Consider the following 55,998-nt stretch of genomic DNA (forward strand, 5'->3'; position numbering starts at 1 on the left):
TTTGCAACTGCAGCCTACATAGGATAAGTATTTTACAAAATAAGAATTGTATCATCTTATCTTGTCTTGGTTGTGTGCTAAGAAGTCTCGTTTCCTACCACATGGTCTTGGGTTCTGTGTGGCACTTTGGGCAAGTGTCTTCTATTATAACGCCAGGTAACCAAAGCCTCGTGAGTGGATCTAGTAGGTGGACTGAAAGAAGCCCACATTGTGTGTGTGTGGTGTGTTATCTTCAACCACTGCTTGAAAACTGGTATTGGTTTGTCATGCCTCCACAATTTAGCACCTTAGCTAGTCTAATGGAGAAGTACCAGACTTTAAAAATAAGTCGGTGGGCGGCGGGGTATTAGTTTAACTAAAAGCTTTCAATGCAGTCCTCAGCATGGCTACAGTCCAATGACTGAATAAGTAAAAAAACTTTTTAAAAGTACAATTCTTTTTTTGTAAAATACTATTCAATGTTAATCTCATAGTCGTGCACATTAGAACGAAAAACAAAAAATGAAGGAAAATTTATGAAGAATAAGTCAAAACCTCTTCAGATTTCCTTTTAAGTATGGCCTGCTGCTTTTCTTGAGCTCTTTGTAGCTTTTGGATTTCAAATTGTCTTTTTCGGTCCTATATAATAGAAGATAAAATAGTATAGATTTTTTTTAATAATTAAAAATATTAAATACATTAAATAATATTAAACAATACGGATCTAAAATTTCCAAGTTACATGCAATAAGCTGTATTATTCACACAATAGAAAAAGAACAAAAATAAGAAGAGTAAAAAAAAAATCTTACATTCTGTAGAAGCTTGTTAACTTCCACATCTTTTTTCATTTTCCAACTACGGTAAACGCCAGCTTCTTTCTTCATTTTCTTTATAGATTAACTCGGTTGGTTTTCAGGATCTAAGAAATAGAACCACAAAACTTAATGGGGGGACATTTATTATTACTTGTGAGAATTCCTATTTGCAAGCATATTGCAATCTTGTAGGTAAGTAATGGTATGTATCTGTCATTTCCAACATATAAAAGACAAGATGTGTAAAGCAGATTGTATGATGCCTGTGTACATACAGCTATGTTACATGGCAGTGACACATGGGCTTTGACTACAGAGGACTTGTGAAGGATTGAAAGAAATGAATCTAGCATGCTCCACTGGATGGGTAATGTCAGTGTGCACACACACAACAGAGTGTAAATGATTTAAGAGGAAACTGGGTATGAGAGGCATCAGATGTGGTGGGCAAGAGAGAAGACTGTGCTGGTTTAGTCATGTGATGTGTGTGGATGAGGACAGCTACGTAAAGAAGTACTGAGTTCTAATTGTGGAGGGTACTTGTTGAAGGGGTAGAACCAAGAAGATGTGGAGAGAAGTAGTGAGAAAGGATCTTTGGATGCTAGGCCTCATTGTGGAAATTAAAAGGGACCAAGCGATGTGGTGATTTGCTGTACCTGGATAAGACATGTCAAGCTAAGTAAAATTGCTGTTTCCCACAGGTTTTCAGTCGTGCCAGTTCTATGTTGCAACACCCATGCCAGTGGCACATAAAAAGCATCCAACTCACTCTACAAAGTGGTTGGCATTAGGAATGACAGCATCCAGCTGTAGAAACCTTGCCACAATAGACTGTTGAAGTTTGGACAGCTCTCTGCTATCTAGCTCCATGTCAAACCATGAAACCCATGCCAGCACAGAGAGTGGACATTAAACGATGATGATGACCTAGCCAGAACTGATTTGAACCACTTCAGGTGGTCTTTGCACATATGAGATTTCTCTCATTCAGATCTCAGTGAGTCAAGTTACGGCAGACTAAAAATGTCCAAGACAACTGGGTGCAGGGGTTGGAATGGGAGTGAGCGATGCAAGAATCAAAAGCTTTAATGGAGCTTTGCTCAAAGTTTAACCTCTTTAGTTTTAAATTGGCCACATCCTGCCTCTCATACCTATCCTACAATATCATTCTAAAACTAACAATTACACATCATTGAAATCTAAAAGCTATGAGTTAATAAATGATAATCAAAACAATGTCAATAAGTAAGCATTACTTTTGACCAGGGCAGTGGAGTTGGAATCGGTAAAACTACACTGACTCTGACCCACAATGTTTTTATTCTTTATGTGATATATGTTAATTAATTACGCTTAATTACATAAAGAGGAGTCAGAGTCAAAGTTTTTTTGTTTCCACTCCACAGCCCTGCTTTTGACAGAATATTTGAATGTTAGAGCTCAAGCAAGTCCTTGAAATTTGATTATCAATGACCAACAGGAAAAGAAATATCAGTAAACCCTTTAGCATTTAAACTGGTCAAAATAGTTTACCTGTTTTAGATTCAAACTGGCCAGATCCTACTTCTCACACCCAGCCTACAATGTTATACTAAAACTAAATCACATCATTGAAATCTCAAAGCTATGAGGTAATATAGGTTTAATTTAAAACAATGTGAATAAATAAGTATCATATTTGACAGAGTAATCTGTGAATGCTGAACTGTTAATGGTTGTTGATGCTTGTTGAATTCATCTACTCTTGTAGTTTATTTCTTTTCCTTTCTTCTCTATTTCCAGACTATGTGAGTTTATTTGTCAATGGTCCAACAATGAAGAAGACAGCATTTGCTTATATTTATATTGTAATTACTATATTAACTTTCCATGTCATATGTTAACAACTGCAAAATAATATTTCATTGGTCAACATGCAAGACTACTACATAGATAAACCAACGAAATAGGAGGATTAGAATTATATAAGGTCTAACACTTTCATTACTATATTTCTAACCAAAATACACTACTTATGTCTTTCAATTAAATTCTACAAAACTGACTGTAGACTGGTTTCACAAAAACAACAAAATTTATTTATATATTAACATATTAATATGAATTTTGGAATGCAGTTTGACAAATGGTCCTTGACCTAATTTATTTCATAACTTTTGTCTCAAAGTAAATCTAATTACAGGTAAATTCAACAAAATCTAAAATTATTTAAATGTTTAATTATCACCACAGAAAAGGAGTTATTAGCTGATATTCTATTGGGCATACAATAATTAAAAGTGGTACTCTGCCAATTGTGATGACAAGGGTTCCAGTTGATCCGAACAATGGAAGAACCTGCTCATGAAAGTAATGTGAAAGTGGCTGAGTACTCCACAGACATGTGTACTCTTAACATAGTTCTCAGGGAGATTCAGCATGATACAGAGTGTGATGAGGCTGGGCCTTTGAAATACAGGTACAACAGAAACAGGAAGAGTGACAGAACGCTGTGGTGAAAGAGTACAGCAAGGTTCACGACCACCCCCTGCCAGAGCCTCATGGAGCTTTAGGCGTTTTTGCTCAATAAACACTCACAACGTCTGGTCTGGGAACTGAAACAGTGATCCTACGACTGCGAGTCAGCTGCCCTAACCACTGGGCCATTGCACCTCCACATACAATAATATAGAAGAATTGCACACATTATTGGATTATCTATCAATTTGTAATCCTGATTAGCTTTGTTATGCCCCATAATAATGTTAATAGCAAACATGCTTGGATTTCCTCTTTGTGTATTTTCTGCATAATGGTTCATGTCTGCAGTAATCAATTCAAACAAAATAAAAGGAAACAATTTATAAAATCTCCTGGTTTAATATTTTTGGAAATCATCATTGTTTAACGTCTGCTTTCCATGCTGGCATGGGTTGGACAGTTTGACTGAGGTCTGGAGAGCCCATGGCTGCACAAGGCTCCAATCTGATCTGCCCTTCCTAACACCAACCACTCTGAGAGTGTATGGGTGCTTTTACATGCCACCGGCACAAGGGCCAGTCAGGCAGTTCTGGTGACAGCCATGCTCAAATGGTGTTTTTTATGTGCCACTGGCACAGGAGCCAATCCAGTGACACTTGGCAACGACCTCACTCAAATGTTGTTTTTCACATGCCAGTAAGGCAACGCTGGTAACGATCACACTCGAATAGTGCTTTTTATATACCACAGGCACAGGAGCCAGTCAGTGGCAATGATCCCGCTCGGATGGTGCTTTTAACGTTCCAATGGCATGGGTGCCATATATATATATATATATATATATGTGTGTGTGTTTGATAATAATATCAACAAGGATATATACCACTACAGGTTTTTCCATCGTAGTCTTTAAGTTTCTTGCTAGAAATTTTTTTTTTTTTTATTAACCTCCAAAGGATGAAAAATTAGCAAGAGAAGCAGTTTCCAGTCTTATACCATCTAGGGTATGAATTTATTTTCCTTGTTACTACTGGAGCTTTTGGAAATCAAAACAATCCAATATATAGTCACACAGGTGATTTTTATATTTGCTGTATATTTTGCTAGATTTTTCCAGGTCTTCTGAGAATCCTTAAAATTCAGATTTACTGCTAAGCAAAATGAAATTGGTGTCCTTTTCTAATCCACAATAAAAAATTTCAGAAAATCAATGTGAAAAAAAAATTTGCAAAAACTGTTGGAGACTGTAACTGAGTTGTTTATGTGGTGAAATTACACATTTTCACAAGAATACTAATGACATTAGTACTGAGATTTCCATTTAAAGTTTTGGGCAATTGATAACAAAAGGGAACAAGAAAATTAGAGGGAATCATTTTTTGTCACAACTGATGTGAGGATGAAAGCTGAAGCTTTAATACTTCGTAAACTGTGTATGTATGCATGTACATGAATAAAATACAATAAAAGAATACAATAAAATATAACAACAGGAGTGGCTCTGTGGTTAGTAGCTTGCTAACCAATCACATGGTTCTGGGTTCAGTCCCACCGCGTGGCATCTTGGGCTATAGCCCAAGGGCCGACCAATGCCTTGTGAGTGGATTTGGTTGACGGAAACTGAAAGAAGCCTGTCGTATATATGTATATATATATATATATGTGTGTATATGTGTTTGTGTGTCTGTGTTTGTCCCCCTAGCATTGCTTGACAACCGATGCTGGTGTGTTTACGTCCCCGTCACTTAGCGGTTCGGCAAAAGAGACCGATAGAATAAGTACTGGGCTTACAAAGAATAAGTCCCAGGGTCGATTTGCTCGACTAAAGGCGGTGCTCCAGCATGGCCGCAGTCAAATGACTGAAACAAGTAAAAGAGTATATATATATGTATGTGTGTATGTGTGTGCGTGTGTGTGAGCGTCTGTGTGTGAGCGTCTGTGTGTGAGCGTCTGTGTGTGTGTGTTTGTGTAGCATAGATAAGTAGGTAGATATGAATGTGCATTACTCTAGAAATTATATGACTTCTTCACGGTGTAAATATTTTGTTTACTGCCAGCCAATGAAAATGATATTGGAGGTTGTGATACTGTCGTCTGCTTTGAAGTTTTGAAGAAAGAATTCAATTTCTCCGGGGCAATGTCGCGAGACGGGCAATTATATACTCATAGTCTCTCACACACCACAGACACGTACACACACACACACCACACCTACACGTGAATAGGTATTTGTTGGCGAATGTATATTTATGCACATATGAGCTTGCGCGTTCATCTATGTTTATCTGTGACTGTATTCACGCACAATATGCGTAAGAAAAAAATAACATATATACACACATATGTATACATTCATAATCATGGACGTGTTCATAACGTACACACACACACTTATACACGCACGCACACACACACACACATATATAAATATAAATATAGATAGATAGCTAAATGATAGATGAGTAGAGATAGACAGACAGGTGGATAGATAAATAGATACATAAATATATACTGATACAGACGTAGACATGTGTGTGTATATATATGTGTATATATGTATATATATATATATATAAATTATAATAAAGGGTTAATTGCAACAAGTTGCTCAAAACCACCTGCCGAAAATATTAGAAATAGCAGCCAAATTGATCACTATTTCTCCTACTATTAAAAAAAAAATTTTTTTTTTAAGTCTCCACAAACAAACAGAATTTGTAACCTGTATATGGTAAAAAGAAAGAAAATAACGAAATCCCTAGGAGAAATAGTGATCAATTTGGCTGCTATTTCTAATATTTTCGGTATGTGGTTTTGAGCAACTTGTTGTAATTAACCCTTTATTCTAATTAATATAATCCTTACCAAATATGGTCTTTTCCATACCGATAAATCTACTAGGTGAAATTTATAAATTTTATTAAATTAATTATATTTCACCCTTTTTTTGTATATATATATATATATATATATATATGTATATATAAATTAAATAATAAGGGTAGAAATTGATATTAATCAATTAAACCAGTGGCTTAGTATATTTTAAAAATATCTGAAGATTAAAAATTGTGTTAGAATCCTGATAGAAGAGAAAAAAAAAAGAATCATATTCCCTCTACACACTTTCCAACAGTGTAACCCTTTATATTCCTTTTTGTCTCTCCCTAATATATTCCCTCAAATTTTTCTAGTTCTAACTATCGCTCTTCGTTCTGCACCTCTTAGTCTCTCTCTTCGTTCACACACACACAATGTTTATATTGATTCGTTTTTTTTCTTCACAGACATCAAACACATGGATGTGAGATACGTTAGAGCGGGAAAGTTGGGTCGGAGGCGGGAAAATCATCTCAGGGATGTTTTTGTATTGTATGTAGTCTCTTGCTCTGTGTAAACACACGCACACACATTTATGCATATATACCTACACGCATATATATTTATATACTTTGTTGTATATATGTCTGTACTAGAAATATTTAAAAAAAAACATTCGCTAACACGTTTTAGAACATATATCAGTGTACACGTCTTATAATTTTTTATTTGCCAGCCTTTACTATTCAGGGTACTAATAGCGTAGACTGGACCCGGTTTGCGCAGCCGCGCGTCCACAACTGGTCATTCAGTGCGAGCAACAGAAGTCCAATGAATTCCACTAATTTAGACTCTTTTACTGATCTGCACAGCTCTGTTCATGATGGGCAGGATAGCGATGATTGTGTTAGTGATGAAAATTACGATGATATCTTGTTCTCTGATACCCCTTGCTTTTCTTTCAATAAACTGTTTGAAAATACTCAAAATACAAAAACTGAAAATACAGACTCCATTCCCAATTCCGTAGGAAAAGCCAACGACCGATGGAATCGAGTCTATATGGACACGAACATACATCATAAAGCTTCTAAGGTTGAATTTGTATTACTTCCTTAAAAATTTCACGTGAACATATATTGTAATTTCTTTTCTCATTTGGTTTATGTAAACTATTGAATGCCATATGTTGTATATTTGAATATTCCCTCTTTCCAAAAATCAGGAAATAATCTAATTTTTATTTCTGTTTATATTAGCAGCTGGTTCTTTCAATCAGCATTTGTTACATTTGCCGTGTAATTTCAAGCTGCTTTTCGCATAAATTGTTTTAATTGCAGTTGTTCATTTAATTGCAGTTGGTAGAAAAACATGTCAAACGTTTGTTCAACCTATTTAAGCTTATCTAATAACAGTTCACAAAGCGTATATTCCGTGGCCCTCAAACGGATGCATCATTTTGTATGTCCTCTTCAACTGACTACGATTTTTTGTCTTTATCAGATTGAGGGTCGAGCTGGGGATTTTGGGGTTCCCTCCTATCTCTCTCATTAGGAATGTATTAATACTATTTAACATTAATGTTAGCTAATCAATGGAATTAACTCTTTTCAAAGTACATAGTCCGAACTCAAAGACCGGTTATTTTGGGTTTTTTTTTTTAGAATTCCAATTTTTCGTGTTGACAGCAAAAAAAAAAAAAAAAACCCGAAGAAATTATCGAAAAGTAAATATGGCTGTGTGGTAAGTAGCTTGCTAACCAACCACATGGTTCCGGGTTCAGTCCCACTGCGTGGCATCTTGGGCAAGTGTCTTCTGCTATAGCCCCGGGCCGACCAATGCCTTGTGAGTGGATTTGGTAGACGGAAACTGAAAGAAGCCTGTCGTATATATGTATATATATGTATGTGTGTGTCTGTGTTTGTCCCCCTAGCATTGCTTGACAACCAATACTGGTGTGTTTACGTCCCCGTCACTTAGCGGTTCGGAAAAAGAGAACGATAGAATAAGTACTGGGCTTACAAAGAATAAGTCCCGGGGTCGATTTGCTCGACTAAAGGCGGTGACATATTCATTATGCACAGAATGTTATTTACCTAAATGGATTCCAGCGATTGGTTAAAATTGCCGAAATGCTCGAAATTAAAGATGAAATATCTTACAACCTATAGAATTTTCTCAATAAAGCCAAGAGAAAATGATGTTTTATAAACACATTCTACCAGTATACGAAGTTTAAAACTTTTTAGTTACCTAGAAATTATGTTACAAAGTGCCGTTCAAAAGGAAAAGATCCCATCTCTGCTCCACCTATCTTCTGTTGGGCTTGTATGTTATGCTTGTGAAAATCTGTTGAACCGAGTGAAATTGTAGTCCTGGGTGATAACAGTGCTGCCTGACTGGCATGTAAAATGCACCCACTACACTCTTGGAGTGGTTGGCATTAGGAAGGGCATCCAGCTTTAGAAACCTTGCCAAATCAGATTGGACCCTAGTTCGGCCTCCGGGCTTGCCAGTTCTGTCAAACTGTTCAACCCAGGCCAGAATGGAAAGCAGACATTAAACTCAATGATGATAATAAAGGTATGAATAATGATGGGGTGACAAATCTTCAAAATCACTTGAATAAAATGTGAAGGCTAAAATATATAAGCACCATTTTTATGTTTTGTATATCTGCCATTGCCTTGAGAGCAGTATTATTGAAAAAGTATGGTGTTAGTTTGCTTTCCCTGAAATTGATCTTTTATTTTCTTATTACTGTTTTTCCTCCACAGGTTCGTTTTGCTGCTGATGAGAAGTTAGAAACCAAGCACCTTATGCTTGCATGGAGCTATGCCTACCAAGCTGCCCGTAAAGGTGAATGGGTACAAATTCATATTGATTCAGAGAGGTTTCGACGTCGGATAGAAAACACTGAGCAAGTGTTGAAACCTATTTTAGATCCTTCTCACAGACTGAAGATCTTGGCTCTTCGGAAGAAATATGAACATTACTCAATGCATCTAGTAAAGAATTTGCCTAACTGAAGATTTATTGTATTTTTCTTTAGGTGAAACTACATTACAGACTGTTAAATGCAATCTTGTCACATACAGACAACTATCAAATGGATATCATCTTAAATGTCATCATTGAAGCATTCTGTGATACAAAATGAAATATTTTTGTAATTAAACTAAAAAGAAAACATTTCATGTGATGGTCTTTTGGAGCTTTGTAGATCATATAAACTTTGACCTAATATTTAAATTACTATTAACTCAACATTGTGGTTGGTGTTGGAAGTGGTGGTGTGTCTTTCATGACACACCATCTCTCTCTCATTACATGTATGTAGCAAGCAGCAGTTAATATATCTGGTCTCAGAGCTATTTATTATTTATTACATCTGGCTGACTCAGATTTTGAATTACTTTGGCAACCAGTCTCTGATTAAAGATGACTAACTCTAAATCCAATAGTGGTTTTTTTCTTTTGTATACCATCGTCTAAGTAAATTCTAAAATTATGACTTGGTACATTGTTGTAACTTTCTGGGTATGTTTTATGTACATGTACCTGACCAGCTATAAATATTTTACTGCTGTACATAAAGTAAACCACAGTGTAAGGGGAGGTAATAACAGATTAACATCTAAGAAGATAATTAAATTTATAGCATTCTCTTACAAAATCTTTGCTTTTTATGTAACATTCTTAATAAGATTAAGTTTTAAGGCAATTTTAAATAGCTAATGCTAATCAGTTAAATCTTACACTTTATGTGTGTGTGTGTGCGCGCCAAGCTGTATCGGCCTTTGCCTTTCCCTTGGGTAACACTGGCGGTGTGGAGAGGGGAGGCCGGTATACATGGGAAGACTGCTGGTCTTCCATAAGGCGAGCTGGCAGAATCGTTAGCACGGCGGGGGAAATGCTTAATGGTATTTCGTCTGTCTTTACGTTCTGAGTTCAAATTCTGCCAAGGTCGACTTTGCCTTTCATCCTTTTGAGGTCGAAAAATTAAGTACCAGTTGTGTACTGGGGTCGATCTAATCGACTTACCCCCTCCCAAAATTTTGGGCTTTGTGCCTAGAGTAGAAAAGAATATATATATATATATATATATACATATACACACACACAATAATGATCAGCTTTTTTCTTAATAATTCCTAACTTGGGAGTACTTCATCTTACATTGCATGCAGGTTATTGAAAGCCTTAAGGATTGGGTCTTATTTTACTTCTAGATACTAAATGTTTTCAAATTCATGTTATTTTAATTTCTCTCAAGTTACAATATTTTACATGAAGTCTGAATTTCTCAAATAAATTATAAATTTAAAATTTCATCTGTTTGTTGTTTCCCCCCGCCCCCTTCAAGTGTTCTAAGTATCTACTTCAAATAGAATGGTTTCATTTTGCGAATCATATTTTGAATGGCATTGATAAGGGGGAACATTAAAAAAAAATTTGTGGCTATTCATAGTTAGGGTTAACACAATACATACTTATGGTAGGGGAACAAACAGAACATAGAAAGCAGATGTGTGGTGAAGGCCAGGAGTAAAAAATATATACCAGTGACACATCATTTCTGGTTCAGTCCCATTGCATGATGCTCTTGACAAGTGTCTTCTGTTGTCCTGGACTGACCTAACTTTTGTAAGAGGATTTGATAGACAGAAACAAAGAAACCTGTCATGTGTGCTTGTTTGTCTTGACATTTGTAATCATAAATCTCATTTCCAATATTCTGCAAGGATATGTCTGGCCATGGAGAAATATTACCTTGCTTGGAAACTGTTGGTGACAGGACATCTGGTCATAGCAAATCTGCCTCAAGAAACTCCAATGCATGCAAGTATGGAAAAGTGGACGTTTTGGAATCCCTTGTCAGTTCAGATAAGGTAGTAAACTTTAGCATTGCATTATATAAGTTCATTTTGCAATTTGATACCAAGTTTGCTGAACAATTTAGTCAAATGTCTTCTATGTTACATTAGGTTGAACAACTCCGTGTGTGTGTATATAAATGTAAACAAATGAAAGGTATAAACATCAATGAGAAAACAACAAAAATTGGTGATCTATAAGATACTTAGTTTTTATTCTGTACTGAAATACACTCCCTTGTCTTGTACTGTCAGAAATTCCTGTTGGAAAGCAGTAACCAATGGAACTATCAGTCACCAATGGTGATATATATAAAATCATCATTCAGTGTTCATCACCAACAAAAGTAGCAACTCCCTGAACTTAGCCCAGCCTGTTCTTATTCTAACAGCTATGCTTTCTTAGCTGACTCCTCCACTGCTGACTTGGTCACCTAAGTAAGGGAAACTGTTTACCACTTCTAAGAATTCCCCTGTATGTTCCTTATTTGGTGGTTAATGCGAAAGCTAGGGATAGATGAGTGGTTGGTGAGGGCTGTACAAGCCATGTACAGGGATGTTGTCAGTAAGGTGAAGGTTAGCAACAAGTATAGCAAGGAATTCAGGGTGCAAGTAATGACTACACCACTGCACCTTTTGAGTCTATAGCTTGCACTTGGTACACCATATGGAATTTTCACCTACATATTGAGCAGGACTATCTCCCTGAAGGGATCAGTGAGTTGTCTGTTTTCCTCTTACTAGGACTTTGGTCTTTGCTAAATTAACTCTAAGGCCATTTAACTCCAGACTTTGCTTCCTTACCTGAAATTTCTTCTAGTTCTTATACTGATTCAGCTATAAGAACAAGGTCGTCAGTGTAGAGGAACTCAAAATAAGTAGCCAGTATTAAATTCCTCCGTTATTACCTGGAGGGCATGGCTTGTACAACTCTCATCAACCCCCTAGCTTCCGCATTGCCTACATCACAATTCTCTCTGACGCTGTCTTACAATTCGAAACACCTCATGCCACAGAATGTTGGTAAACTTCTTCCTTTCTGCTACTACCATTCTTCCAAGAATATTTCTTTGCTCTAATGGCCCTGTCTACTACACACTCCTCTACCACGCCACACTAGATCTGATTGGGACTTTGCACTATCCACATATTTGGTCTGTGGCATTTAGTAAGTTGACCCATAGGAACTTGTCTTCTGTTCCATGCCTATAGCCTTCCTCATTAAATGTCTCAATTAGGGCGTCTCTAAATCACTGACTATTCAAAGGATTCTAAAACTTCCAAATCCTTCGTTTCCAGACTGGTCTGCTTCTTGGAATCCTCCTAACCTGAAGTCATGACTAACCAATGTGGAGGGGTACATTCTTCACCAGGGAAGGTCTTTGCATTTATAACCAACCATGTATCTCACTTTCTGGTGAGAAAGCAGTCAATCTGACTAGTGTTGGTCACTGGATTTGTAGGTTATCAGATTACTGGCTGGTTTCTTGAAGTTGGTGTTGCAGATCATGAGGTTATTCACATCACAGAACTCCTGTAGCCCTGTTCCTTCCTTGTTTCAGGAAAAATTCCATAGCCCCTATGTATAATGTTGAAGACATCCAGGTGCTGGCCAACATGTTCACTGAAATCACCGGCCACAAAGATATGGTCTGCCATTTGTGGATTTTTTTTTTAATGCTGACATACAGTTCTGGCATGGTCGATGCCAGTACCGCCTGACTGTCTTCTGTGCTGGCAGCACGTAAAAAGCACCATTCGAGTGTGGTCATTGCCAGTGCTGCCTGACCTACCTTTCAATGTGCCTACATTGATAGTGTCAACTCTGAGGAAATGAAAGGGGAGGCAGGAGAGAACATGGAGAGGGTGGGATTCAGCATCTGAAAAAAAGGTTCTAATGAGCATTGGCCAATAGACATATAAAAATTGTCCTTTAATCTGCCATCATTCGTGTTATACTTGCTCCTGCCACTGAAAGTGGGTGCTATATAAGCATTGATAAATAAAAGTTAATTCATTACAGATAGATAAAATAGCTAACTGCTTAATTAATTAACTAAATTATAACTACTGCACAATCATGTTTTGGTACAAAGTAACAAGCTACCACCAGTGGCATAAATGTTGAGTATTACACAAGGTGTTACAAATTAAATACTTAGCAATGGACTAAAATGAAATTATTTGCAAGAACTCCCCAAACAAATGTATGGCCTTATGCTAATGTAAATAAATACATTTATGAATTCCAATCTATTTTTTTATTTCTTGGAGCTGTTAATGCCCTTTACAATTTTCACTCATATTTGAAATAGCTAATAAATGTTGAGTAGATAAGGTGTTAGACTACATTCTCATAGATTAAGAGTTCAAATTGGCTAGTATTTTGTTCTTGAGATGAAAATTTTAATGTATGATGGAAATAGGTGGTAGATCACATAAGAATCTTTAATATTGTCCTCTCCAGGAGGAAATTCAAGTTACATCTACTTAATGTTATGAAACTGGAACAAGCCTGATATTTACAAACCGAACAAATAATTATTGAATTAAAATATATACATGTGTTAACTGCACAAAATTATTACCATAAATGAATTATTCAAAAATTATGTGAAAATTGTTTTAAAATTGAATATCGAGAAAATCAACCAGAAGCATGATTAAGAGATTTTAGATTTTATTGATTAATGAACAAAACTAATGACATTTCTTATTTTTAACAAATTATTGTAATATGGCTTAATCTGAGAATTTGGAGGTAGCTTCCATAACATTTTCAATACTTCACAAAATATGAGAAAGTGAAGATATCTGATATTAATATGATTAATACTTGCATTCTTGAAGGTTAGGACATAAGGATAAAGCAAATACCAAGGACGTTCCACAGAGGCGCAGTTGTGACAAAGAATTAAAAAGAAATATATTGTGAGAAAGAAAGAAGGAAAAATATCTTAACCCTTTAGCATTCAGATTATTTTGTCAAATATAATGCTTATTTATTCACATTGCTCTGAATTAATCATTATCTTGTAGCTTTGAAATTTCAATGATGCATTGTTTAATTTTAGAATGACATTGCAGGGTAGTTGTGACAGACCTGATCTGGTCAGTTTGAGCACAAAATATTTGAGCCTGATAGTGTTGTATTGGTAATGTCCATCAGAAGGGCAGTTTGAATCTTCTGTGTGATTGCAGGGTTGCATGTCTCCGACATTGACTACAAGATAAATGTTGTTCTCTTTGGCAATGCAGCTAATAGTTTCCTGAATTTGTGTTCTTGGATAGAGATCAGGTTCATCACATGGAATCCATGGTTTCACTTTATTAGGCTGTGGTATAATGTCAAGAAAGTTCTCAATATCAGTACGAGAATAATTTCTCAAATGTGCAATAAGGCCGTTTTCAGGAAATACCAAAATATTCGTACCCTGAAAATATAAATATAATATATTTGCTAATAGCAAACACACTGTATGTACACGTACACACACACACACTTTATCATCATCATTTAATGTTCATTTTCCATGCTGGCAAGAGTTGGACAGTTTGACAGGAGTTGGCTAACCAGAAGACTGCACCAGGTTTCACTGTCTGTTTTGTCATGGTTTTTACAGCTGGATGCCCTTCCTAATGCCAACCACCTTACAGAGTGGATTGAGTGCTTTTTGCATGGCACCACTACTGGCAAGGTCTGTTTTGACATGGGTTTTACAAGTAAATACCCTTCCAAATGCCAACCACTTTATTGTGTGGACTGGATGCTTTTTACATGACATCAGCACTGGCTGGGTCACCAAGTAACTCACAAGACAAAGATCCGTTGAGAGGTGGGGTATTGGTGGAGGTGGTCTTGTGCCAGGTGATGAGAGGTTACAATGTGACAGAGGGCCAGAAATAGGTGTCTTGCTTTACGGGAGATACATAGTTATCCAGTCAGAGAGAGAAACCAAAGGAATGATCAAGAATGAAAGGAAGTTGGCAAGTGAGAGATGGTGGTGATGTGCCAGGGCACACCCTCAAGGTACAGGGATCAGAATATAAATGAGATGGTAGAGTATTACTAAGGGTGCATGCATGAATAGTGAATTCATATGAATGCACACAACAGGGGTAAATGCACTGACTGGTGAAACCTGGGTATATAGAGGATGGGGACACAACAGGATAGCTATGATACTGTGGGCAGGGCAGTGAGGACAGGATTTGGGAGCAAGAGATGAGCATAGTGCAAGAAAATGAGGAAGAGAAGATGAAGTTTGATTTAGAGGGATAAGTTGTGTGAAAAGTTTTATTGTTAAATGTGGGTGGACATACAGCACTTCCAGAACACAGTCTCTCTGAAGTAAGAGGGAGCTTCTCAAGAACCTCGTATCACCAGACATCTCAGTTCATTGTCATTGCCTCCATGAAGCCCAACACCTTGATATATATATATATATATATATATATTATATATATATATATATATATATATATATATATATATGTATGTATATATATATATATATGTATATATATATATATAATATATATATGTGTGTGTATATATATATATGTATATATGTATATACATATATACATATATATATATATATGTATATATATATTATACATATATTATATATATATGTATATATATATATATATATACATATATATATATATATATTTAAATTTATATATATGTATATATATATATACACATATATTAAATTAGAGATAAAACCGCTATTAGGCAAATCATACAATGAAAAACTTAAGCCAATACATAAGATTAATTAATTTATATTATTTTAATATATATCAAACTTATTAAAAAAGATAATTAATATAACACATATATATATATTTTTTTACATAAGAAAAAACAACTTTCAGGAACATTAGTGGTTTATTGGGGTGGAAGGTTGTGAATTTTTCCCATATTGAAGTATGCTAAGCTGAAAATTATTTTATATTTCATGGTTGTCAGCCAGGGTTGCCAAATTGTGTAAATAAAAATACAAGAGTTAAGGAATGGAGTAGATAAAATCCAGGCTACATATGTTTCGTAGCAAGTAGAACCTTGGAAGTGGCAAAAATCCAAGCAAGGTGTATACCACAAGTTACTCTTCAGGCCAAAGATATTTTGATTAACTGAAGTTTACTTTGTCGTTAGGAGGCCCATGTTAACACATAATATAATATATTACACACACTCACACACACATATATACAGACAGATAATATGAATATTTCAAAAGCAACTTTTATATAAATTGATGTTTAATTTAAATCACTAGCATTGAGACCATTGAAGAGAATGTATAATTTTTGCAAACTTATTAATGCCTATGCTTAGCAAAATCCATCACTGTGAATGAAGCCTTTCAAGAAAGCTACTCAAGCATTCAGTAGACCTATATTTTGTCTACTAAATAAAGTGAATAACCTCTCAATTTATTTGCTATATCATCATAGAGAGATTAGTGACACAAATATTAAAACAAGCAATTTTTTTTTAATGCTTAATCCTTTTAGATTTTACACTTACAAAAGCTTAAATCAACTGTGGCTTGGTACAAGAAAGATAACGCTGTGAAACAAAATTTCAATTTTTTTTTGTTTTTAGTCAGTAAGTCTAGGAGCATGAGTGGCTGTGTGGTAAGTAGCTTGCTTACTAACCACATGGTTCGGGTTCAGTCCCACTGCGTGGCACCTTGGGCAAGTGTCTTCTACTATAGCCTCGAGCCGACCAAAGCCTTGTGAGTGGATTTGGTAGACAGAAACTGAAAGAAGCCCTGGGGTCAATTTGCTCGACTAAAGGTGGTGCTCCAGCATGGCCACAGTCAAATGACTGAAACAAGTAAAAGAGTAAGTATTATTTCCAATTTGCGTCTAGCTAGAAATCAAAGGAAATGATTACTACTCCCTCCAATCTTAGCTTTTGTAACCTGGACATCAATGTTTTCCATTACATTTCAGACAGATTCAGCACTGAGTTGCTGAAGCAGAAATATCATTATAGCAAATATTCTGCTCAAAACCACAGGTTTGCTTGTCAGTTGCTTGACCTTAACCACCTGAACATGTCTCTTAGTGAATACCAATCTCTGATCAAGAGCAAGAGCAAGAGTAATGGAGGAGCATTAGAGTCATGTGCTGAGAGGGATTCTTTGGGGTTGAATAAATGTAAGAAAAGTTTGAAGGAAATCTCTTTATATATAAACGACAAAATGTCTGTGTGTGTGTGTGCATGTCCTTTATACAAATCCACAATTTTTCAGTTAGAGGGCTCGCACTTTCTATGGTCATTCATAACCGTCCAAGGGTGGTCGTGCACATCTTTACATTTCCCCAGTCACCATTAAAGCCATTAAAAAAAATCAATAGAAGTGACTTTTTTGTGAATTTTCTATCCAAAACCCAATCAAAATGCCTGAAACTTGATATGCCAATTGAATGCTAGCTAGCTGTATGTGATTGGTCAGAGATTTGGACAGTACTCGCATATATGTGTGCACGTATGCAGCTGTATATGCATGCACGTATGCAGCTGTATATGCATGCACGTATGCAGCTGTATATGCATGCACTAGCCCTATGACCCGGCATTGCCAGGTCATAGTGCTAGTATTAGCCATTTTTCATACTTTCTAGGAGTAAGCAAATAGGAAATAACAGTTGCTACCCAAGGACAAAAATCATGTTACACATTGTAATATATGCACTCACAAAAGAAAATTGTTCTTTTTAACTTGGCTCAAGGATAAAGTATAGTCAATAAAATCAATGCCAGAATATTGCTGGAACTTATTTTAGCAACTGCAGACAAGTCAATTCCAGCAGGAATTAATAATGTGAATGGATAAATTTAACAGTAAGTTAAATGCTTTGCAATTTCACTGCCACATCTGGCTGAAGGTATTTGTCAGTCCTCCAAGATTGCAGCAATTCATACCAGTTATATACAAGGTTCAAGTCGAAATACAGACCTCTTTCTAACTAATGCTGAAGCCAGATATCAAAATTAAGGATTTTGTTTTCCTCTGCACTCAGAAAATGTTTTTTGTTGTTGATTGTGAATCTAAGTACCTTATTGAACAAAAGAGCTTCTGCATAGTCATACAACATGCTAGAAACGGCAGTCAGATTTCAAGCAAATCACTATTTACTGACTTACAAATGAAAGGAGACATTAGCCAATGTAGTTGTAGACAAATGAGAGGATCATCATGGATTTGTTTGATCAGTGCCAAACAATGACTTGTGAAGCCGCAGTTTAGCCAACAAGTGATATAAAAAGAAACAGAAATTACTGAGTCTCTCAGGAAATTCAGTAAAGTTAAGAGAAGCTTTGGTAACATGTCAGTGTAACCAAGTTGTCTGTTGTTAAGTTCATATCTTGATCTGTTGTGTAATTTTTGTAAACAAAATGCTCTTTCAGCAGGTGGAGTCTGGTTCCAGTTCTTCCCAGGTTGTTATATGTATGTATACACACTTATATATCTATATATACATATGTGCGTATAGTGGGGAGTGCCCCCCCCCCCACTTGTCATGCAGGAAAATGGGGCCTGGTTGCCTTCTGGGAAGGCAACATACATATGTGTGTGTGTGCATGTATGTGTGTGTGTGCACATGCATGTGTGTATGTGTATGTATGTATACCTTTTTTACTTTCTAATATTTTACTTTGTAGCAAGTCATAAAATGTGGCAATATGACTTAATGGTCGTTTGCCCGAACAAGCATAATTGTTGGTAATCCCATTGGTTAAAATTATTGTCCATGTTTGAATTCTAAACTTTCGTCAAAGAGAATTCTTTCACAAAATATGGTTCTTAGAATTCAGGTATGAGCAGTTATAAAAAAACTGATTTGGGGGAAATTAATCAGTGTTCATAGGATGTTACTAAACTCCACGACACTCACTCATTGAGATATTGGCTATTTTTTATGCCATGTCTATGATAAAAATCCAACAAGACTTATCTGAATTGTTGTGAACTCTAGTAGTTAGTATGAAGGATTAGCTAGTGTGACTTTTAAGTTGTAATTCTCTACAACAAAATGACTTTACTTTCCAACTGTACTATAAATGTTAAATGTACATAAATAAAGTAATGTAGTAATTATTTTCTCTTTCTTCATGTACTTTTTCCTTCAACTTTTAATATCAAATATTTCTGTTAATCAAATTTTGTGTAATGAAACTGTCATCTATTTTCTATTGAAAATTTTATATATTTTTCACAAGTGTCTCTACTTTTATGATGTGGTGGTTTATCTATGAGATCACATCAGGAGGTCACCACTTTTTATAGTGGTGTTTTGTTACTGTTTGTGTAACACTACTTTTATATGTTTCCTATTTGGAAATAGATAAATATATTTTATTTTTGAAGTAGGAATATATATTGATAAATACGTCACTTATAGCTTACTTATAAGTGTTATCATTATACATAAATCCTGACTCCAGCTACATAAACACCATAGCGAGAAATATATACTCTGAAACGCTAACAGTCAAGGAGGATCTCACTGAACTTTGCCCAGCCTATTCTTATTCTAGCAGCAATGCTCTTAGAGCATCCACTTCCACTACTGACTTGGTCACCTAGGTAATGGAAGCTATCAACCATTATTTTTTCCTGCTGGAATTTGATGGAGCCTGGAGTCTATTTTCTGTACATTTTTAGTGTTAATTGTACTTGTGTACATTCTATACACAAAAACTATTTTTCCTGTTAACTTTCCTCTGATATTGCTGCACTTCTTATGTGTCCATTGGGTACATCTTATGGAGTTACTACCTACATCTTTTCTATAAGTCGAGCAGGGTCATCAACCTAAGAGATTTGTGACTTATCTGCTCACCTACTTACTAAGACTTTGTTTTTTGCTAGATTAACTCTAAGACCCTTTGATTCTAGACCTTGCTTCCATACCTGAAATTGCTTCTCTAGTTCTGGAACTGATTTGGCTATAGAACAAGGTCATCAGCATAGAGGAGTTCCCAGGGGCAGCCTGTCTTAAATTTCTCTGTTATTGCCTGGAGAACTGATAAGAGGGGGCTGAGGACTGATCCTTCATGAACCCCTACTTGCACCCTGAATTCCTTGCTATACTTGTTGCTAACCTTCACCTTACTGACAACATCCCTGTACATGGCTTGTACAGCCCTCACCAACCACTCATCTATCCCTAGCTTTCGCATTGACCACCAAATAAAGGATCAGGGGACTCTATCAAAGGCTTTCTCCATGTTGACAAAAGCCAGGTACAGGGATTTATTTTTGGCTTGATATTTCTCCTGCAGTTACCTAACCAGGAATATGACGTCAATTGTGCCTCGGCCTGACACAACTCTGAACTGCATCTCATCTATCTACACTAACTCTCTCCCTAATTAATTGAGCTATGACCCTTTCAGTAACTTTAGGTGCAGACATGGGTGTGTAGTAAGAAGCTTACTTTCAGTCCTACTGTATGTCTCCTACAATAGCCTTGGGCCAGTCAAAGCCTTGTGAGTGGATTTGGTAAATGGAAACTGAAAAAAGCCTGTCTTGGAATGATACAGCATAGCCCCTGCACAAAATGACATGCAAATTCATAAAGATTTCCATATTTTTCATTAGCCATGCCACAGCATGGCCACAGTCTTAGGGCTAAAACATGTAAAAGAATAGAAGAATATATTTGTGTCTTTGTGTTTGTCCCCCAACATAGCTTAACAACCACTGTTGGTTTGTTTGCATCCCTGTAAAAAACGTACTGGGGTTGAATCATTTGACTAAAAACTCTTCAAGGCAGTACCCCAGCATGGGAATAGTCTAAATGACTGAAACAAGTAAAAGATTAAAAAATACTTACACACATATATATATATATATAGGGGTAGGAGTGGCTGTATGGTAAGTAGCTTGCTTACGAACCACATGGTTCCAGGTTCAGTCCCACTGGGTGGCACCTTGGGCAAATGTCTTCTACTGTAGCCTTGAGTTGACCAAAACCTTGTGAGTGTTTGTGTGTCTGTGTTTGTCCCCCCAATATCGCTTGACAACCGATGCTGGTGTGTTTACGTCCCCCATAACTCAGCAGTTTGGCAAAAGACACCGATAGAATAAGTCTTGGGGTCGATTTGCTCAACTAAAGGCAGTGCTCCAGCATGGCCACAGATAATGACTGTGTACATACACATGCATGTGTGTATCCCTACTAGTGTATCAACCAGAGACTATCAGATGTTGTCACAATGTGCTTCCTCACATTGTTATAGGTTTTCAATGATGCCACCCTTAGCATTTTCCCTGAATGAAACACCCGTCTGTCACTTTTTACAGCTGAATGGACAGGAGCATGGGAAATGACACGTTTTGCTCAAGAACACAACACATAGATCTTTTACCTTTTTTTTTACTCCTTTCAGTTATTAGACTGCAGCCATGCCAGGGCACCGCCTTCAATTTTTGATCAAATGAATCAATCCCAGGCCTTACTGTTTTTATTTTTTAAGCTTGCTATTATTCTATCAGTATATAAACAGATTGGGTTTATTTACATTTGTGAAGGAAAAACGATATCCTTCCACCACCCCTAACTAACCCTAACCCCCAAACAGACTGAAATGCAATAGATCGATACTAGGGTCATAATTATAGGTGACAATTTCATATGACACAGCAAGAAAAAAACTGCTGTTTAAACCGAAAAGATCCCATAGTACATGTAACACTCGTCCGTCTTTACTCTGGAAGTTCAAATTCCACCGAGGTTTGCTTTGCCTGTCATCCTTTCGAGGTCAATGAAATAAAAAGCAATAAAAAGAACTAGGGTCCAGGCAATAGAATTACGTCTCCCCTCCAAATTACAGGCCCCTATCATTATCTTCATTATTATTTATGCACTCAGAAACGAATTGAAGTGAAATGTCGACTTTGGCGGAAAGTCCTGAGTTTAAATATGGCCGAGGTCGACTTTGCCTTCATCCCTTTCGGGTAATACTAAGTTCCTATATTCTACTTCTCCCCTCACTCGCATCAAAGATTGCTGGCCTTGGGCAAATTTGAAACCATCGTCATCATCACTATTATTAATACAACATTAAAGTAATCTTATTATCAAGGCCTCATAAACAACAATTAGGACAATTATATGGAATTATCCATATTAATTATTCTATCACTTCTATTTCCGTTAATTTCCTTTATATCCATTTATTACATACAACAATATTCATCACATGTAAAAGTCGTCATAGGTTTTCAGAAATTCATTTCATTAGAATTATTAATTAAGACGAGCAAATATATTTTCCTAATTTTGTTAAGTTTCCAATTCGAAATAATTACTTTACGATCAAGAGGTTCACATAATTCTATTATTACATTATTATTATTAGTAGTAGTATTATCACCTTTGCAGCATTAAAGTAAATCTTTGTCAACATACCGTATTCAGATACAAACAACGAGTCAGTGATCAGTAATTAAGCACCTTAATTAATAATTTACAGGGACCAAGTGGTTTGGAGTGTTGTAAAAGTTATTTCCCTTTATCTGGTTGCATTTCTTTTCTTCTCCAACAGTCCCATTATTCTCTACTGTCCCATTCTGGGAACATCTTCATCTTGAAGAGTTTTCAAATTTTCACCAGAACAGCTGAGTTTTTATAGGGAGCTGTAGCCTCAAAAACAAGCCATGGACCTTTTCACTTTGACCGGCAGATGTAAAAAATAATTGCTTTGTAAATAAACACTTTTAAACCTCGTATACTGGTAGAATGTGTTACATAAAACATCTTTTTCTCTTGGCTTTCTTGAGAAAATTCTGTAGTTTGTAAGCTATTTGTTGTTAAATTTACTTGCATTTTGGCAATTTCAACCAATCAATGACGTCTACTGAGGTGAATACAAATTCTGCTGTTGTTTGCCAACAACAACTTCCTGCGGTCTCCATTTAGTTTGTCATTTCATATCAGTCACGTTCGTATGAATAAAAGATTGTGGCGTTAGGGTTTGGTGTGGGGGAAAGGTTTCTTTTTTCTTCAGAAATGTAAATAAACCCACATGGGTTTACAAGTGACAGCTACACTGCCGAAAGGTCTTGTTGACTAGTTCTTATCTTGCCATTTTGCTGCATACGTGAAAAGTTTCAAGTTTTTTTGTCTGCAAAAGGGAGTCCATGCTTCTGCCCTATACAAAGATATGCTCAAAATACAAGATTTGTATACAATTATTTTAGTTATCAGACTGACATCATGTTCACGCACATACATACATATATCAAATTAAATACACAATTGAAAGGGCTACTACTAGTTTCATGCTATTATGATACTTGAACAGGAATATTAATAGAATATGCCTCGTATCTTAAGGGCATACAGCCAAAGAAACCAAGCCAAATCTGAGTGGAACCAGGAGAAGCACTCTGGCTTTCCAGCACCTGTCACACTTTCCCACCTAAGCCTGCAAAGAAAATGGATGTTAAAGGATGATGATGATGATGATGATGAAAATACAACAAAGACAAAATCAATGTCACTTAAAACTTTTATTCCTTATTCCCATTCCTTTATTCTCTCATAATAAATTCCTCAAAAATCCAGCACAATCATCTTCAGAAACCAAAGTCATCTCTGTGTTGATATATTTAGATATATAAATGATATTGAAGGTGTGATTCACGAATTTCATGTTGACATCCAAGAAACTGAAGTTGATAATGTCAAGCTTGAAGAGGAATAAACCCTGTCTTTTAGCAGACAAAATATTCATAATTGTTGTCCTGTTGTAATAAATTTTAATACTGATGCGGTTACACTTGTGTATGAATACTCACATATGTACTTAAGATGCCATTTGCAGAGAATGGTTTACCACAGATATGACACTGATATGGTTTTTCCTCCAGTATGAATAGGTTTGTAACTATTGCTAGAGAATGATTCACTAGATATCAGAATCCTGTGGCTTCTTTCCCGTATGGGTACGTTTGTGTTTAGAGAAGACCCCACTTTGGGAGAATGATTTACCACAGATATTACAATGATATGGCTTCTCTCCTGTATGAATACGTTTGTGATTATTTAAAGTACTGTTGTGAGAAAATGATTTACCACAAATATCACACTGATATGGGTATTCCTCAGTATGAATACGCTTGTGACCAGTCAAATAAGTATTTCTAGAGAATGATTTACCACGGATATACACTTGTGATCAGTCAAAGAAGTATTTCTAGAGAATGATTTACCACAGATATCACACTGATATGGGTATTCCTCAGTATGAATACGCTTGTGATCAGTCAAAGAAGTATTTCTAGAGAATGATTTACCACAGATATCACACTGATATGGGTATTCCTCAGTATGAATACGCTTGTGATCAGTCAAAGAAGTATTTCTAGAGAATGATTTACCACAGATATCACACTGATATGGGTATTCCTCAGTATGAATACGCTTGTGATCAGTCAAAGAAGTATTTCTAGAGAATGATTTACCACAGATATCACACTGATATGGGTATTCCTCAGTATGAATATACTTGTGATCAGTCAAAGAAGTATTTCTAGAGAATGATTTACCACAGATATCACACTGATATGGGTATTCCTCAGTATGAATACGCTTGTGATCAGTCAAAGAAGTATTTCTAGAGAATGATTTACCACAGATATCACACTGATATGGGTATTCCTCAGTATGAATATACTTGTGATCAGTCAAAGAAGTATTTCTAGAGAATGATTTACCACAGATATCACACTGATATGGGTATTCCTCAGTATGAATACGCTTGTAATCAGTCAAAGAAGTATTTCTAGAGAATGATTTACCACAGATATCACACTGATATGGGTATTCCTCAGTATGAATATGCTTGTGATCAGTCAAAGAAGTATTTCTAGAGAATGATTTACCACAGATATCACACTGATATGGGTATTCCTCAGTATGAATACGCTTGTGATCAGTCAAAGAAGTATTTCTAGAGAATGATTTACCACAGATATCACACTGATATGGGTACTCCTCAGTATGAATACGCTTGTGATCAGTCACAGAAGTATTTCTAGAGAATATTTACCACAGATATCACACTGATATGGGTATTCCTCAGTATGAATACGCTTGTGATCAGTCAAAGAAGTATTTCTAGAGAATGATTTACCACAGATATCACACTGATATGGGTATTCCTCAGTATGAATACGCTTGTGATCAGTCAAAGAAGTATTTCTAGAGAATGATTTACCACAGATATCACACTGATATGGGTATTCCTCAGTATGAATACGCTTGTGATCAGTCAAAGAAGTATTTCTAGAGAATGATTTACCACAGATATCACACTGATATGGGTATTCCTCAGTATGAATACGCTTGTGATCAGTCAAAGAAGTATTTCCAGAGAATGATTTACCACAGATATCACACTGATATGGGTATTCCTCAGTATGAATATGCTTGTGATCAGTCAAAGAAGTATTTCTAGAGAATGATTTACCACAGATATCACACTGATATGGGTATTCCTCAGTGTGAATACGCTTATGAATACGCTTGCTGTACTCTTTTGCCGCAACTTTCTCTCACTCTTTCTTCTGTTGGCCTGCTCACTTAGCCAGTGGGGTGGCGTCATTTGAAGGCTAAAACAATGCGAAACGCATTGTGACCAGCGATGTGTAGCAACATGGCCTGGTCGGTCACGGTGATCACGTTGATATATATGAATATATATTTTTACAACCATCCAGCATTCTGAACATCTTTTTTCTTTCATATGTATTAAATCGGTACATCACCCCCAATACTTCTAATATACATATATATATATATATATATATATATATATATAATATATATATAGGATCTAAGAGGTAATGGTGTCATTGAGATCCAAAGTCGTCAGGTAATGCTGAATAAGTGCCATAGACTGACCATAGTTAATTCCAGGTTCGGTGATTTTGGGAATAAGGGGTTCAACGTTGGTCATCTGTCAGTGTATGTAAATAAGAATTTTTTGCATAATGCAATAAAAAACCAAGGCCGTGTAGATATTAGAACATTTATAGATAGAAGGTCTTACACCTGTTTTCAGGATATTTATTAATTATATCCCTTCATTGGAGATGATGTGGGAGGATTGTTAATTAATAGTTAATTTGGATAGGATACAAAATAGAGAGTGAGGTGGAGGAAAGAAAATAGATGTGAGATATGTAGGGGCATTGAATTTGTAGATCCATTTTTAGGCAGAATGGTAGATATGTAAGATTCCAATACTTTCTGAGAAAAATCCAGCAGTATTTAAAATTGTTTATTCCAAGTATAAAGTTTATACACAATGTAAGATTCCAATACCTTAAGAGTAAGATTCAACAGTATTTAAAAGTGGTCATTCCAAGTACAGAATTTATACACTATGGTTTTTTTTTTTAATCTCATTACGCAAAAAATTCTTATATATATATACATATACATGCATATAAAAGTAATCAATTTAATGTCAGAATATAGAGTGATCAATGGTTCTGCATTCACAAAGCATTTGTAGATGCAAAACATTTGGTCACTCTATGACTGGACATCAACTCAATAACTTTAATAAATTAGTGCCAATGTTTACACACACACACAAGCATATATATATATATATATATATATATATATATTCAATTTTCAATAGCTAGAAGTGAGACATACTTCTGATGACACCCACACACACATATAACTCCATCCCCAACCGCTTGACACCTTCCATACATCATCTCATACTTTGTGTGGGATTTTTCCTTGCATCTTGTCACCAACATCTTATTTTCATCCCAGATACTTCCCCCCACTCTTAGGTAAAAGTATGTTAACTGTGTATCTTCCCTATAGCAAAACATTTCTTCCTTGGTGCAAAATCACATCCCAGGCCTTTTATTAAACTCTTTCCTCCCACTTAGCGAAGTGAACTGCTTTTTTTGTCTTTTTTTTTCATATCTTGCTGTATTACTTGTCAACCCCTCACTAGTGTTGGTAGTAAGAAACAAGCACCCAGTGCACACTGCGAAGTTGTTAGCGCTAGGAAGTGTCCTTAACTTATATTTCCCGCGAAATCCACTCCTTCGGGTGATTAACGTTAATCAACATTAAACTGGATTTATTTATGATACGGGGTAAGATATAACACATTTCTTTAATAAAAGCCAATGAACCCGGCTACTTGACAGTGAAAGTTTTAAATATTGCTGCACCAATTTTTTTAGCTTGTATTAAATAATTTTGACCTCATAACCCATTAAAATAATTGCATTATGTTTTTAACTTATCTCTCTGCTTTTATATAATATATTGCGTGTGTAGGTATGTATAAATTTATATATAGAAAGAGATTTTAAAAGTGTCCTGTATATATAGTTTTCTAATCTGGCAACCCTATCCAAACATGTCCCTTATGAGCCTATACAATTGATGATACAGCATAGAATTCACACTTGATCAATGTATGATAAAAGTTACACATTTCTCCAAACTAATCTACAATAAATGTTTGTTTCCAAGTTATATAATTTGATGACATTTTTAATATGCTAAGGTGCAGTGATGAGAGATAAACAAATGGATAAGTTTGTTCCTTAAATGCTAATGACGGTGGTTATCTAGTGAATATGTGGTGGAGCCATTTCGTAGATGGTAACCATGTGAGAGTGAATGTATGGAAAATATATTTCCTAGTCACTGAGAAAATGTTAAAATGTAACAATTGTTGGAAATTCTCAACAGAACTGAACAGCAGAAGGTCTTCAGAGACAAAACCCCACAGAGGCAAGTCTTTTGCTCCCTTGTTACATTCTACCAATTATTTCTAACTTATCACTCGCTCTCTACTCCACATTTGACAGCATCTATTTCCTTCTATTTATTGCACATGTACATCTACTATTTTTCGTGTTGACGTTCCTCTAATATTGCTGCACATCTTATGTATCCATAACTTGCACTGGCTACACCTTATGGAGTTTCTGCATATTCCCTTTCCATATTTCAAGCAGGGCCATTTCCCTGTAAGATTTGTCTGCTTACTAACTTACTAAGACTTTGGTCTCTGTTAAATTAACTTTAAGGCCCACTAATTGCAGACCCTGCTTACACACCTGAAATTTCTTTTCTCTTGCTGGTATTGATTCAGCTGTAAGATAATCAGCATAGAGGATCTCACTGGGGCAGCCCAGTATATATGTGTGTTTGTGTGTGTGTGTCTGTATTGTGGTTAGTGACTAAATTATAGTGATGTTTATGTTTGATCTGTTCTAAAAGTCATGACGCTTGTGAACACTAATTTCTTAAATAGATCTACTCAGTAAGAGGTGACCTAGGGCTAAACAACAGTGACTTATCATGTTTCCTAAGACAGTACAACGTTATTGTCCAGTATTTTGTAGTTTAGCATTTTACATAATATTTGAAGGTGGACGAGCTGAAGGCTGTGCATATGTGGACATTACACAAGGTTGTATAATATAACTTTAATAACAAAATTAATTTTAAAGACTAATTATTGGGGTAAAAGTTTATATCCACAGTTTATCATTATGAAAATGTAGTTATATTTTCTATTGTTGAATCTCTGCTTTTTAAGTCTTTCCTATATCTTCTACTGTTTCTGTGTCATTTTAGAATATGAGATGCTTGTGTTATAAAGGAATTTTTACATCAGATACATCATGAATATTGATCATCACTTGGAGACTAATGGAAGATATTATAAATAATATACATAACCCTGTTTCTATAACAAATTTCTGGTAAATAACTGAAATATTTCTTCTGAATTAATAGCAACATTTGCTTTATTCCATTGCCAGGAATATATACTTGGAAAAATCTGCAAAGGTGCTGTATTATCTTCAGATATTCACAAAGATCAGATCAGGTGTAATTATAGCTGTAGAACTTTTTGAATCAACAGAGAAATATATAAAGAAGAAATAAAAAAATACATTTTGTGCTTGTGTACTGGAGAACAATAATGAATCGTCAAGAGATGACAAAAGAAAAAGAATTATCATAGCAATGTGATATCTGTAAAAAGTTTATATCTAGAAAGGGAAATCTCACTGTTCACAAACGTATTCATGCAGGAGGAAAGCAATATCACTGTGATATCTGTGGAAAGTCTTTTTTGCAGAAAAGTCACCTTACCAGACACAGATACATTCATACTGGAGAGAAACCATATTCTTGTGATATCTGTGGTAAATCCTTTACAGTAAAAAGTAATTTGACCTCTCATAAACTTACTCATAATAATGAGAGGCCATATCAGTGTGATATTTGTGGTAAATCATTCTCTACAAAATGTAATCTTACTAGTCACAAATCCATTCATACAGGAGAAAAAACATATTAGTGTGATATTTGTGGTATATCATTCTCTCAAAAGAGTGGCCTTACTAAAGACAAATTCATTCATACAGGAGAGAAACCATATCACTGCTATACCTGTGGTAAATCCTTTGTACTAAGAAGTCATTTAACTTCTCATGAATTTACCCATACTAAGAAGAAGCCATATCAGTGTGATATTTGTTATGTGTCATTCTCTCGAAAGAGTGGCCTTACTAAACACAAATTCATTCATACAGGAGAGAAACCATATCCCTGTGATATTTGTGGTAAATTATTCTCTCAAAAATGTTACCTTACGACTCACAAATCCATTCATTCAGGAGAGAAACCATATCCCTGTGATATTTGTGGTAAAAGTGTTTAGTTACGTGGAAATTATTTTTAAAAACTGCTGGTCAAACCGAAAAGATCCAAGAATTTTAACAGCTTCTAACCTTTCAACCGAATCCGCCTTTTTTCCAGTAACAGTCTGGCTATAGAATCGCAAATAATTCTTTAACACGACCTGCTGAATATTCATTAGATCACGTGACATTCAACGTCACCGTCGTGAGAAGTCCTCGGAAGTAGAATTTTCTGCATGGAGCGTCGCCTTGCCAAGGGAGATAATCTCCTTATCGGAACGTATACCAAAATATAAAGGGATTTAAACAGAGTTACATACCTTACATATATTTCCGGTATCTTAATACGCATGCGTAATAAACGCACTGAATACTTGACTTGATACCAGCTTCGATGTCCCGTGCGTGAATTCCACTTTATCAACTGATAATAATAATCCATTTATAATTCTTTTAATGCATTTCTCAACTGCCATATACACACATATATAAACAACACTTACCTTTTATGAAACATTTGCGTAAGTATTAAACAATGGAAAGATTCAATGTTTTTTTAATTCTGGAGACTTTCGGTTTTTGACGTATCAATTCGTTGTTCCTCTTCCGTGTTTTATGAACGAGAGATGTCCTTCATTGTGCAGGATTTGGCTGCTATTTCTTGCTACGAAAGACATAGGTTCATTTCGGTTTGAACGGCAGTTTTTTAAAATAATTTCCACGTAACTAAACACTTTTAAACTTCGTATACTGGTAGAATGTGTTTATAAAACATTTTTTTCTCTTGGCTTCATTGAGACAATTCTAGGCAATCTTTCGTCTCTAGTAGACCTTTCCGTTGATTTCCGTAAAAAACTTTTATTTTTTTACATATGGGCTTGCGGGAACTTTTGAAGTAATGAGAGCGAAAGAGACTAAGAGAAAGCGATTTTATGACGAGGGAAGTTCTTTTGAAGTTACCGTGCATGGCAAGCATTGATGTACATGTGTGTGTGTGTGTTTGATGGGGTGTGGGAGACAGAAAGTATGTTGTGTAAGTGAAGTGCTTCTGTTAGTGTGTGTGAAGAGACAGAGAGTAATGTGTGAAAGAGAGAGATAACTGAAATTTTTTACTCGGTGTATGTGTATATGTATGTATGCATGCATGTGTACGTATGTATGGCCGATTCAGTGTTTACATTATTTCGAGTTAAAACGAAAGATAACCTTTGCCTGTTTATGTAACGGTCTGCTATGTAGAAAATAATGAGGTTGACTCAATAGAATAATGACAGTGATCGAAGATATAGACAAAATTTTTTTTATTTAATCATTATACATGCCTTGTCGACTGCTACTGTGCAGCCTTTATGTCTCTGTTGATGTGACGATGGTGAAATGGTAAGAAAAAGACGGGAGAGTTATAAAATTTCAGTTATCTCTCTCTTTCACACATTACTCTCTCTGTCTCTTAACACACACTAACAGAAGCACTTCACTTACACAACATACTTTCTGTCTCCCACATCCCATCAAACACACACGCACACACACATGTACATCAATGCTTCCCCTGGACGGTAACTTCAAAAGAACTTCCCTCGTCATACAATCGCTTTCTCTTAGTCTCTTTCGCTCTCATTACTTCAAAAGTTCCCGCAAGCCCATATGTAAAAAAATAAAAGTTTTTACGGAAATCGACGGAAAGGTCTACTAGAGACGAAAGATCACCCAATTCTATAGTTTGTAACATATTTGTTGTTTTTTTCCTTCAATTTCTGTAATTTCAACCAATCACTGATGTCTACTGAGGTAAAAAAAAACCCTTCTGTGCCGTATGAATATGTCCCTCGTTTAAGAAACAGATTGGGTTTATTTACATTTCTGAAGAAATAAAGATACCCTAACCCTAACGGATCTTTTCGGTTTGAACGGCAGTATTTAAAATTAATTTCCACGTAACTAAACACTTTTAAACATCGTATACTGGTAGAATGTGTTTATAAAACATCTTTTTCTCTTGGCTTTATTGAGATAATTCTATAGTTTGTAAGATATTTGTTGTTTTGTTTTCTTCAATTTCTGCAATTTCAACCAATCAGTGACGTCTATTGAGGTGAAAACATTCTGTGCTGTATGAATATGTCCCTCGTTTAAGAAACACATTAGGTTTATTTACATTTCTGAAGAAAAAAAGATACCCTTCCCCCTAACCCTAACGGATCTTTTCGGTTTGACCGGCAGTTTTTTAAAATAATTTCCATGTAACTAAACACTTTTAATCATCGTATACTGGTAGAATATGTTTATAAAACATTTTTTTCTCTTGGCTTTATTGAGAAAATTCTATAGTTTGTAAGATATAGCCTCTATATTTTACACTTGTTTTTCTATAATTTCAGAATATCAAATGATGGAAGAAGGATCCTCAATATCTACCATATTTTAAAGATTATTAAAGGAAAATATTATACAAAACAGATGAATAACATTGTTTCTACAGATCTGTGGAAGAATTTCTGTGAAGCATTTACTCTGGAATAATTTCTGAACATCCCTGACTGAAATGTCAAGAGGATGAGCTTGCGTTCCGATTAAAGTTGGATAAATTTATGGAAGTGTTGCTAAAAATAGGTAACACTGGACAGAAATACAGCAGTAGACGTTTATGTCAAATTTCTAAACATCACGGACTAGTGTGTCAAGAACTGGAGCATACGTGCCACTGGAACTTGGATAAATTTACAGATGTTTTGCTAAATAAAGACAACAGTAGAAGGAAATAGAGGAGAAGAAGTGTAAGAAATAAAGTATAAAAACAAGAGCAAGAAAAATATATCAACTGGGATTTGAGAGGAAAAGAAATAGGAAAGAGAGAGAAAATTATAGAATTGATTTTCCCCTGAACACATGATAAAAGAGATGACATCATATAACTGTGATATCTGTACAAAGTCCTTCTCGAAAAAAAAGTATCTAAATGTGCATAAATATATTCATACAGGTGAGAAACCATATCAGTGTGATATCTGTGGTAAATCATTTTCTCGTAAATATAACTCCATTGCACACAAACGTATTCATACAGGAGAGAATCTGTATTATTGCGAAATCTGTGGTAAATCGTTCACCAGAAGTGGTACATTAAGTACACACCAAAGTATTCATACAGGGATACCATATTGTTGTGATATTTGTGGTAAATCATTTTCTTATAATAATGATCTAAAGAGACACCAACGTATTCATACAGGAGAGAAGCCATATCAGTGTGATATCTGTGGTAGATCATTCTCTGATAGTTCTTATTTATCTAAACACAAACGTTCTCATACGGGAGAGAAACCATTTCACTGTGATATTTGTGGTAAATCATTCTCTCAAAATAGTTACTTAACTATGCACAAACGCCTTCATACAGGTGAGAAACCGTATCATTGTGATATCTGTGGTAAATCATTTACTGGAAGTAAATTGTTAACAGAACACAAACGTATTCATACAGGGGAGACGCCATATCGGTGTGTGTGATCTGTGGTAAATCATTTTCTCGAAGTAGTGCCTTAGCAAGACACAAACATATTCATACAGGAGAGAAACCATATAGTTGTGATATCTGTGGTAAATCATTCTCTCGAAATAATAGTTTGACAAAACACATACGTATTCATACTGGAGAGAAACCATATGATTGTGACATCTGTGGTAAATCATTCTCTCAAAGTTATGACTTAAATATACACAAACGTTTTCATACAGGAGAGAAGCCATATCGTTGTGATATTTGTGGAAAGACCTTCATTCAAAATAGTGTCTTAACTATTCACATACGCGTTCATACAGGAGAGAAACCATATCTTTGTGTTATTGTGGTAAATCATTCTCTGAAAGAAGTTCGTTAACAAAACACAAACTTATTCATACAGGAGAGAAGCCATATCATTGTGATATCTGTGGTAAATCATTCTATCAAAATAGTTCATTAAGAAAACACAAACATACACATACAGGAGAGAAGCCATATCATTGTAATATCTGTGGTAAATCTTTCTCTTATAATAGTCAGTTGACTATTCACAAACGTGTTCATACAGGAGAGAAGCCATATCCTTGTGATATCTGTGGTAAATCATTCTCTCAACATAGTCACCTTACTAGGCACAACCGTGTTCATACAGGAGAGAAACCATATCATTGTGATATTTGTGGTAAATCATTCTATCAAAATTGTAACTTAACAAAACACAAACACATTCATACGTGGGAGGAAGGAAAAGGGCAGTTTCTGTAGTTGAGATTTTTGGTTTCTTTCAATATTCACCTCCCATTCCTGTATTTACTTTCATGATGTAAGGACCTCTTATACCAAATCTCCTCCTCCTGAAAACCCTACACATTATTCTTTCTTGAATATCACATCCTGTAATTACAGCATATTTACTGTTTATTGCATTTTAAATGCTTCGCTCATTAAAAATGTTACACAATAACTTACATTGTTATTTTTTTTACTCAAGAATATTGTAAATTTGTCAAACATTTACGTAAACAATGACCCCAAATACAAAACACATCACAAAGGAAGAACAAAGATATAACAGCACATTTCTCTTCAATTTCCCCTATGGGTTACAAATATTGAAGACTGTATTGAATGACATAATTATAGGTATAGAATGTTAGAGAAATAGACAGGATGTTCATGGATGGAATGTCTATAATTACACGTCTGCTCAGTCAGAAGTGACCTGGATCTAAACAACAATGTCAAGTTATATTTCTGGAGAAAGACTAATGTTAGCATCCACCATTCTGTAGTTTTATTTTAAAACTCTTAAGGAGTGGCTGTGTGGTAAGTAGCTTGCTTACGAACCACATGGTTCTGGGTTCAGTTCCACTGCGTGGCACCTTGGGCAAGTGTCTTCTGCTATAGCCTCGGTCCGACCAAAGCCGTGTGAGTGGATTTGATAGACAGAAACCAAAAGATGCCTGTCGTATATATGTATGTATATATATATATATGTGTGTTTGTGTGTCTGTGTTTGTCCCTCTAGCATTGCTTAACAACCGATGCTGGTGTGTTTACGTCCCCGAAACTTAGCGGTTCGGTAAAAGTGACTGATAGAAAAAGTACTGGGCTTACAAGGAATACGTCCTGGGGTCGATTTCCTCGACTAAAGACGGTGCTCCAGCATGGCCACAGTCAAAATGACAAACAAGTAAAAGAGTAAAAAGTAATGTGAAGGTATCAGTGTAGTTTACAAATATGGAAGATTCACACAAGATTTTATGATGTCAATTTTAATAAATTAAAATGTTAAGTTCATCATCATCTTTTAATGTCTGTTGTCCATGCTGGAATGGTTCGATGGTTTGAGGGCGGCGAGCTGGCAGAATCGTTAGCACGTCAGGCGAAATGCATAGCCGTATTTCGTCTGCCGTTACGTTCTCAGTTCAAATTCCGCCGAGGTCGACTTTGCCTTTGGTCCTTTTGGGGTCGATAAAATAAGTACCAGTTGCACACTGGGGTCGATGTAATCGACTTAATCTGTTTGTTCCCTCTGTGTTTAGCCCCTTGTGGGTAGTAAAGAAATAGGTTTGAGCAGAGGTTATAAGGTGGGGAGATGCAGCACACTTCAGTCTGATTTCTTATGACTTCAACAGCTGGATGCCCTTCCTAGTGCCAACCACTTCATAGTGCACAGGGAGCTTTTATGTGCCACCACACTGTTGCTTTAATATGGTGGCACTTTTACATGACGCTGCAAATCTGCTTTTATGAAGAACGGATACATATACCTTTGGCCGCCAGAGGAATGAGTCTAAATACTTATGCTGTGGAGTATGGGTCTTCTTGAGTAAAGCGAGATGCCAGGCATCTTCGTCTTTATCATATTACCTGAAAGGTTCAGCTTCCTCTTTTCATCATTTCATGTCTGACATCCATGCTGGAATGGTTCAATGGTTTGAGCAGGGCTGGCAAACTTCAGTGCTGCAGCACACTCCAGTCTGATTTATGATTTCTTCTTCATCATCATCTTACAGTATTCACCCGGGGTGGGTTGAGCTGGTTTCATTTATCCTCAATGCTGCATCTCTCACAAACGCTGACCAGGCTTGGTGAGTTGAGGCTAACAACCTCCTGATCTCCAACCACTCATTCCAGTGGCGAACGCCGTAGATAAGGGGGCCTAGGTTGGGTTCCAGATCAGCCTTGACTGTCATCAGACAGGGTTTTCTTTGTCCACCACATCACTTTTGCCAACCCTGAAGGGGAGCTGGGGCAACTGCTTCGTAGGTTGGGTTCCAGATCAGCCTTGACTGTCATCTGGCAGGTTTTTCGTTGTCCACCACATTGCGTTCACCAACCCTGAAAGGGAGCTGGGGCAATTGCTTCGTAGATGAATTCTGGTTGACGACGGAGGGCATGACCCAGCCAATGCAGACGTCTCGTTAGGATGATTTGTCGGAGGGAGGTGATTCTGCACTGGTGTCGCACCGAATTGTTAGAGATAAAGTGATGCCATCGGACACGAAGGATGCGGGGTAGACACTTCACAGGGTACTTTTATGTGATACCACGCACTTGCAATTTCACTTTGATGAAGAACAATCACAAGTGCTTTGGGCCACCAGGGGGATGAGTCTGAACATTTCTGCTGTGGAGTATGGGTCTTTATCATATCACCAGAAAAGTACTCTGTCCTGACTTTGCTCATCCACACTTCTTCCATCTACTTTGAAAGATCGGCACTTCTTTACGGAACTGTTTTTGTCCAGCTGAGTTGTTAAGGTATATGTTTATCTCAATAAAAGTGAGTCTGTATATTTTAAGTAGTTTCTACATTTTACACTGTTGTTTCTCTATAATTTCAGAACGTCAGGTGACAGAACATCATCATCATCATTGTTCGTCCGTGGTCGAGACAATGGAATTTACCATGCTATGCCAGACTTCACGGTCCATCATAGCATTACGGAGGTCCTGTTGCTGGATACCTGTATCCCTGGAGATTACATCAGGGTAAGAGAGTGTGCACCCTCTGGTATCGCGACCGTGGTCGAGACAATGGAATTTACCCTGCTACGCCAGACTTCACGGTCCATCATAGCATTATGGAGGTCCTGTTGCTGGATGCCTGTATCCCTGGAGATTACATCAGGGTAGGAGAGTGTGCGCCCTCTGGTATCGCGACTGTGGTCGAGACAATGGAATTTACCATGATACGCCAGACTTCACGGTCCATCATAGCATTACGGAGGTCCTGTTGCTGGATGCCTGTATCCCTGGAGATTACATCAGGGTAGGAGAGTGTGCGCCCTCTGGTATCGCGAGCAGATGGCTTCCAGAGGAGAAGAGGAGAAATTACCTCGATTTCAGCTCTACAACAATGTCCAGCAAACTGGACTCTCCTACCTTTCACAAGAGATGATACAGGTGGTAGTTTCCTATATATTTGTACTTTGGTTGGATGACACTTCCATGAGAGATTTTGAGCTCTCATAAGGATGCGAGTGTAAGTTCTATCCAACCACCTCTCAAGCTTCTTTGATAACGTCCAGGTTTCAGAGCCATATAGTAGAATTGGTTCGACTGTGGCTTTGAAGATTTCAAGTTTGAAGTCTCTACTTAGATTTGATGACCAGATTTTATGCATATCATTACAGGCTGACCAGGCCATACCCTTTCTAGTTAGAAAATCTTTTTCAGATGATGATATGTATGACCCAAGATATTTGTAATCAGAAACCATATTTAAGGGCACATTGTTGTTGTTGTTGTGACAGAAGAAGCAACCTCAGTATCTACAATGTTTTAAAGACTAAAGGAAAATATCATACAAAACAAACATATAATATTGTTTCTATAAATCTGTGAAAGAATTCGTTTGAAACATTTGCTCTGAAATAATATTATTAGCCAAATTTCTGAAAATTGCTGACTAGAATGACAACAAAAAGGAGCTTGTGTGCAGATTAACATTGGATAAAGTAGAAATTTATGTAAGCAATAAAGTAAAAAAACGAAAGCAGGAAAAATATATCAATTGGGATTTGAGAGGAAAAGAAATAGGAAAGAGAGAGAAAATTATAGAATTGATTTCCCCTGAACACATGAGAAAAGAGATGACATCATATGACTGTGATATCTGTACAAAGTCGTTCTCTCGGAAAAGCAACCTAATTATGCACAAACATACTCATACGGGGGAGAAACTGTATCATTGTGATACTTGTGGTAAATCATTCTCTGAAAATGGTTCTCTTACAAAACATCTACGTATTCATACAGGAGAGAAGCCATATCACTGTGATATCTGTGGTAGATCATTCTCTAAGGATAGTATCTTATCTAGACACAAACATATTCATACAGGTGAGAAAGCCTATCAGTGTGATATCTGTGGTTAATCATTCTCTCAAAGTATTCACTTAAGTGGACACAATCGTATCCATACGGGAGAGAAACCATATCATTGTGATATCTATAATATAATAATAATAATAATGAAATTATTGTATACAGTGCTCAGGTGCACCACAACTTGTCAGAAAGTGCATATAAAGTACATGCAGTAATGTAGAAATGTCTGGAAAGTGAACATGCTTGTGTGTGTATGGAGGGGAGAAAATCAAGTGTAGTGTTGGCGAATCTCAGGAAGCATGGAAGTTTTGAAGGATGCAGTGCTCCGACAACTAACAACCGATGCCGGCAGTTTGTTCCACACTTCAGCAACTCTCAGCGTGAAAACATGTTCCTTGAAGTCATGGGAGCTGTGCTGTTTTCTTACTTTGTAAATATGTCCACGGGTGTTAGATGGGTGGAGTTTGAAGAGGTGCTCAAAGTTATTGTTTGTGCGATGGTTGATAATTTTATGGGTGGTAAATCATTCACTGAAAATGGTTCTCTTACAAAACACCTACGTATTCATACAGGAGAGAAGCCATATCACTGTGATATCTGTGGTAGATCATTCTCTCTAAATCATAACTTATCTAGACACAACTATATTCACACTGGACAGAAACCATATCATTGTGATATCTGTGGTAAATCATTCTCTAACAGTGGTCACTTATCTACACACAAACGTATTCATACAGGGGAGAAACCATATTGTAATATCTGTGGTAAGTCATTCTCTCAAAATAGTGAGTTAACAAGACACAAGCATATTCATACAGGAGAGAAACCGTATCATTGTGATATCTGTGGTAAATCATTCTCTGATAATGCTACCTTAACAAAACACATACGAATTCATACAGGAGAAAAGCCCTATCACTGTGATATTTGTGGTAAAACATTCTCTCAAATTAGTCCGTTAATTGCACACAAACGCATTCATACAGGAGAGAAACTTTTTCATTGTAATAACTGTGGTAAATCATTCTCTCAAAATAGTGACTTAACAAGACACATACGTATTCATACTGGGGAGAAACTGTATCATTGTGATATCTGTGGTAAATCATTCACTCAAAATAGTGAGTTAACAAAATTCAAGCATATTCATACAGGAGAGAAGCCATATCATTGTGATATCTGTGGTAAATCATTCTCCGAAAATAGTGCTGTTACAAAACACCTCCGTATTCATACAGGAGAGAAACCATATCACTGTGATATCTGTGGTAAATCATTCTCTGAAAATAGTGCCTTAACTGCACATAAACGTATTCACACAGGAGAGAAACCCTATCATTGTGATATCTGTGGTAATACATTCTCTGTAAGCAGTTCACTAACACAACACAAACGTATTCAAACAGGAGAGAAGCCATATCGATGTGATATCTGTGGTAAATCATTCTCTGACAATAGTGCCTTACTAAGACACAAACGTATTCATACAGGGGTGAAAGGAAAAGGGTAGTCTCTATAGTTTCCTGTTTGCTATATTTGTTTAATATTCCTGTGTTTTATGCAATGGAAATTATGATTAAAATATTTCCCAAAATTTCAGTTGTTTCTTTTGTTTTTGCAATATTCACCTCCCACTCCATCCTTGACCACTCATGCAGTTTCCTTTCCATGGTGTAAGGACCTCTTATACCAAATCTCCTCCTCCTCACACCCCTACACATTCTTTCTTGAATATTGCATCTTGTAATTACAGTATATTCATTGTTTATTGTATTTTAAATGCTTCACTCATTAAATATGCCAGCCAGGTGAAGGGTGACATAATGGTTGATCAGGGAAGTTTCCAGAGCTATAAAAGCAGAAGAGACTAGAAAGGAAGAATATGAGGCATACGTATAGTTTAGTGCCCCACACTAGATGGATTCCTTGTTAATATCTGAATAATGGTTTCTTCAAATTAAACTTTTTAGAGATAAGTTTTCGAAAGTCCAGATTAAAATTATTTTCATAAGCTTGTGAACGAACATTTTGGAAGAGATCCTTATTATGAACCCCACACTGTTTTCATCAAACCTAACTTCATAACTTGGGGAACCCACCAAACTCTTGATCAACTAAAAATCTGGTGACACACCAGCCGACTGGCTACATTCTCACTAGAAAGCAGTGAGAAGGGAGAGAAGCCATATCACTGTGATATCTGTGGTAAATCATTCTCTGAAAATACAGCTTGAACAAAACACCATATATATATATCATCATCATTATCATCAGACACATATATATGTATATATGGTATGGCAATAGGGGCATGGGTGATATGAAGATGATGATAGGGGAATAATAGGGGAGAGGTAAATATTTGAGAGACACAAACGGCTGAAGGTGTAGATTTGAGACGTGTGTGTAAGTGCGATAATTGGTCATCCTTTAGCGTCCAAGTTCACAATTGAGACTGGAGCTAGGGATATCCCAAGTGATAGGCTAGCATGGCCATACACTGGGTACTCTTTTTTACCTGTCTACAACTTTCATACATGCTCACCTTGTCTATGATGATGGAATACCCAGGCGTAGGAGTGGCTGTGTGGTAAGTAGCTTGCTTACGAACCACATGGTTCCGGGTTCAGTCCCACTGCGTGGCACCTTGGGCAAGTGTCTTCTACTATAGCCTCGGGCCGACCAAAGCTTTGTGAGTGGATTTGGTAGACGGAAACTGAAAGAAGCCCATCGTATATATGTATATATATATATATGTGTGTATGTTTGTGTGTTGTGTTTGTCCCCCCAACATCGCTTGACAACCAATGCTGGTGTGTTTACGTCCCCGAAACTTAGCGGTTTGGCAAAAGAGACCGATAGAATAAGTACTAGGCTTACAAAGAATAAGTCCTGGGGTCGATTTCCTCGACTAAAGGCGGTGCTCCAGCATGACCACAGTCAGATGACTGAAACAAGTAAATGAGTATGGATGTGCTATCCCAGAAACAGCTGTAATAGTTCCAATTTACCTTACCCTAGTTAAATATTCTAAATGAATTGAGATACCTGCCCTGCCTTGAATTTTGTTGTCCTTTTGCCTCTAATATACATATGTACATATATATATATATATATCTTATACATATATGTCTTATATATATATATATATATATATATATATCATCATCATCGTTATCGTTTTACGTCCGCTTTCCATACTGGTATAGGTTGGACAGCTTGACTGAGGAGTGGTGAGTCAGAGGGTGCACCAGGCTCAATCTGATCTGGCAAAGTTTCTACAGCTGGATGCCCTTCGTAATGCCTACCATTCCAAAAGTGTAGTGGGTGCTTTTACAAGCTACCTGCAAGGAAGCCAGTCCGGCAGTACTGGTGACGACCACACTCGAATGGTGCTTTTCACGTGTCAGCAGCACAGGAGCCAATCCATGACCCTGGCAACGATTACACTCAGATATGCTTTTAACATTCCACTGGCATGAGTGCCAATCAGGTGGTTCTGTCTTTGGTCACGTCAGCAATTTTGATTTTGATTTCACTTGCCTCAATGTCTTCACAAGCAAAGTTTATTGTCCAATGAATGAGGGGTACTCATAAATGGGCTGGTTACACCTAGTGGCATAGGCCATGAGCTATGGTCTCACTTGTCTTGTCAGGTTTTCTCAAGCACAGAATATTTCCAAAGGTCCTCGACACTAGTCATAGCCTGGCACCAGCAGGCCTCCCATCTCACAACTTGCACCTCAAGATTGGTGCACCAGTAATACTTTTATGAAACCTTCAATCATCCAAGCTCTGCAATGTTGCACGAGATCGATGTAATCGACTCAGCCCTAGCCGCTATATTCATCAGACATTTCCCCATCTGCTTATCATTTATTTCAAAGTCTTCAAAATCATTTGGACAACAAAAATATGAATTTTGTAGACGAGGTCAGAACAGTATGGGAGAAGAATTTTTCTTCACAGACAAGTGAATTTTGGAAGAAGGGCCTTGCAAATTAACGAAGATGAAAAAGCATTGTAGAAAAGTTCTAATTGCTAATTCTTACCTTTATTCACCTGATTGAAATGGTTGTCTTGCAGGATGTAGCACTTTTGTTCTTCAGTAAAGAACGTGTTTGAAACAGCTGTAGTGAACCACAGCCCATCCGTGTTATTAATTACTCTTCACCTTACTCAGAACTTTCTTTCAGTTCATTTGCATCTGGAGTCTACAGTCAACAGTGGAATACATGCAGTGAGTGTAGTTCTTTATGAATGTGATGACACTTACTTGTGGGTGTATGCATAACTTAAAGGACAAATCCGTATATAATTTAGGAAGTACATATATGTCAGTGTATGCTGTGGGTACATAGGTGGGGTATCCACAGCTCTACATGGATGTTTAACTATTTTTCTTCACAGACAAGTGAATTTTGAAAGAAGGGCCTTGCAAATCTATGAAGTAGATGAAAGAGCATTGTAGAAAATGAAGGAGAGAATATTTTAGATTAAAAACCACATTATTTATGGGATGGCCCAATATATATGTGTGTGTGTGTGTGTGTGAAGGATTTATCAAAGGAAATACCAAGTATGTCTACCTGTTGGAAATAACAGTGAAAACTCTTATTTAAATCACCAAAATACTCTGATAATAACTACAGAAATCAACCATGCAAAGACAAACGGGCTGAAGGATTAAGATGAATCCTGATATCTTCGCAAATTATTTTTTTCATGTGCCGGTGGCATATAAAAAGCACCATCCGAACGTGGTCAATGCAAGACTCCCCTGGTACCTGTGCTGGTGGCACGTAAAAAGTACCATCCGAACGTGGCCGATGCCAGCGCCACCTTGACTGGCTTCTGTGCTGGTGGCATATAAAAAGCACCATCTGAACGTGGCCGATGCCAGACTCCCCTGGCACCTGTGCTGGTGGCACGTAAAAAGTACCATCCGAATGTGGCTGATGCCAGACTCCCCTGGCACCTGTGCTGGTGGCACGTAAAAAGTACCATCCTAATGTGGCCGATGCCAGCGCCGCCTTGACTGGCTTCTGTGCCGGTGGCATATAAAAAGCACCATCTGAACGTGGCCGATGCCAGACTCCCCTAGCACCTGTGCCGGTGGCACGTTAAAAGCACCATCCAAATGTGGCCGATGCCAGCACCGCCTTGACTGGCTTCCATGCCGGTGGCAAGTTAAAAGCACCATCCGAATGTGGCCGATGCCAGCGCCGTCTTGACTGGCTTCTGTGCTGGTGGCACGTAAAAAGCACCAACCGATCGTGGCCGATGCCAGACTCCCCTGGCACCTGTGCCGGTGACACGTAAAAAGCACCCACTACACTCACAGAGTGGTTGGTGTTAGGAAGGGCATCCAGCCGTAGAAACACTACCAGATCAGACTGGAGCCTGGTGCAGTCTCCTGGCTTCCCAGACCCCGGTCAAACCATCCAACCCATGCAAGCATGGAAAATGGACGTTAAACGATGATGATGATGATGATAAATTATTTGCTCCATATTGAAATTATATATACTCTTTTACTCGTTTACTTGTTTCAGTCATTTGACTGCAGCCATGCTGGAGCACCGCCTTTAATTGAGCAACTCGACCCCAGGACTTATTCTTTTGTAAGCCCAGTACTTATTCTATCGGTCTCTTTTGCCGAACCGCTAAATAACGGGGACATAAACACACCAGCATCGGTTGTCAAGCAATGCTAGGGGGACAAACACAGACACACAAACACACACATGCATATATATATATATATATATTATATATATATATATATATATATATATATATATATATATATATATATATAACGGGAAGCTTTATGAAAATAGACAAAAGACGAAGGCAGGTGGAAAAAAAACAAACAATTGTATTAGTATGGCGCTCAGGAAATATAAATAAAACAAGTCTTTAACGTTTCGAGCCTACGCTCTTCAACAGAAAGATACACAGAGAGAAAAAAAACACAGAAAGAAGGAGAGAAAAAAATGCGTGCAGTAACTAACGAATCAATATATGAGAAAATAAAAATACAACAAACGGGACAGTTTATGCGAACAAGTTCAAGGTTGAAAGTTCAAGGTGAGAAATGTGTAGACGTCGTGGTATATTTTTTGAGGATTTCACATCAATGCAAAGTCACTTTGATCCGCGAAAGAGAGGTGCAGCCAATGGTAAGTATCCAAGAGGTAAAGAAAATCCAAGGTAGAGGTAAGTGTTGATAGTGGTATTGGTAGAATATAGGATGAAAGTGAGACCACGTGAGCGCATAATATATACATATATACGACAGGCTTCTTTCAGTTTCCGTCTACCAAATCCACTCACAAGGCTTTGGTTGGCCTGAGGCTATAGTAGGCGACACTTGCCCAAGGTGCTACGCAGTGGGACTGAACCCGGAACCATGTGGCTGGTAAACAAGCTACTTACCACACAGCCACTCCTGCACCTATATATGTATATATATATTAATGAATCAATTAATTAATGATTTTACCAAGTATATCGTTATGTTAAAATAACCTTTCGGTTAGTATGCTCCACTGGATGTGTTATGTATGTGTACATATTTGAGAGAGTGTTAATGTATTGAGGAAGAAGTTGGGCATGAGAGGAATTTGTTGCTGTGTGCAAGAGAGGAGACTGCAATGGTTTGGTCATGTGATGCAGATGGATGATGACAGCTTCATAAAGAAGTGCTGGTCTCTTAGTGGATGGAAATGGGAGAGCCAGGAAGCCATGGGATGAAATACTGAAGAACAACCCTCAGGAATCTCAACCTTTCAGGTGAGATGAGAAAGACCGACACACCTGGCACCTGGATGTACTCAAGAAGATATGGTTGTGTAAAGTACCCATGGTGGTACCATGTAAAAGTCCCTGTGTGGAGACGGGTTGTAGCACTTCTGCAGCAACGTGTAAACATGCCAGCGTGGTTCATGTAAAAGCATCCATGTGGTGTCACGTAAAAATGCCCATGTGGGAGCATTTAAAAGTGTCTGTGTGGTGCCACATAAAAGCATCCAACACACTCTGTAAAGTGATTCACATCATATGGAGTCTACAGTCACCAGTGGAATATGTGCAGTGAGTGTAGTTCTTTATGAATGTGATGACAGTTACATGTGGGTGTATGCAGGTATGGCCTGGTCAGCCTGTAATGACATGCATAAGATCTGGTCATCAAATCTAAATAGAGACTTCAAACTTGAAATCTTTAAAGCCACAGTCGAACCAATTCTACTATATGGCTCAGAAACCTGGACATTACCAAAGAAGCTTGAGAGGCGGTTGGATGGAACTTCATCATCTGAAAAAGATTTTCTAACTATAAAGGGTATGGCCTGGTCAGCCTGTAATGATATGCATAAAAACTGGTCATCAAATCTTAGTAGAGACTTCAAACTTGAAAATTTCAAAGCCACAGTCGAACCAATTCTACTATATGGCTCAGAAACCTGGACGTTATCAAAGACGCTTGAGAGGCGGTTGGATGGAACTTCATCATCTGAAAAAGATTTTCTAGCTGAAATATGAGCCGGAGGTTTAGCGAGTCTAGGTTCTCAATAAAATTTGTTATAACTCTATATCTAGCAAAACACGATGCAATTTATAAGGGAGTATTTTTAGATACAATTTATTCCAACATAAAAGTCAGACAAACTCGTTCTAATAGGGCATCCACTTTTGGGCTGGTGTAAATATCACCACTCGATATTAATGCTGTCTCTGTCGCTAATATATATGTTTTAAACATTATTTTATTAATATTCGATTTACTTAAAAAACTAATGCTTATGCAAAACGTGCACTTGATACACATAATTGCCTATTGCATTATGTCAATCGTAATTCACATTAAAAAAGTATTATGAAATATATTGTGAATATATTACTTCTTTGGACTTTCTGATTTTACGTAAATAAAAACCAGTGAATGCCTTGACTGCTAATTTTAAATTTATTTCACAATTCTCTAAAAGTTACGCATAGGTTCAATTAATGAAAAGAAAATATATATATATATATATATATATTATATATAAATTAGAGAAAAAACACTATTATATATATTATGTATTTATATTGTGAAATTTGGTTTATTAGTAAACTGAATTTTTCCCTGTAAGTTTGGAGTCATAAATGAGCGATGGCTAGAAGAATATTGAGCTTTATTTGATAAACAGCTGATCTAGTGGTCCGTGTTATATAATCATCACAACAAACATGAACAATCAACGTCGCCCATTGTCTCCCTTGATAAAAGGACTTTCACTTTGTTTCCCGCCAAAAACAATTAACTTGTACAACAACGGCAGTCGAATAAAGTATCTTGTATCGTTAACACGTTGTTTCAGTCTCTCTCATTTTCTTAATCTTTCATACTAAGTACTCACTACTTCCTTTAATACTCAATACATTATATATATATAACAACAACATTGTGTCAGAATACTAAAAGAACCCAAAATACAGAAACCAAAGGAAAAAAGAAGTTGAAATCATACTTCAAAGACGAAATGGAAAATTTACCGCATCCAAAAGACCTAGACTTTAATCAGGAAAATCTAGCCGCAGCATGGAAAAAGTGGAAAAAAGAATTCAATCTCTTTTTGATAGCCATAGAAAGTGACATGAAGCCAGACAAAGTAAAAACTTCAATGTTTTTAACTTGCATCGGTTCTAAAGGCCGAGATATCCATTCCACACTGGATTTCGATTCACCCGACGAAGAAATGAACCTTCAGACAGTAATCGAAAAATTCGATGCATATTGTGAACCCAGGAAAAACATAACTTTCCTAAGACACAAATTCTTCACATGTGGACAAGCGGAACATCAAAAATTCGATGAGTACGTAGTAGAGTTGCGTCAAAAGGCACAACAGTGCGAATTCGGCAACCTCACAGACAGTCTCACCAAAGATATTCTGATATGTGGAATCAGAGACATGAGATTAAGAGAAAGATTATTGAGAGAACCAAATTTAGACCTACAAAAAACAATTCAAGCAGGTCAGAGTGCAGAGCAAACACGACTCCAATCAAGGATGCTAAATGCCACATCCGAAACAAGAGATAACGAAATCTCGAGGGTATATAGTCAACACGACAGAAAAGGCGCCAAAACCCAAATAACCCGCCATATGCAATCCAGACATCGAAACGAACAAGCGGAAGTGACAGAAAGCCCGCGAAGTTTCAAGCGCCAAGTCAACACTACGTCACTAACTGTCACTATTGTGGTTATAATCACAAAAGAAATAAATGCCCAGCATTTCACAAGACATGTGAAAAATGCAAGAAACAAGGACACTATGCAAAAATGTGCAAATCAAGAAAATTTGTACATAAAGTAGAGATACATACCGACGATGAATCAGATGACGATACACATGCACTCGAAATGATCACTGCAAATAATTCCCGCGTGCACAAAATCGAAAAGTTCAAGACTCCAAAAGACATTTGGACGGTCGAACTAAAAGTGAACAACTCGAATGTAACATTCAAAATAGATACAGGAGCAGACGTAACCGTACTGCCATTCAGAGAATATAGAAATATAATTCCAAAACCACAACTGCAAAAAACTTCAACTCGATTATCAGCTTATAATAACACAGCTATAAAAGTGCTAGGAAAATGCACAGCAGTCATTAAATACAAAGAATTATCAAAGCAAATAAAATTCATTGTTGCAAAAACAAACTCGCACGCAGTTATAGATGCAAAGACAGCTAAAGATCTGAACCTGATTCAGAGAATTTCAAAAATAAATTCGTCGAACAAAAAATCGATCACTAAATGCCCCCCCCCCCCAGAATCCAAAGATTTCTACTAACATTACAAAGATATGATTTTGACCTAAACCACATACCTGGTAAAGAATCAATTGTTGCAGATACCCTATCACGTGCATACCTTGAGCAAAATACTCCAGAAGTATCAGACGAAGATATGAAATCGCACATTCATGCAGTAATAAAAAATTACCCCATAACCGACACTAAATTAAACGAGTATAAAGAAGCCACTGCAGACGACCCGTCTCAACAGACACTCGTCACATTTACAAGAACAGAATGGCCCCCAAAAGACAAAATACCAATAAACATCAAACCATTCGTATCTGTTCATGATGAAATATCAATCGTCAATGGTCTCGTTCTAAAAGGTTCAAGAATAATTGTACCTAAGTCATTACGTAGAGAAGCTCTACAGGAAATACATACCGGACACATGGGTATCGAAAAATGCATAGAGAGAGCCAAGGAATGTATATACTGGCCCGGCATTAACGCTCAAATCAAAGACATGATTAACACATGCTCATACTGCATTGACTACAAAAATCAACAAGCAGCCGAACCACTAATAAATCATGAAATACCTACTACACCATGGACCAAAGTAGGTACAGACGTATTTCACCTGTCTGGAAATTCGTATGTCACAATTATTGACTATACAACAAGATTTTTTGATCTACACGAAATAAAAGATTGCCAGTCAAAACCGTAATCAAAAAATTAAAAGAAACTTTTGCTAAATTCGGAATTCCGCAAACAGTTATAAGTGACAACGGTCCAGAATTCAATTCGGCTGAATTCAAAAAATTTGCAAAAAATTGGCATTTTCATCACACGAAGACAAGCCCGCATTATCATCAAGCGAATGGCATGGTTGAGAGAAATATACAGACAATAAAAAAGACGCTAAAAAAGGCATTCAAAAGTGACGAAGAACCTCAGTTAGCGCTCTTAGCATTACGCACGACTAAATTACAAAATGGTGCACCATCCCCTGCAAATCAAATAATGAATAGAATATTGCGAACAAATCTCCCAAACATACTACACGACAAAATTGGTATCAGGCCTCACGAAAAGAAGAAATCAAACATTACAACAGAACTCCCAGAGTTAAAACCACACGACACGGTTAGAATTAAGTTTAACAACAATTGGTTTAGAAGGGGCAAAATAATTAAAAAACTAGAGCAACCTCGTTCATACTTAGTAATAACAGAGGAAGGAAATACAGTCAAACGAAATAGACAACATATTCTTAAAACAAACGAACACGTTCGCATAACAGAAGAATTAGATTATGAAAATATATTTCCAAAGTCAACAAACACGCATGAAAAAACAAAAACAGCACAACTACAGAATTCAACACTACAAAATAATAAAACCACAAAAAGTGGACGACGAGTAATTATTCCCTGTAGATACAGATGATATAAAAAAATTAAAAAAAAAAAAAAAAGGAAGATGTTATATAATCATCACAACAAACATGAACAATCAACGTCGCCCATTGTCTCCCTTGATAAAAGGACTTTCACTTTGTTTCCCGCCAAAAACAATTAACTTGTACAACAACGGCAGTCGAATAAAGTATCTTGTATCGTTAACACGTTGTTTCAGTCTCTCTCATTTTCTTAATCTTTCATACTAAGTACTCACTACTTCCTTTAATACTCAATACATTATATATATATAACAACAACAGTCCGAACAAATATCACAAAACATATTCCAACGATCAAATGTTTCGACCAATACAAAACTGAATACTGCTGCTGTTGTGTGATGATGGATGATGAGTGATGAGTTATGATGATGATGATGGTGGTGGTAGTGATGGTAATGATGATGAAATAGATGACGATGACAACATCGACCATAATGGTGGCAGCAGTTGTAGTGTTTGTCGTGATGATAATTGCAGCAGATAGAGAAATATTAATCAACTATAATTACAACTGTAGTGATTGATAATAAATCATTAGCTTAATTATGCATTGTATTTTCTTTCTTAAAAGAGAAGGAAACAGGGAAGTAATTGTGAAATTAAATTGATATTAATTTTAAATGGAACGAAACGGTGGAATGACTGTGGTTATTGATGGAGTGGTTAAGACAAAGGTAGACTTATTTCAGTGTTATTTGTTAATTCGTTTAGTTTAACTCGTAAAATATTAATGAATGATGGAAGTAAGTGTGGGAGGGAAGGAAGGAAGAAATGAATGAGGGAGGTAAGTAAGGAAGGAAGGGAGGAGGAAATGAGTGAGGGAAGGAAAGAAAAATGGAAGGTAGGTAGGAAGGGAATAAGTAGGTAAGAAAGTATGGAAGGAAGGAATGAAGGGAGGAAGGGAGAAATAAATGAGGGAAGGAAGGAAAGAAGGAAGGAAGGGAATAAGTAGGTAAGGAAGTATGGAACGAAGGAAAGACAGAAGGGAGTAAGTAAATATGGAAGGTATGAAGAAAGGAAGGAAGGAAATAAGGGAGTAATTTAGTAATTAGGTAAGGAAGTATGGAAGGAAGGAAGGAAATGAAGGAAGGGAGGAAATGAAGGAAGGAAGAAACGATCAAACGAACGAACAGACCCTATGGACCCCTTCAATTCCTAATTTACTTGGATGTACCTTCGTAGCCATTCGATGTTTAAACAAAGCGTAATATAGTTTTTAATTAAATATTATTAGGAATTGTTTTCAAAAAAATTGTTAAAATATTTTGTGTCTTGTAGAAATAAAATCAATTTTTTTGCAACAAATATAAAATAATCAATTTTTATCAAACAAAATCTTATATGAACCTCCAAGGGTCTGTTGAGATCTACTAGAAGCCACTGGGATGGATTTGCCTGTTCTCATGGCTGAAGCCTGGGGATGTAAGACACAACTACCTATTTCTTTACTACCCACAAGGGGCTAAACACAGAGGGAACAAACAAGGACAGACAAATAGATTAAGTCGATTACCTTGACCACAGTGCGTAACTGGTACTTAATTTATCAACCCCGAAAGGATGAAAGGCAAAGTCGACCTCTGCAGAATTTGAACTCAGAACGTAACGGCAGACGAAATACGGCTGCGCATTTAGCCCGGCGTGCTAACGTTTCTGCCAGCTCACTGCCTTCAACTACCATTACTCCCCAGACTCTGGGATTCAGTACTGGAACCACACGCTCCGGCAGGTCCTTTCCGTCCATTCTATGAAATCCTCACACACGTCTTAGAATACAAGTTGCCATGAATATCTGGAATTAATTTTAAAGTTTTTTAAAAATTTTATTCAATTTTGTGACTTTATTGTTTTAATTTTACTTGTTTCAGTCATTGGACTGTGGCCATGCTGGAGCACCGCCTTTTAATCGAAGAAATCGATCCCAGAACTTATTCTGTGTAAGCTTAGTACTTACTTTATTGGTCTGTTTTGCCGAAATGCTATGCTACAGAGACGTAAACACACCGACATCGGTTGTCAAGCGATGGAAGCTGGAAACAGACACAAAGACACACACCCAAATATATGCTTACACACACATACACACACATATATATATATGACGAGCTTTCAGTTTCCATCAACCAAATCCACTCAGAAGGCTTTGGTCACCCTGAGGCCACAGCAGAAGACACTTGCCCAAGGTAACACACTGTAGAACTGTGCCTGGAACCATGGTTGGGAAGCGAGCTTCTTACTACACAGCCACGCATGCGCCTGAAGACGTTTGCTACATGTTTTATCTTTTACTTGTTTCAGTCGTTTGACTGTGGCCATGCCGGAGCACTGCCTTGAAATGATTTTAAAGCGAACAAATCGATCCCAGGACTTATTTTGTTTGAGACTTGTACTTATTCTACCTGTCTCTTGAACGAAACGCTAAGGTACGGAGACGTAATCACACCAACACCGGTTGTCAAACGGTGGTGCGTGGGGGTGGGGAGTGGACAAACACAGACACAAAGACACACACGCACACACATAGATATATACATAAGATAGGCTTCTTTCAGTTTCCGTCTACCAAATCCACTCACAAATCTTTGGTCGGCCCGAAGCTATTGTAGAAGACACTTGTTCACCGTGCTATGCAGTGGGACTGAACTCCGAACCATGTGGCTGGGAAGCAAGCTTCTTTCCACATAGTCACGCCATCTAAGTACTAATTAGGCTCGACGTTGCTTAACTTCGGTGATCGGACGAGAACCGGTGCTTTCAACGTGATATGGCCGTAAGCCATATGTAATATATGTAGCCTACACACACACACAGACATACATATCTATATATGTATGTATGCATATTCTTTTTCAGCGAGTTCCTTATTTAGCAAAGGTACTTGGGCCATCAATCTTTCAATGCACCAATTTACAAAACGGTGCCGTTTAGAAGTACACAACACCGTTTCATTAGCACGTACGGTTGGCCATAAATTGTAAAGGCGACAGGAAACGTCCTTCGTATATCTTTCGTCAAATAGCTTCATAATGGCAAACTTCACCGGTGTTGCCCACACGATTTAATGGTTTCTGTCTAAAGACAATTTATAATACGTAGAACGCCTATTTATAAATAAGGGTAAACCGTCACCGACACAGCATTTTCTTAAACCCAACAAAACCGTTTCAAGAAGTCCGTGTGTGAAATAAGAAAAACCTCACAAACTCAAAACTGAAAAAGTCTCCTGCTCATATCGTGTAAATGGTGTTGTGTTGTGATCTCAGACAAATACTGAAAGATTATCGTTGTTGTAATTGCCAACTTATCTACCATCAAGTAACATGGAGCTAATTGCAGGGGCGTGACAGGCTATTATATATATATTAGCTCCATAATGTTGCTGCAGCTGTTGTTTAGTCTTTGATAGCCCTTTTTTTTAACTACCCACAAGGGGCTAAACGCAGAGAGGACAAACAAGGGTAGACGCAACCCCAGTGCATAACTGATACTTATTTAATCGACCTCGAAAGGATGAAAGGCAAAGTCGACCTCGGCGGAATTTGAACTCAGAACGTAACGGCAGACGAAATACCGCGAAGCATTTCGCCCAGCGTGCTAACGTTTCTGCCAGCTTACCGCCTTGCGATAAGAATGAGCAATAGATAATATATTTCTTTACTACCGACAAGGGGCTAAACACAGAGGGGACAAACAAGAACAGACAAAGGGATTAAGTCTATTACATCGACCCCAGTGCGTAACTGGTACTTAATTTATCGGCCCCTAAAGGATGAAAGGCAAAGTCGACCTCGGCGGAATTTGAATTCGGAACGTAACGACAGACGAAATACGGCTACGCATTTCACCCGGCGTGCTAACGTTACCTTCATCCAGTAGATAGATCTATGACAAAATGTATTCCATTTGCGACGACCCTGTCCTATTAATATTAATAAGGCTGCGAACTGGCAGAATCGTTACCGTGCCGGGCAAAATGCTTAGCGGCATTTTGTCCGTCTTTATCTTCCGAGTTCAAAGTCCATCGAGGTCGACTTTTCCTTTCATCCTTTCGGTCTTCACACAAAATAAGTACAAGTTGAATACTGGGGTTGATGTTATCGACTTAAACCTCCCCGCTCCCTCCCAACAATTGCTGGTCTTGTGCCAAAATTTGAAACTAGTATTACTCGATTAAATTTATTCAATGTAATCGTTCATTATGTAAGGCGCTTTTGATGGTTGAAGGAGATTTGGTTGCTATTTCTAGTTGACCGAGAAACAGCCCAGATAACAGTAGTGATGTGAACATTAGTACTGATTTCTTATTTACTTTGATATTCTCATATTGCTCTCTCTCTCTCTCTTTCTCTCTCTCTTTATCTCCCTCTCTGTATATATATATAACAATTTTTTTTGCGTTATGAGATAAAAAAAAACCAAGGCTGTGTCGATATTAGAACTTAGCTAGAAGGTCTTATAGCTGTTTCCAGGATATTTATTAATTATATCCCTTCATCGGAGACGGTGTGAGAGGATGATTAAGTCATACTTAGTTTAGATAGGATACAAAACAGAGAGTAAGGTGGAGGAAAGAAAACAGATGCAAGATATGTATGGATATTGAAGTTGTAGATCCAATTTTTTGGCAGAATGGTATATATGTAAGATTCCATGTAGAATAGTGAGGATGTAGAACGCAATATACATATATATATATATATATATATATATATATATGCCTGTATATATATATATATACACACGCACATATATGTATATTGTTTTCTACACCCACACTATTCTACATACATGCTTTTCTATAAACATTATTCCCTGTATACCTAGACCGCTGTCGGTTCGACGACGAGAGTTTCATTGATCCGATCAACGGAACACCATGCTCGTGAAATTAACGTGCAAGTGGCTGAGTACTCCACAGACACGTGTGCCCTTATTCAGCATGAAACAGAACGTAACAAGGGTGGCCATTTGAATTACACGTACTACTACTCATTTTTGCCAGCTGAGTGAACTGGAGCAACGTGGAATTAAGTATCTTGCTCAAGGATGCAACGCTCCGACGTGAATCGATCTCACGACCTTACGTTCTTGAACCAAATACCCTAATCATTAAGTTACGTTTTCTGTATACAGTCTGGTTTGTAAGCATACTGCACTCTGCATGACGATGATGATGACGATGGCGACGACTATGACCACGACCACCACGACGACTATTAAACTTCTACGATTATACTCTTTTTCTACTCTAGGCAAAAGGCCCGAAATTTTTGTACGCAACTGGTTTTTAATTTATCGAACCCGAAAGAATGACAGGTAACGTCAACCTCGGCGGAATTTGAACTCAGAGCGTAGTGGCAGACGAAATACCTATTTCTTTACTACCCACAAGGGGCTACACACAGAGGAGACAAACAAGGACAGACAAACGGATTAAGTCGATTACATCGACCCCAGTGCGTAACTGGTACTTATTTAATCGACCCCAAAAGGAAAGGCAAAGTCGACCTTGGCGGAATTTGAACTCAGAACGTAGCAGCAGACGAAATACATATTTCTTTACTACCCACAAGGGGCTAAACATAGAGTAATTACCAGTTACGCACTGGGTCGATATAATCGACTTAATCCGTTTGTCTGTCCATGTTTGTCCTCTCTGTGTTTAGCCCGTTGTGGGTAGTAAAGAAATAGGTATTTCGTCTGCCGTTACGTTCTGAGTTCAAATTCCGCCGAGGTTGACTTTGCCTTTCATCCTTCCGGGGTCGATTAAATAAGTACCAGTTACATTTTCTGTGACATTGTAGCAAACCGACCATCCAAATACTCATTTTGTACAAATTCTTCCATTTACGAAACCGTTTTGTCGTACACTTTCCCAGTTCTTCAACTCACGACTCTAAAAACTTTTCTACACAAATCTCTAATTTTGTCCTGATTGACTTGTGCCATTTACTTTTTACTCAAAGCCCTGAATATACCATATATTCACACATTAAGGTTGTTATACAAATCATCCCCAGCTATTGCTCACAAGCATCCATAAATAAGTGTCGTGTAACATACCTTCGCTAATTGTTTTAGCGAAGCAGAGAGACAAACTCTTAGTCTCCAGTCTTTTTGACTTTGCAAAACACCCAAGACAGTAGTTCTCAACCATTTTTTGCCCTTTGATCCCTATTTTATGCAGACGAACCCACATAAATGTTCAATGCTTAAAAGATCCTATTATATTTTTATTATTAAATATTATTAAGAAATTATATTTAAAAAAAACTGTTAGAATATTTTGTTATTATTTTATTTGTTTGTTATTTGACTGCAGCCTTGTTAGAGTATAACACATTTATTGCAGATAAATTTTAGCAACAAAATCTTATGTGGACCCCAAGGCTCATATGAGAACCCTCTCTCCCTGGTGGGAGAGATGGTTGCACCAGTTCATGGATAGTACTCACTTTCAGATGGCTACACTGGAACAACGATATTATTAAGGCGGCGGGATGGCAGAAACGTTTGCACGCCGGGCGAAATGCGTAGCCGTATTTCGTCTGCCGCAACGTTCTGAGTCCAAATTCCGCCGACGTCGACTTTGCCTTTCAACCTTTCGGGGTCGATAAATTAAGTACCAGTTACACAATTAGGTCGATATACTTGACTTAATCCGTTTGTATGTCCTT

At 37.0% G+C, this 55,998-nt stretch overlaps 2 protein-coding genes across 2 annotated transcripts; one reads left to right on the forward strand and one right to left on the reverse strand.

The window, feature by feature from the left end:
- Window positions 1-6,882: 6,882 nt before the first annotated feature.
- Window positions 6,883-9,732, forward strand: LOC118766896. The gene is made up of 2 exons (XM_036510755.1): window positions 6,883-7,172; window positions 8,855-9,732. The coding sequence occupies exons 1-2, from the start codon at window positions 6,909-6,911 to the stop codon at window positions 9,104-9,106; spliced, it is 516 nt and encodes a 171-aa protein (XP_036366648.1). The 5' UTR covers window positions 6,883-6,908; the 3' UTR covers window positions 9,107-9,732.
- A 13,788-nt stretch (window positions 9,733-23,520) lies between these two features.
- Window positions 23,521-26,758, reverse strand: LOC118767046 (zinc finger protein 708-like). The gene is made up of 4 exons (XM_036510988.1): window positions 26,735-26,758; window positions 25,142-25,476; window positions 24,501-25,028; window positions 23,521-24,027 (listed from the first exon to the last, which is right to left on the reverse strand). The coding sequence occupies exons 1-4, from the start codon at window positions 26,756-26,758 to the stop codon at window positions 23,901-23,903; spliced, it is 1,014 nt and encodes a 337-aa protein (XP_036366881.1). The 3' UTR covers window positions 23,521-23,900.
- Window positions 26,759-55,998: the final 29,240 nt, after the last annotated feature.

Source organism: Octopus sinensis, linkage group LG18 (assembly GCF_006345805.1).
Source record: "Octopus sinensis linkage group LG18, ASM634580v1, whole genome shotgun sequence".
Lineage (NCBI taxonomy): Eukaryota > Metazoa > Mollusca > Cephalopoda > Octopoda > Octopodidae > Octopus > Octopus sinensis.

Bases quoted from the DNA above. Each gene is read 5' to 3' on its own strand.
- LOC118766896 (XM_036510755.1), top strand. From the start codon at position 6,909: ATGAATTCCACTAATTTAGACTCTTTTACTGATCTGCACAGCTCTGTT. The intron at 7,173-8,854 runs GTTGAATTTGTA...TTTCCTCCACAG, and splicing joins TACATCATAAAGCTTCTAAG to GTTCGTTTTGCTGCTGATGA.
- LOC118767046 (XM_036510988.1), bottom strand. From the start codon at position 26,758: ATGCAAGGAAAAATCCCACACAAA. The intron at 25,477-26,734 runs GTATGAGATGAT...TACCCATATCAG, and splicing joins AAGGAAAAATCCCACACAAA to TGTGATATCTGTGGTAAATC. The intron at 25,029-25,141 runs GTGTGATATCTG...AATATTCTCTAG, and splicing joins ACTGAGGAATACCCATATCA to AAATACTTCTGTGACTGATC.